The sequence below is a fragment of the Panicum virgatum genome, chromosome 2K, assembly GCF_016808335.1.
Source record: "Panicum virgatum strain AP13 chromosome 2K, P.virgatum_v5, whole genome shotgun sequence".
NCBI lineage: Eukaryota > Viridiplantae > Streptophyta > Magnoliopsida > Poales > Poaceae > Panicum > Panicum virgatum.
In genome coordinates, this window is record NC_053137.1 from 4824215 (window position 1) to 4894170 (window position 69956).

The 69956-nt window shown below is 44.9% G+C and overlaps 7 protein-coding genes and 1 pseudogene across 10 annotated transcripts; 5 read left to right on the top strand and 3 right to left on the bottom strand.

The window, feature by feature from the left end:
* The first annotated feature begins 1294 nt into the window (after nt 1–1294).
* On the top strand, nt 1295–7329 carry LOC120662265 (ubiquitin carboxyl-terminal hydrolase 8-like). The gene is made up of 12 exons (XM_039941447.1): nt 1295–1478; nt 1558–1788; nt 3186–3312; nt 3391–3450; nt 3531–3623; nt 3802–4086; nt 4172–4483; nt 4949–5206; nt 5316–5464; nt 5594–6229; nt 6428–6701; nt 6830–7329. The coding sequence occupies exons 1-12, from the start codon at nt 1369–1371 to the stop codon at nt 6938–6940; spliced, it is 2646 nt and encodes an 881-aa protein (XP_039797381.1). The 5' UTR covers nt 1295–1368; the 3' UTR covers nt 6941–7329.
* A 6180-nt stretch (nt 7330–13509) lies between these two features.
* On the top strand, nt 13510–19267 carry LOC120662283 (protein YABBY 1-like). Its single transcript, XM_039941467.1, has 6 exons — nt 13510–13828; nt 16055–16174; nt 16455–16581; nt 16787–16835; nt 18311–18386; nt 18826–19267. Exons 1-6 carry the CDS (start codon nt 13760–13762, stop codon nt 18889–18891), a joined length of 507 nt encoding a protein of 168 aa, XP_039797401.1. The 5' UTR covers nt 13510–13759; the 3' UTR covers nt 18892–19267.
* A 5983-nt stretch (nt 19268–25250) lies between these two features.
* On the top strand, nt 25251–28279 carry LOC120662293 (CST complex subunit TEN1-like). 3 transcript variants are annotated; one of them, XM_039941476.1, is made up of 5 exons: nt 25251–25400; nt 27052–27112; nt 27453–27569; nt 27645–27798; nt 27880–28279. In XM_039941476.1, exons 3-5 carry the CDS (start codon nt 27466–27468, stop codon nt 27997–27999), a joined length of 378 nt encoding a protein of 125 aa, XP_039797410.1. In that variant the 5' UTR covers nt 25251–25400; nt 27052–27112; nt 27453–27465; the 3' UTR covers nt 28000–28279. The 3 variants fall into 3 exon arrangements, with proteins under 3 accessions (XP_039797410.1, XP_039797419.1, XP_039797416.1); XM_039941482.1 differs by lacking the exon at nt 25251–25400 and adding an exon at nt 25950–26245; XM_039941485.1 differs by lacking the exon at nt 27052–27112 and having other exon boundaries at nt 25261–25400.
* Nucleotides 25418–26617, top strand: LOC120662274. The gene has a single exon (XM_039941459.1). It carries the CDS (start codon nt 25688–25690, stop codon nt 26285–26287), a length of 600 nt encoding a protein of 199 aa, XP_039797393.1. The 5' UTR covers nt 25418–25687; the 3' UTR covers nt 26288–26617.
* A 2279-nt stretch (nt 28280–30558) lies between the features above and the next one.
* Nucleotides 30559–33499, bottom strand: LOC120662318 (fasciclin-like arabinogalactan protein 15). 2 transcript variants are annotated; one of them, XR_005670225.1, is made up of 3 exons: nt 32126–33485; nt 30857–31031; nt 30690–30822 (listed from the first exon to the last, which is right to left on the bottom strand). XR_005670225.1 is itself a non-coding variant. In XM_039941495.1 (2 exons), the coding sequence occupies exons 1-2, from the start codon at nt 33417–33419 to the stop codon at nt 30958–30960; spliced, it is 1368 nt and encodes a 455-aa protein (XP_039797429.1). In that variant the 5' UTR covers nt 33420–33499; the 3' UTR covers nt 30559–30957. The 2 variants fall into 2 exon arrangements, 1 of the variants encoding a protein (XP_039797429.1); XM_039941495.1 differs by having other exon boundaries at nt 30559–31031; nt 32126–33499.
* Nucleotides 33500–39166: 5667 nt separating this feature from the next.
* LOC120662332 (receptor protein kinase CLAVATA1-like) lies at nt 39167–40382 on the bottom strand. The gene is made up of 2 exons (XM_039941504.1): nt 40093–40382; nt 39167–39946 (listed from the first exon to the last, which is right to left on the bottom strand). The coding sequence occupies exons 1-2, from the start codon at nt 40119–40121 to the stop codon at nt 39361–39363; spliced, it is 615 nt and encodes a 204-aa protein (XP_039797438.1). The 5' UTR covers nt 40122–40382; the 3' UTR covers nt 39167–39360.
* A 14123-nt stretch (nt 40383–54505) lies between these two features.
* LOC120662341 (LOB domain-containing protein 6-like) lies at nt 54506–57673 on the bottom strand. Its single transcript, XM_039941512.1, has 2 exons — nt 55684–57673; nt 54506–54822 (listed from the first exon to the last, which is right to left on the bottom strand). Exon 1 carries the CDS (start codon nt 57578–57580, stop codon nt 56903–56905), a length of 678 nt encoding a protein of 225 aa, XP_039797446.1. The 5' UTR covers nt 57581–57673; the 3' UTR covers nt 54506–54822; nt 55684–56902.
* Nucleotides 57674–68142: 10469 nt separating this feature from the next.
* The window catches only part of LOC120662352, a 7366-nt pseudogene continuing 5552 nt past the window's right edge, over nt 68143–69956 (top strand).

The window sequence follows — 69956 nt, forward strand, 5'->3', positions numbered from 1 at the left end:
GTATGGACTCTTTGGTCATATCCAAGTTTTTCCTATTTTAAAATTACGAAATTAGCTCTTTAGTAATAATATCTGATATGAATTGTTGAGTTAGTTTATTTCTAATTTTTTTCTATTTTTTAATTTCGAAATTAGCTATTTAGTAATAGTATTTGATATGGACTCTCTTGACTTAGTTTAGACCGTTAAATCTTCGTAAAATCCAACGGTCTAAATTCTTTTTTTTAGATTAACGTGAGAATTTCTAGACCCTCTCGGTGAACGTGGTGACTCCTTTTAACACTTCTTTAATAATAGAATAGATACGAAGACATGGGTACGGTTTTAATTGAATATATAATCACCAAATTAAGCTTCCATTGTCGAACAAGATGAAACATAGAATTATGATTACTTTATTATCTTCCTAGCTGTCAGGTGGCATGAAGATTCCTGCAGGGTGTCATATGAAGACTTTTGGGATGATACGTCGCATATGGATTCCACTAAAACGACCATTTTAATCACGTCAATTAGAGCAGCGCAAACATTTCTACCAGGCTAGAGATTGATCAAGTTCTATGCATGGAACCTACTTGGGGTGGTGGTACGTGGCCACGAGAATATTGTCATCCCACCGCCTAAAAGCCCGATCCGGAAGAACCTAGCTACTTGGGGTTAATTTTCTTTTGACCTGGTGACAGAAGTAGAAGCCTGTTGTAAATTCCTTTTGAATTAAATAAAAAAAAACTCCCCACGGTGAGCATTTTCAAGAAATTAGCCAAAAAAAACTAACCAAATTTACTAATTTAGCTACCCTCTAAAACAGATTTGACAAGAAAATACTTGAGTACTCCAACAAACTCTGTAAACTAAAGAGGATGGATGGCCGGTGAGGTAGGCTATCTAGAAATAACTAGCAAATAAGATAGGATGGAGAGCTACTAAATTTGGAGAGTTATTTACAAAGTCTGTTGAAGACGTATTTTTTTTAACAATAGTTAAATTTATCTTTGCAAAAGTAATTTAGCTAATCTTTCGGAGATGCTCCAATCTGAAATTTTCTGCGTCCGCAGCACCAGCTCGGGAGCTCCGGTCAGCAGGCAGTCAACGTGCCAAGCAAGGGCAAGCCAAGCAGGCAACGGAACGGAAGGAAGCAGCCAGGAAGCAACCGTTGGGCGAGCGTCTCCTCCGTCCCCTCCACCGCGGCGGCGCGGCGTGTCTCTGTTTACAAATCCCCCGCTCGCCCCGCACCAGAAAACAAAAGACGGCTCGCATCGCGGGAGGACCCGGCGACAGCTCACTCGCGCACGCCTCCCCTCCCCCCCCTCGCCGCCCCCAGATCCCATCTCGCGCGCGCCCTCCCCGCTCCCCGGCGGGGCCCCGCCCATGGCCACCGCCGCCACCGCCTCGCACCGGGCCTCGGCCTCCACCTCCGGTCGCGACGCGCTCGCCGCGGCATCCTCCGCCCCGGCCGCCGTCTGCCTCGTCCCGTTCAGGTGCGGCCCGCTCCTCTCCTCGTCCCCTCCCGCCCTCGCTGGGCCCGGTTCCGCGGCTGATTCGGCATTGCGCGTGCAGGTGGTGGGCGCGGGTGCGGGAGGAGGAGGCGGCGGGCGGGGTGCGGTACGCGGCCACCGCCGCGGCCTCGCCCTCCTACTACGGCCTCAGGCTGCTCCACAGCTTCCTGCACCCGGATCTCGTCCTGCGCCTCGAGCGCGGGGACGGCCGCGCGGGCGGCGCAGGCGGCGGCGCCGGGGGACGCAGCTACGCGCTCGTCCCGGCCGACGAGCTCTCCAGGGCGCTCGCCAGGTGAGTCGCCGCCCGCCCGCCCCCCTCTATGCTTGCTGCTGCGTCGCGTACTCGCGTGGCTTCCTACGGGTTTTCTACGGGCCCTACCTGTGGATGCCGGTCGGATGGGTGCGCATTTCGTACTACCTGCGTGCTGGTGCAGCCGTGCGGCGTGTAAGCTGCCGATGCATTTGGATCAGCGAGACAGTGATTGATCTAGTACAATTCAGCTCTCAGTGTTGGTGTAGTGGTCATAGACTCATATTGGCAAGTGAATCCCGTGCCTGCGCCACATGAATCGTGAGCAGACCTTAAGCTTTAAGTGTGGACAGGTTTCTCTAGCAATGTCTGATGCTCCGGCGCATATCCGCAAGTCCAACCTAGGTTTACAACTCCGAGCAAATATAAGTCACGGCACGCATGCAGCATTGCTCACGGGAACGCTTTACCCTCCAGAGGGGGCGAGATGATGCCAACTCACCAAGGAGAGTGGGTGCTTGTGCCGGAGCACTCCTTTATTAGTTGCTTACTTGGCATGTTGTGCGCGTTTGGACACGTGTCCTGCCGTTACTAGTTTTGTTGGAGTTCCATGCACAACGAGCGGGTTGCATTGACGCCCAGCTAAAATAGGATAATTCCTTCTCTGCAACTGCTCAAGCCCAGCACAACACCAAGAATTCAGGCTTGCAGCTAGGAAATAATTAAGTGTTTAAAAACCTTGTATGTTTGACACATGACATGAACTAAGGTCTATATGAAAGGCCTGCACACAGATTTGCTGTGTTACTGTTTATATTTCATTGTTTGATAGGTTGGAAGCGCCCTCGAGTATCCTGTGTTTTGCATAGCAACCTAGTCATTATCTTTTAGTGGCTTTTTGACATATCTCTCTTCTCGCTTCCTTGAGAAGCAAGAAGTTTGCATCAAACGGTCAACGGATTTAATGCTATGATACAAATTATCTGTCCCACATCAAATTAGCGATACCCCTAATGTTGACGGTGGGAAAGGATTCTTAACCATATGTAACCAGATTGAGTTGCCATTATTTCTTATAACATACTGCATTGGCAAACACACTTCACTTTCAACCAATTGAGAACAAAATAGGTAGATGTTAAATATTTTCCTCTTCACCGTGTTTGAGACTTGAATACTGTTTCCTTTACAGCGACATACTCTACTTCTTAGAGGTCAGCTCTTTTACTCCGTAGCTTATGTATCATAATGCTCTCGAGATATTTGACGCACATAAGATTTTATGGGCCATCTAATGAGGATAATAAGATGTAAATGACCAATGCTTGTACCTATTACCCTTTACATCATAGGTTCACAATTTTGCTGCCCAATTGACTCAGCTTCTAATTTCATCTTTGTTCATCCATTGACCATAGCTTCGTTTCTCTTTTCTCTAGGCAGAACTCTGGTTTTGGTTTGCAAAATAAGCATTCGTTTGCTGGAGATAGTGCTGGTGCTTATCCTTTGGTGCTTAGGATATCTGTCCGAGAAACAAGTATTTTGACACTGAAGATTAGCAAAAAGGTACCATCTTTGTCAGGCAATTTGTGGCTCAATTAATTCCTTCGTTGGATAATACTTACATATTTAATTCTCCTTCAGGACAATCCAGTTGAGAACTACAAACGAGCAAACAAAATTTTCAATGTTGATTCTCAACCAGTATGTTGCTGCTCGCTGCAGTTCCAACTTTGGAAATACGCATCCCACTACTGCTGTTTACTTAATGTTTCTTTATCCAGGTTCATGTTTGGGATTTTTCAGGGCAGACAAATCTAATATTAATGAATGAATGGAATAGGCTGCATCATGACTGTTGCCATGCAGATCAAGAGGTAGGACCATTTGCAACCTGTGATTCCTGTACCAACGTGTTTCCACTGAACTAGAATTTAATTAAATATTTACTTTATTTAGAGGTGATATTACTTTCTGATTTTTATCATCTTATAGTGTGGCCTAATTTTTTCTCCCCAAATTTACTTTCTTATCCTTTTTCATTTGTGCTTGCAGAATCTTCTAGAAGTACAAGTCTACGCAATGTCTGATTCCTTGACGTCCAAAATCGGAGGTACCAACAAAGAAAGTTCTAGAGATGTTAATGATTTGAATGCTGATTCGTACTACAGAAGCTTTGGAAGAGCTGGCTCTATGGGGTTAATAGGATTGGAGAATCTTGGAAATACTTGCTTTATGAACAGTTCGATCCAATGTTTGGCTCACACACCAAAGCTTGTTGATTATTTCCTTGGTGATTATGCCAGAAATATAAACCGTACTAATCCATTGGGATTGAATGTATGTAGATTCTTTTTTCCTTAACACATAATTATTTTCCTCAAATCGTGCCGATAATTGTTTTACTAACTCTTCCATTAACTAGGGTGAACTTGCTTTGGCGTTTGGAGAATTGTTGAGGAGCTTGTGGACCACTGACAGAAAACCAGTTGCGCCACATCATTTCAAGGAAAAGATTGCCTGTTTTGCTCCTCAGTTCAGTGGCTTTAATCAGCATGATTCACAGGAGCTTCTTGCTTTTTTATTGGATGGTCTCCATGAAGATCTTAACCAGGTTAAGTGTAAACTATATGAAGAAGCAAAGGATGCAAGTGGCCGTCCTGACGAAGAAGTAGCAGATGAGTACTGGAGCAACCATTTAGCTCGAAATGATTCTGTGATAGTTGATACCTGCCATGTAAGTTTGAACCCCTATTCTTGAAACAACTCCGCCCTTCCTGAAACAACAGCATATTTGTAGTTCTTTTGTGCTTTTAACATTGTATCTGTCAATTGATTTCACAAACTAAAAAAACGTCTATTCATTAAATACTGATGGAACTGATCCTAATCTATTGCAAATACATTCCTTTCAGATCTAAACACCAATTAAGAGTTGAGATTAAACCATCTCTTCGATTTCAAGTTTTTGCCAATTAAGGGGAGGTGTATAACTGCAGTTGTTTTACAAAAAAATTATTTCAGAAAAGCATAGAAGCATCATTGACTGTTCATTTTCTTCTGTATAATTAATTTCCATTGCAAGGATGCACTGTGCTATATTTTTTTTTATCATCTGGTAAATTTATATATTTTATGCAGTATTAATTCAATGTGCGTCCTGTATTTTATGTTATTAAACTCTTCTGGTTACCATTTGCAGGGGCAATACAAATCAACATTAACTTGTCCTACTTGCAATAAAAAATCTGTCACTTTTGACCCATTTATGTACTTATCTTTGCCCGTACCTTCCACGGCAAAGAGGGCAATGACTGTAACAGTTTTCAGCACTGATGGTAGCAGAGAACCTTGCTCATATGATGTCAGTGTACCGAAGTTTGGGACTCTCAGTGATCTTGTTCAGGCTTTAAGCATTGCTTGCTTGCTTGGAGATGATGAGATCCTACTAGTTGCTGAGGTATCATTTCCCTTCCTCATTGCCCCTTTTGGACTGTTGCGAATTTTCTAAGCTAGTTTAAGTAATACAAGTTCCTTAGCTCTTTCAGTTACTGGAACTGATTTTGTAGGTCTATAATAACTGCATCCTTCGATACCTGGAGGAACCTTCTGATTCTGTTTCATTGCTGAGGGATGGAGATAAACTGGTAGCATACCGCCTACCCAAAAAATATGAGAAATCCCCACTTGTGATTTTTACACACCAGCATTTTGATGAGTAAGCACAACCATTTACATTTATATTACTGGTTTTTTGTTTAAATGTTTTAGTTATGAAGTTAGTACTGTGCATTTTGTGACCTTTATGCGCTTTCATAACATAGTTTTTGCTTGCCATTGCATTCAGGCATTCTGGTGGTGATAATGTAACTCCACAAAAGAAGGAATTTGAGGCCCCACTTTTGGCAGCGCTTCCAGAGAGAGTCAATGGATTATCCCTTCAGAATATCTACCTGAAATTGCTGAATCCATTCCATCTTTCCAAGGGGGATAGCTCACTTAATGGTTCTGCAGGGTCTACTGGTGACTCTGCTGACCTGATGGATGGAATGCCTTCTGATTCAGGCAGTAATTTTCAGGACATTCAATTTGAAGATGACCCTGGAAGCAGTAACTGCAGTACTAATGAATGTGAAATAATAACAAAAGCACCCGGTGAGTATGATGGGGGTAAAGCTGATCCTAACAAGGAAAGGAGAGTGGAAGATTTTGAATTTTATTTAAAAAGTGAAAGGGCTGATGTTCAGCAACAGAAAATAGAAATTAATGAGCTTGATTTACTGAAGACAATACCAAGCCGGTTGCATGTGAATGTCCACTGGCAACAAAATGCGTCAAGACAGTATACTGCCTCAATGCTGAACAATCTACCTGAGATTCACAAGCTTGAGCTTACCCTGAAAGGAACTGAAGATTGGGTTGCACTACATGGCTGTCTGGAAGCCTTTCTGAAAGAGGAACCATTGGGCCCAGAGGACATGTGGTAAGTGTACCTTGAGGAACAACTGTGTTGCTTTTGACTTCACTGTTTGCAGAATGGCTTTCACAATATTCTTTTCTTAGAAAGAAATCATTCCTGACCTAACCTATAAATTCAAAAAAGGAAAATATCTCCTAAAAAAGAAAGTGAACTGTTGGCTTCATAATTTTGACCTTCTCGTTTTCTCTGCTTGTTAATCAGGTACTGCCCGTGTTGCAAGAAGCATCAGCAAGCCATGAAGAAATTGGATCTCTGGAGGCTGCCTGAAGTCCTCGTAATCCACCTCAAAAGGTTCTCGTACACTCAGTTCACAAGAAACAAGCTCGAGACATTCGTTGACTTCCCCACCACTGATTTGGATCTGTCATCATACATTGCTGACAAGAGCGAGCAGCCAAGCAGCCATTATCACTTGTATGCCATTAGCAACCACTACGGAAACATGGGAGGAGGGCATTACACTGCCAGCATCTATGTGAGCTTCTCAACTCTTTTCATGCTGTGTTGTCCATGTCCCATCCTTGCTGTACCATTTTAATCTCTTGATTGAGTTTCACGCTTGGTTGATAAGGTGGGTTACTGACACATTTGATCTATCTGCAGCACGAGGAAGGTAAAGGATGGTATAAGTTCGATGATGACTGTGTAACTCCTATAAGTGATGACGGCATAAAGACGCCAGCGGCTTACGTTCTGTTCTACAGACGACAGTGAGGACACGAGCATTTTGTGCAGGTGTTTTCCAGTTGGCAACTCCAGATTTCCCTACATACCTGCCGCTTCACCATGACTGATATCAACATGTCGGCACTTACCTATACAACAGCATGTACAGATTCAGCTGCCAACAGGAGAGACCAGTTAACCTAGCTGATGCAATATTCTTTTTTCCAGCTCACCATATTCTTATATTCTTTTGGGTGCATCATACATGGCCCGGGCCCCCTCCCACCACCAGCATTGTAGTGTGAAGGAAGGGTCAATGAACACAATTCTTTTGTCTCTGCCCGCCGAATTCGCGCTGGGGATTCGAGGCGGCGATGTAACAGCTCTGTAAATTAACTCCCGTGTGATCTGTTCTTGTCCAGATTTCCCCATGATCCGTTCTTGTCCAGATTGATGCGTGAGTATGTGACCGTGACGCCGCAGCTTCACCCCATGTTGTTGCTCCATCCATGAGCCGGCAATTCGCCGTCTCTCCAGTCAGCCCTGATGGCGACGCGGTGATCATTGAAGGTGTGGAAAGCCCCCGCCCAGCTGGGAGACTTTTCCAGACCGGCCATATCTCGGGGATCGCCATGGACGCTGGCCCCTCGCCGGAGCTCCTCTCCTCAGTGGCAGGTTACACGAGATGGGTGCTGCGAGATCACTGCTGGTAGCTGCTAGTGTGGTTCGACAAATATTCTGCCCTATCTGGGAACTATTCCTTGTGACGACGCTTCGTAGGGCCGGACCAGGTGGGATGAGCATCGGAGCTTTTTGGGCGAGGCGCGCCTGTGGGGGGCGCCGCCCTTCTACTGGTGTCGGAGGACAAGTCCATGGCCAGCTGCAACGAACAGCAGCAGGTCTAAAGTTCTCAACTCTTCATGGGCAAGCCAACACCGGTACCCTCCTTCAATAATCCAACTTTTTTTCTCCCGCTCCTGATCCTTAGTGCTTGATCCATCATTTCTTGACGGGTATCTATCCAAGTACCCTGCTGATTTAATGCTGATCCCCAAACCCTGAGATCTTATGTGCTAGTGACATGATATCCTAAGTTAGGGGTCTGTCTTTCTGTCTAGTTCGCGGTCGAGCGTTTGGTTGGCTTGCATATGCGCTCGATTTTTTTTAGTCGACAGATTCAAATCCGATGGTCTCCGTGTCTAACCAATCCTATGGGGGTGTTTGGGTTCTAGGGGCTAAACTTTAGCTCACTTATTTACATGTCGAATAGTCAGCTAAATATGAGCTAATTGTTAACCTAAGTACATAGATGATGGCTAATTATTTATTAGAATCCATTAGCGCTTAATTAGCTCTCATTAGCTCATGCTTATTAGTCCCATTAGCACATCTAGAGATAAACTATAGCACCCCTATTTTAGCACGTCCAAACACACCCTAAATCCCCTCCATTGCCTACCGATGCTTCTCTCTCACTTAAGAGTCTCTGATGACTCCTGCATGCCGCCATTCAGTTAATTAACCCATCGGCTATGATGCCCACATAGGCCTTTCCTCGCCACTCACCTGTGGTGCCCACGCCAGCTTATATTCCCATTTCCGTATGTACCACCTCCCTGGACCATCTTGTGCTAATGGTCTTCTTGCCTTTAGCCACATGGATTTGGAGTGTCCCCATAACTCGAAGCACGGAATCTCAAACCCTAACCAGAGGCGGAGATGCGAGCATCCCCGCCACCTCTTCTTTGAAAAATGAAAAAAAAAACAAGGTTTTCGTACTTAACACATTCAATTTTTTTCTCTCTCGAATAAGTAGAAGAGTTGCATATCATTGTATATATTAAGAAGAAAAAGAAGTATGGTTTACAAGCAATAACGCAGAGCTGGAAGCTCACACGGACGGCAGTGTTAGTATGTTGTTTTTACCTGCCAGAAGTGAAAAGGAAATGGTGTTGGCATGGAAGGCATGGAATGGAATAGGACACCACCTTTTGCTAGGCGTGCTGCCCCATCAGCCATGCATTCTGGATCCTGGCAGGAGGAGGTATAGCCAGCCGGAGAGCCTGGATGTGGCTGCAGAAAGGGTTAAAGGCAGCCGATGGGACGATGCATGTGTAAGGCTGGTGACCACATGAATGGCTGGCCGGCCGGCCGGTTGATGGGTCAGTCAGGTCATCAGGTGGATGATTGGATCGGATCGATGCCCTGCTGCGAGGGCGCCGGGGCCTGGCCCTGCCGCCCCCCACCTCCGATCGAGCTGGAGCAGGAGCTCTCCATCGGGGGAATGACATCTACAGTTCCCCCCGGCCGGCCGCGACATTGATGGGAGGTGACGACGAGACCATCCATGGCGGATCGATGCAGGATGCTCTACTGTACAGGTGAAATTGCGCTGCAGTAGTTCTGCACGGTTCTTTCCGTGCCCGGGGCCTGGACCGGCAATTGCTGCTGGCCCGTGATTGACGATGACGATCCCGACAGGTCTCCCCTTCCAAAGGATTGCCTTAACTTGGTTAGTTCCACGGAGACGGATCATGCCTTTTAGGGTTTTATTATTTTTATCAAACTATTTTTTTTTCTAGAGAATACGCAGGAAAGCTGCGCAACGCAATATTCTTTACGTTGGTAGCAAGAAGGGAAACACCTTGAGATTTTACCATCACCACTGCTGACTTTAATTACGATCGAGCTCGGAATTCTAACAGTGACGCTACACTGCAGGAGGTACAAGAGGACGACGACGGGGCGAGACCACGCGGCGCCGCAACAGTGTCGTTGCACAGTGCCTGCTTCTGCCCCTGGCTATTAACCATGGAAGTGAATGGCCGGCCGCCGGCGCGGCCGGGCTTCATCAGGCTCACCCAAGGCTGCCGCCAGTCCATTTCCGGGCGCAGCAGCAGGCTCGACCTGTTCACGCCCCAACGCAAGCTCGCCTTGCTGGTTTGGAGGATCATCCGCCGGCCGGCCAGTTCGCCCATTCTTCACCCATCCTGCTCGCCACGCCCTGCAGCCAGTCAAGACACTATTTGTACATAGTACACGCGTGCCATTTGTTTTGTTGCGAGAGAGATGCGTGAGAGACTACTAGGGCAGCTAGCAGGCAAACGACAAAGGAGGAAGCAGGGTTCGATCGATCGTGCGTCCATAGGCTTTTGCTTGCATGCATGAATGGAGAGTAGGATTGATGATTGTAGCTAGGCCTTTGATTGTTTTTAATTTCCAGCTAGCAGATGAGTGTATATAACTGTTTGGGACACACACTGTGCCAGTGCCCAGTGCTTGCTCCTTCAATATATAAAACCTTTATTTTATTTGTAGAGCAGTACGTACATGTATATGATAAATTGCATGCATAGGCCATTTTGTACTTGATAACAATGGAGCTACACATGTAGCTAGCAATAATGCAAGCTTAGACCATTCACTTTGCAGATTATGTATATTTTGGCTTAATCTCTTGTAAAATTTGCAATGGTGTTATTACGTTATTGATAAGTTTGCATGTAGCTATGAGTTTTTTTTTTAAAAAAATTATATTGGCTTATGGTGTAGAGTTCCTTGCATGTACTGGTAGGTGAGATAGCATGTAATTACTAACAGAAAAGATTCAAAACAAGAAAATGAACAGGTTATTAAGTTTTAAGTTGCTCAACTGATTAGGAAGTTCCACAGTGAAACAAAGAAAAACATCTTCAGTTTCTTAAAATTATTTGTATTAATTTGTTATTACAATCAACTTATGTTTCTTAAAATTCACTGTGAGTTTTATATTATTACACACGGGGCAGACATGCCCATGATCTTTATCTCCCTGAACTTTTTTCATGTAATTACACGCTGGCAGATCACAAAGGTTCAAATCATGATCTGTTCCATTCTCACTGCACAGAGAGAAACCCGCTATTAATCCATGCTCGGTAGGGTCTGCATAACAACTCATAGGGAATGCACACACACAGTTCTAGCAAACAGATTGTAGTGCAAGGGAGTGGCACCAGGTTGCGAGAACTAGTGTTGGTTAGGCATCCATCTTGTCAGTCTGAAACCTGATGAGACTGCAGGGGAGGAGAGGATCCAATCTGTCCAATTGAGGTGACGTTTCCTGAGCAGAGGAATCGTCCAATCAGACACCGGCACATCCCTGCCCTTGCATTGCCTGCTGCCGCGCCGGTGCTGGCATCGGTCACTTGCATAAACTGCTTCAGGGACACAGATGGGTGCACCAGTAGTGGTGTTCCAAAACATCTGTTCACTTTTCTGTCCCCCTCTTTGAGTATCTTCACACCTACATGAATCATAAGTTCCTACATATAGTTGCATTATGTGAAAAGACTAGCATATCAGATGATGTGATGTACTTTTGTTTCACCTCATCATATATGATCTCTATAGCAAGATCAAATATTTACACCAAATGAATGGTTGGGAGGTCAAAATAGAACCTAGCGGGAAAGCAGCTCTCAGTTATCAATATGGTTCTTAAATGAAGAACAGGTTAACTAGATTTACAAAAATGTACTATATATATGAGTTTCAACTTGAATGTGGGATAGTAAGGAAAAGTTAGCTGGCAGACTGATCTAGACTCAAAAAGTATACATAAGCTCAACAAATTAAACAGTGCAAACCAATACATGATGTTCCCCCTCGAGAAATCTTACGCAATAAATCATGTGTTAGGGTACATTATATATATATATATATATATATATATATATATATGATCATTTCTCTTTTTGAAATTTCTTGCAGCTAGCGGACCGTACCTCATAATCATTGTTTTCGTGGGAATGGGACCTTTCGAGGAAAGTTAAACTTCTTTCCAACCCATCTTATTCGCTATTGCTAGTGGAGAGAGACAAGAACTGAAATTTTGACCATTAGATATTTGTCGTCCATTTATTCGTGCATATGCGCACCTGCGGTATCTCAATTAACAATGGGAATCTAGATCTATCTCTTTACATGCTTAAGTATATATACCTACCGGCATCAGTTATTTTGTGCGCACAAGTGGTGCTTTATATATGGTCATAGAACTTCAGTATAATATACAAAGTGCAGTCATATGCAGTTCACCTCTAGAGAAAAAGAGCATGGAATGATGAGTCAAGATAGGTACTGAGTGGACTAGATAATAAAATTTTGTTTGGTTCAATGATTTCACAATTGATAGATGTTTGTTGCCTATCAACGCGATCACCGGTGATGATTCCAGTTGTATGCAGCTAGTAAGGATGTGCTAAACCACTGTTACAGATTCTATATATTGACCTCTGCGCGCGAGGACATGAAGGAGTTTAATTATTTGTGAAATAGTCAATGCATAAATGGTCACATATTTTGTCACGAACCAGGAAATAATTGTATTTTTATTCTATATGTATGTAAAATGATGAACATATAGTTTGTATATATTTTTGAAGATAAATCTAGTTCGGATGGTATACCTGGCGCGCATACGAGTCATTCAACACACACTATTGCAGTTTTCACAGAATAGAATATATCTAAAAATGTTTTTGTACATACATGATTTTTACTTTTCCTTCTACAAGCCTGATTATGTCATGCAAGTAATGGCTTAGTCAGTCATTGTTCCTTTCCGATCCCTAGCCTTTTGGATTGACAGTGGCAATACCATATTGTTGTGCATGTCCACCATCAGTAACTTAAAGTGCATGGGTTGCTCTCATCTTGGTGCATATGTACAGTTTACAGTCTCTTTCACATGCATATAAGGTGTCCTCGCATCTTGATAAACAACTATTAATTTCACCGTGTCAATTTGTGATGGCAGACTGGCTGTTGATCCACATAGGGAGTGAACATTGATGGAGAACTAGGAGCTGATCCACACAAGCATTGCCCAGCTAGACGACTTCGTCAGGATTTCCCTAGCCTTTTGGAAACCTATCTAAGTGTGGATTTCATATTAAGATAGGTATATCTCATTAATTGTTATATAATAACTGAAAACTAATAAGAGAAATTTGTCCATCTGATAAAATTCTACATTGGTGAAGGTAGGAAGTACCCAGAAGTACCTAGGGTAAAATACCTGGTACTTCCAAAATGTGGGACCAAGTACCAAAAATAGTGGAACCAAGTACTGATTTAATTTAATTTTCATAGATCAACAACCATAAAAAATTCAAGGGACTAAGTACCTAAATGTACCCTTTGGTACTTTACAATCATTGTAAAAGAGCTCTACTAATAATATAGAACATGTCGACCATACAATTAGCGAGAACTAATGACAGCCAAAGGGAAAATAAACTGAAGACCAAAAGAGAGATCATGCAAGCCACTAACGGTAGTGCGGTGAACAAAAGTCCATTCCCAATGGAATTGTTCATCTTGGCAGTTGACAGACCCTGCTACCAGCAGTACGACCACACACTGATTCTCCAAGTCCTAGCAGCTAGATAATCACACCAACATTATATTGCCCATTGGTTGATGTAGATGTAGCCTATTAATTGTTTGATCTTTCCAAACCTCTTGCCCTCAACTGCGCTGTCCTCCCACAGACAACCCACCAAACACCTTTTTTCTCCTCCCCCCGGCCCTGCCCCCACTCAGGTTGTTATCCTCTCTCTCTCTCTCTCTCTCTCTCTCTCTCTCTCTCTCTCTCTCTCTGCATCCGGCTGCTGCTTCCTCCACAAACCTCTCCAATTCCACCGTAGACGACGACAGAGCCAAAAGGTCAGGGGAAATTGGGCTATGCCCTCACCAATCTTCCATATATATAGGGCACAGGAGGCATCGTCTCGTTCATTCCATCTCCTGCATCTTTGCTTTCCTTCCTCGCCCTAGATCTCACCTTTGCGACGGCAAGGTAGGCGCTTGGAGATCAGAGAAATGTCAACCCAGTTTGCATCCGAGCATGTCTGCTATGTCAACTGCAACTATTGCAACACCATCCTGGTGGTATAGCCTCTCTCTCTCTCTCTCTCTCTCTCTCTCTCTCTCTCTCTCTCTCTCTCTCTCTCTCTCTCTCTGTGTGTGTGTGTGTGTGTGATGTGTAACTCTCCGCCAGCCCCCTCTCTAATTCTCCCACTCTCTTATGGGATCTGCAGAAGTTTTTTTTGAAAGATAGTTTCTTTTTTTTAACGAACTGATGTGCAGAAAGTTTCTTTTTCCTTCGAAGCTAGCCTATGCCCTATTGGTGATCCAGTTCAAGTGTCCTCTGCCGCCATGCATACTGTGGTTCCATCATGGCTTTGTTTAATATTATTCTACCAAAAGCTTTTTTCGCTCCTTGCTACTTCAATCGAAAACAATCTGTTTCTGAAAATGTTCTAAGTGCATATGGTTATATACCCAAATTTTGGCATCATGAAATATGAAGTGGAAATTAGCTAGGAGAAATACTATGTTTGCATCTTTCTTCGAGCAAAACGAAACCATAGAGCATAAATTTCTTTTTCCACCTTTCCAATTTGTAACAATCCCCCCCTCCTCTTCAAGGATACAGTGCCTTTAATATAGCAGGATACACATCTTCTTTTTCGCCTTCTACATGGTTTTGGTTTCCAAATGGAATTTCCTTCAGATCCAACACTAATAATATATGCTAGCTCTTCCTCTCAAACAGATACAAATAAACTGAAGTTCATGGAAAGATTTCCTAATTTCATCAGTTAAAAAGGATATAGGTTTTCGATGACCGGGTAATTTTAAGCTAATTTGTTAGAAACATAAATATAATATATGGGAAGGCAACACCCATGGCAGCATGCATGAGATATTGATTTTTTTCCCCTTCTTGAGGCCTTCTGTTTTCTAGCTACCAGCTAATGCCGTTTCTTCATGGTTTCCTAACAAAACCATTTCTACCGCCCAACTTTCCATGCATGCAGGCGCAGACGATTAAAGCTTCTTTAACACAATTGCTTTAGTCTCCCATGCGATAATACACCAGTGTACTACCTTATTACTAGCATATCTTTATGAATATCTTTTTAGGAATTATGCCTAGAATTTTATGACGCAGTCAATAAAAAAAATGAAGTTGGGGGCGACAGCCTTCCCTCTCGTTCTGCACATGTGCAGGGAGAAGTGGATCTGCTAGTCATGTCATTTTCCCCTTTCTTGATGTTTGCGCAGGTGGGGGATCTAGCTAGGTTTGTGTGTGCGTGTGTGCGATCTATCTATGATGTTGCGCTGAAAGAGAGGAGAGAGCGTGACATCAACTTTCAACTGTAAAAGATACAACTTTTTCTCATTTTATATTTTTATTATATATGCTCATGCGACTCTAAACATCTCTCTCTCTCTCTCTCTCTGGCTTCCCCTTTCTCTCTCTTCTCTGTCTCTGCCTGATGAGAGAGATTCTCGTTTACACGCCTGAGATGTCATGTCTGCCTCCTGGTGGAGGCGATCAGTATAGCTGATGAGGGGATCGATGCAGGGGCTATAGTGAAGCTAGGTCCAGCATCTCCAGGCTGCAGGCAGGCAGGCAGCGAGGTAGCACTTGAAAGATAGACTCCTGAAAAGGTGTCGCATGCAGTCAAAAGACAACGGCATGGATGGATGTACATCAAGGCATGGCGCAGCAACTTCCCTATTCCTACTTGGCGCTTTGCACTGGCCATCATACGTACAATACAAGCATATCTGGCATAGCCCATGGCACCCTTTGCTTCCCACTTCTAGCTCCTACGAGTCTGTGCTCTTCGATCTTTTGCAACGTGCTCATCTCTCTCAAGAGAGTCTTGAGAGAGAGAGAGAGAGAGAGAGAGAGAGAGAGAGAGAGAACTGTATAGAGTCATTTGCAAAGATGGTTCAGAGTTAGGCATAGCCTTAGCTGCAACATAAATTATTTGATCAAATAGATCAAGCATTTACTTCTAGTACGTATACGTATATGAAACACTGTTCGATCGTACTTTTTTATTTATGGACTTCCAAACAAACAATATCAATGCCATTGCCATATATTTGTGGCGCCATGGATTGGAATCCCTTTCTCTAAAATTTCCCCCCATTTTACTTAATACTTTTAATTACACTTCTTTTGTTTGGGCAAAGTAGGAAAGCTCTCAGAGTAGTTAAAAACAAATTATTGTTTTGGAAAAAGAATATAAACAGAACAGTACAATGAAATACATTATAATATATTCTATTATCATAAATTCATGTGTGTACATGCAGGTGAATGTGCCAAACAATTGTTCCTACAACATCGTGACTGTTAAATGTGGGCATTGCACAATGGTGCTCTCAATGGACCTTAGTCCTTTCCACCAGGCACGCATTGTTCCAGACAACCAGGTGAAGGACTCAGTTCCAGCAACTCCCGCTGATAACATGAAAGTGTTTCCACGAAAATATGATATCATTTTAATATTAACTTTATTTTCCTAGCTAGGAAACTTAGAAATGTGGATATATTCTAACTATTACCATAAATATGCTCAATCTTCAATTATTTAGATATTAAACCCAATATTTTATTTGGATATATAATGCGCCCAAAGATAATTTTTATTTAACTGAAAATTAAATTTCTTCATTATGCATCATAATTTGTTACACGCATGTTTTTCTATAGGTTGCCCAGACCAGAGGACTTCATCAATACAATAATTTTGGGAGCTATGAGCCAGCCTCCAGAAATCTACGAAATCAGTCCATGTACCAGATGTCAAACAATCAGCCACAAGTGCCACCAATGCGACGTATGTACTATATTCTCGTGGTTTCTGAAACACAAAGCTCGATATAGCTATACAATGTGTGTGTGTGTATATATATATATATATATATATATATATATATATATATATATATATATATATATATATATTCATGATTGCTGAAGAACAAAGTTCAATGTTGTGCTTAGTTGGTTCATTTCACTTTTAATTTCTTTTATTTTTCCAGCCCCAGAGAAGAGACAGCGTGTTCCGTCAGCATACAACAGATTCATCAAGTGAGATTTCAAGCCACACACTAGTTGCTGACATGACTACTTTAATACTAATTAAATAGAGTAACGTGTTAGATATGCCCGATATTAAATATAGATGCACATGTATTACCCTTCTACAATTCCGATCACTTTGAGGAAACATTGTCTGCACATCCCGCTGCAACTTTTTTTATCTCTCCAGGCATCCAAGGTCTTCTCTTCTTTCATCCAGAATCTCACCGGCACTGTCAATAAAATCTAGTCATTTTTCACTATCATACTAGAAAAATCAAGGAAATTCATGAAAGTCAGGCACAATTTTGAACAAAATTTCGTATGTTTGCAAAGTTTATTCAAACTAGTTTTATTAAAAAAAATTCAAAACTTATAATCATAAATGTTTCAGATTTCTCAATTAGCAATTATTTTGATTTTTTCTTGATTTTCCCCTTATCTTCTCTACTGAATTGAAAAATGATGTTGCTAACTAGAAGGAGATGTCAAAAGAGAGATATGTAGTGAGGAAAGAGTGGCAAGGGAAGATTTTAGTTTTCTTTAGAGTAAAGAGGGAATTGGGAAGTATTCAAGTAGAAAAGTATACTGGTTCGTAAACCATTTGTGGGCTAGACCCTACCTAAAACATTTTCTAAGGTCCCTTATTTTAAACTTGTGCAATAAAACTTCTGCATAGATAACTAATTTTTTTACTTAAGCCTATCTATATTAATTATATGTAGATTAACAATATAGTAAGAATACTATAGTAACTAAGTGGCATATGCTACAACCAAGTAATAACCTATATTGTAGTACAAAATTAGAAAATTAAATATTTTGCAATTCATCTCTTCATTTTCCAAATACACAAACATTTGGTACAACCATCATAAAAGAAATTGGATAAAATACATGAAACAAGAAGCGTAAAATGACACAATACTGTGATCCCCCCCCCAAAGATATAGCAATGTAAACCTGCAATAAGTCTGCATAAATATTTTAGCTTGGTGACTTCATCAACATTAGAAAATCTTGGTGATAAGTATTTATGAAATGGATCAAATCAAACAACTTATATGATTAAAAAAATTACACCAACTAGATTGGTTTGATTAAAAAGAATGAGAAGTGTGCATGGTCTTGGCTAATAAGGTGTTATAATATTATATACACACTTCACTCCCAAATTGTTGAGTAGTGTACTGGTTATCATAATAATCTTAAAGCTCAGCTGCAATGAGATCATGTGATCGATCACATATAATTTTTTTAGAAAAAATGAACTTGCAGTTGATTATTGGCCCTTAAGGTCAATATTTTAACCTAGCCACAAATGTCGTATCTGTTTCAGATATTAATGTGACTTCATCTAAATTAAATTGAATTATCTTTCTAAGCATATGTCTTAATTTGTCAGCCTAAGTAATTTAGAGTAGTATAAGTCTCAGTGCTGTGTTTTCTTCACATTTGACCCAATTACCTCTTCCTGACAACAGGGAAGAAATACAAAGGATAAAGACCAGCAATCCAGAGATTAGCCACAGGGAGGCATTCAGTGCTGCGGCAAAGAATGTAAGTTTTGTCTAATCTGTTTTAAATAACACAATCTACAATTGCGCACAAGCACACACCTTCATGGTATCATATCATCGCGACTACCACGCTAAATACTAATAGGAGACTAATATCTTAGCTAGGGCATCTCCAACAATGCACACACATCAAAGAGAAGTGGATTGTTTAGTTATTAATTAGCTAGATAGCTAGTCTACTCAGCATCGGACATGCCTGGGTTCCAAATTGTAGGTTGTTTTGTCTTTTCTAGACACACGTATAGTTTGATTTTTGCTATATATTTAAATATAATAGTGTACATCTAAATGTGTAGTAAAAACTAAGAATTTAGAAAAGTCAAACAAATTATAATTTGAAACGGATCGGAAGGGGTACACCTCGTCACGTAAAACTTATTCGTGTATATGTGTCTCTGATTTGGCTCAAATGCATGCAGTGGGCTCATCTTCCTCGGCTCCATTTCGGCCTGAGTGTCGCCGACGGTGGCGGCGGCAGCAGCTAGATCATCGCTGATGCTATTGCTTGCTACATGTCAAGAAGATCGATCGACGGCGCTGCGTACGTGTGCTGACGATCGATCGAGAACTCTTCACCAGCTTATATATAAAAGCTGTGCTACATGTATTCGGCTACCGGGTTTGTGTAAGTTTTTAAGTGTGGATTAGCTGGTGATAATCTGTATTTTCGGAGCTAGCTGTGTGCGTGCACATGCCCTGCGTTCAGCAGTGATGGACGCGCACACACTACGCTTCACCAAGGGCTTCATATATGCATGCATGCTGGAGATTATCTATATTGCTAAATAAATGGAGAAAGATTTGTGCACCAAGGCAGGGTATTCTGATATAATGAAGGTGTTGTGTGATCTTCGTCGTTCATTGCTAAGTGTGTTACTGTTCGCAGAATTAAAGGTGCATTACGGATCACGAACATACTTATACGCTCGCATTATTGGATGTGGTCAAATGAACTTCATTGGCATTTCATTATTGTTTTTTCTTGTACTGTCGCCTTGTTATAACTTCCTGGAATAAATGAAGTGCGCATGTAGTCGCGTAGCTGAACACCAACCTGTCAATGCAGTTCGTCAGAGGTGAACTAATAGGACGACGATGCAGCGGCAGAAACCAAGATTATTTAAGCTTTCTAGTTTGGAAATTCATAACTTATGCACATAATTTTTACATTAGAATCTTTTCCAAACAACTTATCGATCAGGAATACTTTTTTCGGCACAACTTTTATGATACACAAAACTTTTATTTACGCATAACTTCTCATACTTTTCAAAATATTTTTTAACATAACTTTTCACGAACAACTAGTATCTATAACTTTTTAAGGCATCAGGCCACCATGCCCTTCATCCTCATGTGCAAGCGAGAAACGCCTTCTAGTCCCGGTTCCTAACCCCCTTCCAACGGGACTAAAGAGCTCTTTCGCCCCCTAGTCATTGGAACCGGAACTAATATTCTCTAATAATGTAGCACACAAGAGGACAAGCGAGGCCGGCCATAGGCTCGCCTCCTCCTTCACCGCACCGGCGGGTCGCTTCTTGTGTGCTTAGATTTTGGAGGGCAGGTGCTGTGGATCCATGCGATGGACAGAGATGGCGAGCTAGAGTTAAGAGTCCCTAATAATTGCGAATATCTCTCTCTTTTGGATCTCGATCATTTGCAAATGGCCCCTACCTATTTACATATACACCCTAATCATTAGGGTTGAAAATGGATAAGAAATGGGAGTGGGACTGGAATATTTAGGGACGGGAGCGGAATTAGGATATACGGGATCACGAAAATGGATAAATGTGGGTGGGAATACTATGGAAATGGGACGGAAACGGAATTTTTCCCGTCCGCCCCTCTCCTCTCCCCATCCGCATGACCGCATCTCCCTCTCCTCTCCCCCGTCTCCCCGTCCGCCGCCGCACGCCGCATCTGCCCGCTTGGCCACTGGCCCCCGGCCTTGGGCTCTCCGCCCATCCCTTCTCGAGCCGTCCTCGCCCGCCCGCATCATCCGGCTCGGGGCTCAGGCGCTCTCCCACCTACCGCCGCCGCCGCCGTCGGCCCACCTCCGCTTGGTCTTCCGGCATCGGCTCGGCCGCCCTCCCGCTGCCCGCCCCTGCATCTTCTTCCTCAAGCTCCTCGTCGTCCCCGTCACTCTGTCAGAGGCCACCTTGGCCTCCACCTCTCCGGCGTCCCACGGGGTTTCCAAGAGCAAAGCCAGGCCCACTTCGGAGCTTTGGGCCCATTCCCTAATGCGAGGCCCAGAAATCTAGCGCCTTTTTTATTTTTGCATTTTTCAAAAAAAAAATTACAGAAATATATTTTTGGATTTAGGTTTTACAGATCTATACCCCTACCGCCCGGCAAGGGGCCTACCGCCCGGCAGGTAGGCGGTAGGGACCTATATGTAAATAAAAATATTTTTTTTTGCGCAGAGGTCCTTGGAGGGAGCCTGCCGCCCCCCTGCCGGGCGGCAGGCCCCCTGCCGCCAACTGGTGGGGCGGCAGGGGGCCTGCCGCCCGGCAGGGGGGCGGCAGGCTCCCTCATCAAATATAAAACTCCAACCCTTCCCTCTGCGCCCTCATTTTCTGCCCACGAGATCCAGAGAGGGGAGAGGGAGAGAGGAGGGGTGAGGGAGGTAAAAAAACCGGCGAAGCCCTGCAGGATTTTTGATCCGAACCGCAGGTAACCAATATTTCTCAACTTTTTCATTCTAGATTTTTTTTATATTTAATTTTATGATTAGTATTTTTTATTGTTGTAAGCACTTAGGGTTCGGATTAGTGGTTATAATTGAAGGCATAGTATATTTGTAGATATTAGATTAATTAAAATGAAGTCTTTGCACTTCCAGATATGTCGAGCAAAGTGGCATTTCAAGTTCATTACGGTGACTTCTATAGAATTATTCATGATTCCTATGGAGTAAATCCATCAGCATTGGAAAGAAGACAGTGCAGTCTAGACAAACCCCTAGAGAGGAGTTTTGAGTCCATACGGAAATGTCTTCACAAGATGTTCAATGTGAATTCAAAGACCCATTTGCTTACGGTTCATACCTTGACTTCCTGGGAAGCTAATGAGGATTTCTGGGAGTTGACGCATATAAATAGTACGGAAGAATGGCAACATTACATGCACGCAGCTCTTGAAAGTGGGTGGCCTCTCGCAATGGTAATTCAGAATCACCAGAAGACCGGTGATTTAGGTGAAGGGTCAACACACACAATATCTGACTGCAATGAAGAGATGGAAGAGGATAAAGAAGAAGAGAACATGCAAGCTCCAGAACCAGAACCAGAACCACAAGGTTTAGCAGATGAAGGCGAGCGGATACCTGGAATTGTGGAGGATATAGAGAAAGAAGACCAGGATGCACAAATAATATAGCAATGTGGGGACTCATCGGACGATGAGGACGATGAGCGCTTCCCAGTGCTAGGTGAATGGCGTAAAGAGGGTTTTGGTAATCTAGTAGTACAAGATATTAGATGTCCGGAGTTTGAATACAGAGTGAATGAGGTCATACAAGGGGCAAAGTATCGTACCATTGAGGATGTGAAGGATGCTGTGAAGCTCTGGGCTGTATCTCTGAGGAAGGAATTCAGAGTACTGAAGTCTAGCAGCAAAGAATATGAGGTGAGGTGTGCAGATAGAGACTGTACATGGCGAGTGCATGCATACAAGGGAAAGTTCAAGACACACTGGGAATGTTCAATTGTTACACCACATACTTGTAGAATGACAGGTGTAGTGGGACATCATCGTAATATCACATCAACTTTCATGGCTAAGAAGATGTATGGGGTGATTCTTGACAAAATGGATTATGAGCCTGCATTGATAATTAGGGACATTGAACAGAATTTCCAGTATGTGATCAGCTATGCAAAGGCTTGGCGGGCTAAACAAAAAGTATTTGAGATGAGGTTTGGCACTTATGAAGCATCATATGACAACCTACCTCGTATGCTTGAAGCAATTGTGCAAAGAAATCCTACAAGTGCTTTTGATACATACAGTGTACCGTGCTTGTCAGGGGGGCCAAGCATTCTGCTACGAGCTTTCTTCTGCATTGGAGCATGTGTGAGGGCATTCATTTACTGCCTTCCTGTTCTGTGTATTGACGGCACTTTCCTGACAGGGAAATATAAGGGAACAATATTGACGGCAATCGGAATTGATTGCAACAAGTAGATAGTTCCAATCGCCTTTGCCTTTGTTGAGAATGAGAACACAGAAAGCTGGTACTGGTTTCTTGAACGTCTGAAGATTCACGTTGTTGCTGGAAGGCCTAATGTTTGCCTTATCAGTGATAGGCATGCAGGTCTACTTGCAGCTATAAGGCAGCTCCAAGAAGGTAGTCAATTTTCACCTCCTATATGGCCAGATGTTGTCAATAGGTGGTGTGTGAGGCATATGGCTGCTAACTTTTATGAGCGGTTCAAGAATAAGGATCTAATGAATTTGTTCAAGCGATTGTGCACTCAGAATCAGCAGAGGAAGTTTGATGCTTTGTGGGTTATAATTGATGACATGAGTGCTGAATTGATTAAGAGCCAGGCCTCATCATCCAGCAGGAGACGTTCTACAGATTCATTAGTTGGACATGCTAAGCCATTTTCATAGTGGATTGATGGTGCACCTAAAGAGAAGTGGTCACTTCTGTATGACACAGATGGGAGACGTTATGGGATCGAGACGACCAACCATGCTGAATGTTACAATATGGTAATGCGTCGTGTTCGTGGATTTCCTCTTGTTGGCATTGTTGAGTTCATCATGTATGGATGCATAAGGTATTTTCGGGAGCGATACACATCAGCCGCTCCCTTACTTAATGATCCAGGAGTGCATTTTTGCAGAAGGGTCAATGAGTACATGGAGAAAAAAGTTGAAAAGGCTCAATTTCACTCAGTCATATCGATGGGCACAAAGGAGCAAAGATTTGAGGTATCATGCAGGGACAGGACCGGACAGGGTGTCCGCAGACAAAGGGTAATTCAAGAAGTTTTGATAACCATTGACGGGAATCCGACGGATGGATCGGCTCCACCTACAAGAATTCGCCGCATCTAGTTGTGCATTTATTTGTGTGTACGAAATTAAGTATATTGTGTATGTACTATGTCCAAATGTCTTGTTTAACTAGTTGGCAGTGCGTATTTCTATAGAATTTGGTTGTAATGAACGTAACCTTTAATGTAATATCTTATGTGGTATCTTATTTAATGTTATATTTATATATCGTTCATTGTATCAAATTGGCTAGCCCTAAATACTTGGACACATAATGTGACACATAGAAGATAGCTAAATGAGTACACATCCATGATAATGAAGAATCCAAATTATTTCAGTACAATTTGCTTCACAATCTAGACCGATGAACAATATATGTTACACATTATTTCATGAAATCATCTAGGTAGTCACGCATAGGGGGAGGAACATCATCTCTTGGAGGCCATGGTTTGGGGGGGCATGAAATCATCTAAGTCGTGATCCCAGTTAACAGAACTTGGTGCTGGAGGTGGTGCAGTTTGACTTGACGAACCTCTTGACTTTCCCTTTCTCTCTTTTATGGTTCTACTTTCATGTACAGGGGGAGGAACATCAGGTGTTCGAGGCCACGATTTGGGGGGCATGAAGTCATCCATATCGTCATCCCAGTTAACACAACTAGGTGCTCGAGGTGGTGCAGCACGACTTGACGAACCTCCGGTCACGTGTTCTTGCGGAGGCCGAGAACTATGACCCGAAGATCTTTTCCACCTCCTTCGTCTAGTTTGCGGCATAACTCCACCGAAGATACATACCAATTTTTTGAAATTTGGTATCGATTTGTTAATCAACTCCGTGTCCTCGGGGTAATCCTAGCATATAATTACACAATAATTTTACTATTTCGTAAATATGGATTACAAATAACGGACGTGATTAGAACTGAATAAGAGTTACCTTAATGTGCATCTCATACACCTCTGGTCGCATACATATCTTACAAGTAGTTTATAAGAATCCAATAACATGTTGATGATTCGCTAGTTCACATACCCTCATGTATATCTTCCTACGTTCTAGCAGGTATTCCTTTAAATCTTGCATTGTAATACCTCGAAACAATGTCAAATATTTAAACTCAACTAATTTGGACAACACCATCTCTATCGTACCATCCACTAATGGATCCAACTTCTTACTGATTACAAGACGTGTCATGATCTCAAGAAATATACTGGATTTTTCTTCGGTCCATGAAAATCCAACAGAATTGGAGGCAGACATTGCCTTATGCTGCAATAACAGTAAGGTACTGTCATACTAAGTTTACTATTATATATTTCACTATCCAAAATCTAAATCTATTCTAATTCATGATTATTTTAGAAACAAGTCTATAATAGTTGAGAAATATTGGTTACCTGCGGTTCGGATCAAAAATCCTGCAGGGCTTCGCCGGTTTTTTTACCTCCCTCACCCCTCCTCTCTCCCTCTCCCCTCTCTGGATCTCGTGGGCAGAAAATGAGGGCGCAGAGAAAAGGGTTGGAGTTTTATATTTGATGAGGGAGCCTGCCGCCCCCCTGCAGGGCCTGCCGCCCCACCAGTTGGCGGCAGGGGGGCGGCAGGCTCCCTCCAAGGATCTCTGCGCAAAAAAAATTTATTTTTATTTACATATAGGTCCCTACCGCCCACCTGCCGGGCGGTAGGCCCCCTGCCGCCCCCCTGTCGGGCGGTAGGGTATAGATCTGTAAAACCTAAATCCAAAAATATATTTCTGTAAATTTTTTTTTTGAAAAATACAAAAATAAAAAAGGCGCCAGAAATCTATTGGTCTTGGGCCTGGCCGCCCAATAGCCCACGGGACCACTTCCGCCGCCACCAGCCCATCTAGCGGTCCACTTTCCCCTTCTTCCGCCTCCACCGCCAGCCACCCCCCTACCCACCCGCCCTCGGATTCCCTCGCCGTCGCCGTCGCCCCGCCGGCTACCCGCCGTGACAGGTACTGCCACCACACCACCCCCTCACCTGATCTCGTCTTTTCCTATCTTTTATTTTGCCCACTTTTTTTGTCCGATTCCTGGATGCTTCTGGACCATGGGTTGATGCCACTATAGATTCTCGTCCTCTTCCTGCTAAATCAGGGATAGGAATCGAACTGCTGCTCTCGTGCCTTGCTAGATTGCTCGGTGGAGGCACATAGTACTATTTATAAGGTGTCGCCATTAGCTGCGCCGGGGAGGCAAGAAATGCGCTAGGGTTGCTTAGGGAGGAGGGGGGAGCGCGCCGATGGCCGACGAGCAATCGGCGCCGCCGGTGGTGGTGGCGATGAAAGGCCACCCGGGGTCCGGCAAGTCCACGGCGGCGCGGGCCATCGCCGCCGCGCTCCGCTGCCCACTCCTGGACAAGGACGACGTCAGGGACTGCACGCTGCCCCTCGAGGCCGCGGCTGCCCCCGGCGTGCTCAACGAGCTCTCCTACGCCGTGCTGTGGCGCGTGGCGGAGAAGCAGGTCCACCTCGGCCTATCTGTTGTCATCGACTCCCCACTGTCGCGGCGTGATCACCTTGACGCCCTGACACGCATACCCGGTGCGCTTGTGGTTATCGTGGAATGCCACCCTAGTGATAAGGAAGAGTGGCGCCGGAGGCTGGAGAAGCGTGGGGCGGCAGTTGCCAACTGTGGTGGCGCTGGCGGTGATGGATGGCATAAGCCCAAGACATGGGCGGAGCTGGAAAGGCTTGTGGAAGGGTACCAAGGTTGCACGGATTATGAAATTGGGGATGTGCCGAGGATTGTCGTCGATACAACTGATCCGACAGTTGACGCGGAGGCGATTGCTGCAAAGGTTGTGGGTTTCATTAAGTCTCATCTTGCTTGTAGGCAATAGTTCTACTGGCTGTTTGATGTCGCCAACCATTTTGTGAGAGACTGGATTTACCTGTTAGCAGAATGTACATTAACGAGTAAATTAAGCGCGAGGTAGATTTTCATAGCAAGATGCTGATATGTTGTACTGTAAGAGTGTCCAAAGTTTTTATGGTTTCATTTTTATTGTGCCTGCCCCAGCTTCCGTTGTGCATATCACAGTTATTACCATCTTCATTTAAGGTTGTGACCTAGAGGCTTTGTAAAATGATGCACCATTGGCTGGGGTTGTTCCTCAAGCTCTTCTCTTCACTACACCGCTCATCTTCTAATGAATGAATGTGACATTTCAGCATCCTTGTTTGTGAAGGAAGGGGATTTAAGCAAAACCACTGTCATAAATGTGCACAATTCTTTTTTTATAGTGATTACTATGGATTTTGACATGATTTTTTAGACAACATTTGTTGATTTTGTGGCGCTTGTTATCTTCCTTCCGTTTCATAAATTGCTTCCTCTGTCTCTTGATCTTTGGTTTTTAGAATTACCAAATCAGATCTCAGTTGGTTTAATCTTATTCAGATGCTTCACAGGCTAATTTGTGGCTTCTATTATGCATTCCTAACTTTCTAGTGGCTGCTTGTCTACTTTTTCTTTGTTCTGCCTGATTTCATCACAGCTCAGTTGTTCTGGTTCCAATTGTAGAACTGAGGTCGCTATGGACCTAATGTATTGTTGACTCATGGGTCTGGTACTCTGCTGAAATCTGTTTTTTTTTTGCAACAGTAGTCTGTTTTGGTGTCAAGATCTATAGGAGAGGCATTTCTCCTGGAAATAGAGGCCTGAGGTGTGTTGTTTACTTTTTTTATCTAACTAAGTTTATTATAATAGTCTTGGAATGTTGCAAGGGTCCAAGTCATATACTAATCTAAAACAATTATTTTCTTCGTAAAAGTTACCTCAATTGATGGGATTTTAGCAATTCCAGTCTGCCTTAGCTTACTAAGATGCCATGCTATTCTATTACTTAAAAGTCTGTATGTCCCGTTTTCCTGTTCAGTTCCATAGTACTGTGACATCATGATGTGAAATTAAAATCCTTGGTAGAACAGTAAAATATAATTCCTTCTTTAGTCTTAAACAACTTCATATGCCTGATAAAATCACTCTGCTTTGTGTTTTCTCAGTTCTTGGGGCTAGATGGCATCTACTGGTCTAAAACCAGGGGTGCCTGTTACTCTGCGGGAACTAGAACCATCCTCAGAGATGTTCAAGCCAGGAGCATCTCTTCGAGTCACAGGAATGTATGTGTGGAAGTATCCTTTTACTTATGGACAAACCTATGTTTCAGTTGTATTGAACCTCTTGCTATTCTTCAGTCTTCAGTCGTATGATGTGGACTCTGCAACTGCTGTCATTCAAGATGGCAGTGTGAGCTTGAAGGTTGACACCCAAAATCTGAGGGACATCAGTTTCCGCACGAATTCGGCATACCAGTTCATTGGCGAACTGCTGATCCAAGCAGATAATGAGGTACATAGCCCTGCTTCCCTGTCAAGACTCGATCAGCCTGTTTGATAGCACAAATAACAAGGCCACACCAATTCTCTGCAGGCGATTCTACAAGCGCGCATAGGAAGGATCGTTGATGGCCTCGACCTGAACCTTTACCAGCAGTCTCTGCTCATCCGACGGCAGCACGAAGCCAAGCTACGCAACTCCAGAAGAGCATGATCTATTGCTGTGGAACCAGGCACATGTTCATCGCAGTTAAATGCCTTCGTTTGGCCAATATGGACCTGCATTTGTACATGAGAACAGAACCTAACCATCTAGAGAATTTGATGATAACAGTCGATTAACTCAGAGGCTCTGCATATTATTTCAGGAACCTCACATATCTGTTTCTGGCTGTTTGTGGTTTGGCTTTTCCCTTGTTGCCTAAATGGGCTGCCATGGCATGTGTGCAGATCTGATTGCCATGATTTTTATTGGAGCGTGGACAATTTCAATATCAGATACTCCCTCCGTTCGGTTATAAGCTACGTATTAGTATTCGGAAGTAATCTTTGTATTTGCTTTGCCAGCTGTTTTTTCGTACCGAGGGAGGCCGCGTTTGTTGGGGTTCCGTGCGCGTTAATGCTTTGGACTGGCCACGTGCGTTATCGAATCGCACGCGCGAGACGGCCGTTTGCATGCTGTATGCAAGGATATGCCCGTTAGCTTGTTTCCCTTCTTATACGGCCGACTGTTAGCTTCATTCCGTACTTCTTTCTTTCCATCCTCCTCTATACGCAGCACTACTCTGCTCCTTTCTTGCTTCATTTCTTTGCATCCTCCTCTTCTCTCAGTTGCGCCTGTGGCATCCACAAGTATGGAAGGTGACCGCCTCATCTGTGGGGTGAACTGGGCATCGAACATGGCCGAAATCAGCGAATTTCACGAAATTTCGGACGAAATTTATTTTTAGACTATTTTTAAAAATACTTTTAAATTTATTTAAATTATTATTTCCGAAATTTTCAAATTTCGGAGGGGGCCGAAATCAGCGAATTCCGTGAAATTTCGCCGAAATTTTGAACACTGCATCGGATAGCAGCGACGAGCCGACGACGACGAAGAGTCTGATGAGGTCCGGTTCGTGATGGATTCAATGGCCGGCAATACAGAGGTCCCGGACTCTCAAGAATGCACTGGACAACTCATCCGTGGGGTGAACTGGGCACCGGATAGCGACGACGGTGAAGAGTCTGATGATGTCCTGGTGGAAGGCATGGTTGAAGTCAAGGACGTCGCGCTTACACTTCAACAGCTCACGTCGATAGAGGTTAGCAAATTTGATGCCGAGAAGCAGCTAAAAATGTAAAAGATTTGATGCTACCTGTCTTACTTCCTCAATTGTATGGAGAGCACAATGAGCAAGTGATTCGTGCTGCTACTGACCTGCTAGTAGGAAAAAGAAAACTTCTACTAGCAGGAAAAAAACTGCCAGATCAATCTTCGTTCATGTATGTGTATATTCTACTTCTATTGGATCAATATTAGATCTAGTATGTGCATGATACTCCCATACGGTGCATGCTACTGTAGTTCATCTAGTACATGCATGATATGCTACTACTTCTATTGGACCAAAAATGTAGCATAAGCCTTACCCTCCTGTCCAGCAGATCATACTCCTGAGGCAGCAGATCCTCCTGATCTTGCAGGCGCGCCTCCATCTCTGGCTCCCTCTGATCTTGCCGGCTTGAGGGAGCGGGCGCGCGCGATTTTCGCGAGGCCGTGATGCGGCGCGAGGGAGCGAGGAGACGGAGGGAGACGGACGTTTTGCTTCCGTTGGTGAGGAGTCGAGAATTTATTTTACAGCGGCGTGTGGGGAGAAGTCGAAGCAATCCGTTTTAATGCAGCAGCATCGTCCGCATCTCCTTGCTTGGTTTCCGTGCACTGGATAAATACGTAGCTTATAACCGAACGGAGGGAGTATTCTGCTGGAAGCACGTGGAACTTTCAGCAGAATGCGAGACTTTAATTTAGGAATCTGAGAAGTTCTGCATGCCTGTTGGATACTCCATGTTTAACATGATGGTTTAGTGATGCTCTGTGGATGGATGCACTTTCTGTTAAGCTGGATGACGTATTTTACAGGAGAGACCTCAAAGATAAAGAAAACGCCAAAAAGAAAAAGAAGGAAAGGGTATGCAGAAACAGAGAAGAAAACAGTAATCCATGGGCTAATGCACGTTTTGGAAAGGACTGATAGAATATGATCTCGTTTTCGACATCAGCATAAACAGAGAGCTAACTACACGTCTACACGTACAACTTAGTTTCTAAGACAGGTATTACCCATGTAGTGTTTCCTCCTAATTTCTGATGCCCTGCGCACTGGGCCCATCGGGCCAGGAATCAGCGGGCTTGGTTACACGTTTACTTGGAAAAATTAGTTCTACTACAACTCAGCGTGTTCCCATTTGTCGAGATGCAAGGACTGAAGAATGAGTTACGTATTACTGTTCTTCCTTGTCCTGTGTGTGTAGATGATAGCGATGGCCTTATCTAGAGCTTGAGCATTTGCTCACTCTCGTTGATTCATGTTTCACGTACACTCTGTTCGCTTCAACAGTATTTCTCTCACACTAAACCAACCACCAGCTACCAGCTAGTCAGCAGTACTTTTCTCTCATAACAAATCAACACCAGCCACCAGTCACAGCCAGCCGAACAGAGTCATGATAGCAGAATCAACGCCGAAGTGTGCACAACAGAAAAGAAAAACAGTGACCCATGGACTAATTTTCATGGCTGCGTGCAGTTGCAGAAGCAGGAGATATTTCCTTTTTCTAATTAAAAATAGACTATCCATCCTAGAATTCCTGTTTTATATAAGAAAACAAAGGTAATTAACATAATTAAAAAATAAAAGAAATCAAAAGGAAAGGAAAAAAAGAGCTCTCTAATGCTATACATCATGTCGCTCTCCAGTATAAACAGTTTCGCATTCCCACCCATTTCTCCTCTTCCCGAGCAGACGCACCCCGTTGTCCTCCTGCATCTGCTTGTTCCTCCTCAGTCCTCACGGCTCGTGACTGCTGCCTCCTAGAAACTGAGAGGCCAAAATTTCTCCCTCCATCCGTGGCGAGGCAGACAGATGCGCGCGCATGCCCATCCGACCATCCGTGATCCGTCCGTGGCCTATTGGCAGCTCGCGAACCGCGACCGCCGGACGAAGACGCCCATGAACCGGCAAGCCCCTTCGAGCAACTTGCCTGAAAATTGCAGAGAAAAAGACGGTTAGAAACAAGAATATGCTGATACCAAGGAGACGCCAGCAGGTAAAGATGCAAGATGATATGCACGGGAGATGGTGACTAGAGCAAGTGGAAGGAAGTTTGATTCCTCTTTTCTGTGGAAGAAACCTTTTGTTTTGAAACAAAATGTTTGATTCCCGTGGCAAATGCCCAAACGGGGGGAACTCGTTTTATGCCCCAAATCTGCAGTTGGAGACAAGCCCAGCCCGGTCCGGCCCAGCCTGACAGTGACCGACCGCACCACACGGGCCCGTCCTCGTCGTCGTCCTCCGGAAGAGTCACGAGGGCGATCTCTATGGCCTCGGTAGCCGTGCCCAGCTCGTCCGGCCGATCACACTGGCGTCGTGGGGGCCAGCTCACTGCCCGCTGCGCCGCCATCAACGTCGCTAACAGGCAACAGCTCACACGGTCACACACACCCCTAGCTGTCTCCCATGTCGCCGGCTCGCCGCCGCTCCACTCCACGCCACGCGGTTTCCGCCGCCGCTCCACGCCACGCGGTTTCCGCCCCGCCCCGCCCCGCCCCGCCCCGGTAACAAAAAAATTAATTGCTCCACGGCCCCACGCGCCGGCATTTATTCACACGTCGTACCACTCGCCCCGTCCTCTCACCCAACGGAATGGCGTGCCTCCGGCGTCCCCTACATGTGGCCCCGCCGCTCCTCGTCCGGCCCCGCCCGTGAATGCCCAGCCAACTTGGCAGGCACAGCGGAGCCAGATTAACGGCGGGGTTAATCTTAAATTAAATTAACTGCGCCGCTGGTGCTGGCTAGTGGTTGGGGTATTTGCTAATGATTTTCATTTTAGTTTAATTAATAACAGCCGCCCAGATGCTGGTGGGGATCTGATGCGTGTCTTGGTGGTGCTCCCGCTTCGATTCCCGGCCATGGCGTGATGCGACGGCGGCCCGCCACAGACGCACACGCTGGGAACCATTTTTTTACCGCGCCGTTCTACCATAACCTATGTCGATTGCAGCGCGAAGCCCGCTAGAATTACGGCGCCAAATTCGATAGCTGTGGATGGAAATGCGGGTCGATTTGGGCACTGACCTCGCCGGAGCTTGGGCTGGGCGGTGGCGCCGGTGACGGCGGGCGCCCTCCTGGCGGGCGAGGCGGCGGGTGACTTCCCGCCGTCCTCCGCCGGCGGGAGCAGCACGGCGTCGATGCCCTGCACGGAGATCCTGCCGTCGGTGTAGATGTCCGGGTCGAAGAGGTAGGCGCTGCCCTCGCCAGCGCCGAACTTGACGGAGCCGTCGGCCTCGCGCGCGGTGACCTTGTGCGGCAGCCGCAGCGTGTCGTAGCGCACCTTGCCGAACCGGCGCACCGCGTTGTACATGCTCTCCTCCGTCTGGTACTCGGGGATCATGTGGTAGTAGAGGATGTCCTCCGGCGACCCGGGCTCGGAGAGCTGGTCCGTGGTGAGCCGCGCCATGGCCTCGTCGTTGGGGGCGAGCACCGTGAGCACGTACCCCTCGGAGACGAGCCGCCCCATTTCGGTGGCGAGGGAGGTGAGGTTGACGAGGATGTCGGCGAGCTCGTTGTAGCCGCCGTACAGGAGGAGGGTCTGGATGAAGTCCTTGACCTGGCCGTGCCCGTCGAAGTGGTGCTTCCCGGACCCGGGCCCCGGGGCCGGCGCCGGCGCGATGGATGGGCCGGGGGCCATGGCGTCCCAGACGGGGAGGGCGGGGGCCGCGCCGAGCGGGGCGGGCGGGGCGGGCTTTTTCAGGCGGTGCGTGCGGGGGTCCACCTCGGGCGCGCCGGTGGGGAGGACGGCGGAGATGGCCGCCAGGCTGCGGCGGCGGTTGAAGGCCTCCTGCACGGAGCGCGGGACGAGGAGGCACTCGATGCCGTGGATGACGCCGTCGGGGCGGACCACGGCGTCGGGGCGCGTGACGGCCGCGGCGGCGAGCTCGAGCGGCTCGCCGGCGAGCGTCGGGTGGGTGAGGAGGGAGGAGGAGGAGGAGACGGGGAGGCGGACGCGGGCGGGGAGGACGTGGAAGAGGAGCAGGGACTGGAGCGCCCGCAGGTTGCGGGGCTCGAGCAGGAAGCGGCGGAAGTCGGGGTCGAGGTCCCGGTCGAGCGCCTCGTTGCGCGGGGCGAGGATGGTGACGCTGCCCCGGCCGACGGCGTCCTCGAGCGCCTGCAGCAGGAGCGCCTTCTCCACCAGCTCCGCCAGCTCCGTGTAGCGCGAGTCCAGCAGCGCCACCAGCACCGAGTTGGAGCTCACCCCCGGCGCGCCCGCGGGCGGCAATGCGGGCGGCCGCTGCGGCTGCGGCTGCTGCTGCTGCTCCGCCGCCAGTGCCGCCGCGGCGAGCGAGAGGAGGAACAGGGCGCGGAGGCCCATGGCGCCCACACCGGCGGCGGTTGCTGGGGATTGGGTGCGGCGGGGTGGTGGATGCGTGGATTGTTGCGGGAGAGAGAGGGCGAAGTGGAGGTGGGGCCTGGGGCGCTGGGCTATATGCTAGGGGGGACGCGTGGTCAGGGAGCCAGGTGGGTGGGGGTGAGGGAGGCGCGTACAGGCTGGCAGGTGGGGCCGCGGGCCAGTGGTGTCGCGGTGTGCGGCGCTTGCTGTGGACAACAAGCACAGCTGCGCCGCACCGCACTGCACGCCTCGTGGTCGTGGGAGCGCGGGGTACACGTTTTCCTCCTCTCTGTTTCATTTTCTACTAATCATTTGGTTTGAGAAAACTAATCATTTATTATTATCATCTCCGCTCGGCAGACGGCAGGTTGGTTGCTGATGGGCTTCGCTTTGCGTGTGCAGTAGCGCAGCTGCGCAGGGCTTTGCTTTGCGTTCTAGCACATCCAACCGCCATTGTATTGCTTCGTGATCAAGACTCAGGCTGGGCGTTCGGTTCTAACGGAACCGATCTGTTCGGTTCCTCGGTTTTTTGGAAAATTCGGTTCCAACAAAATAGGAACCGATCGGTTCTTTTTAGATATAGGAACCGACAAATTTCGGTTTCGGTTGTTTCGGTTCGGTTCCGGTTCTAACCGAAATAACCGAATGCTCACAGAATCAAAAACAAATTTTGGGCGGAGGGAGCTGCTGACCGCTGCGGGCTCGCGGCGCCGGCGAGCCACGGCCCCTGCTGGGGCCTGGGGTAGCCGCCGCAGCCACACACGCGCGGATCCGCGCCCTTGCCGGGGTGGCTGACGGCGGGGGCCGTCGCCGTCGCCACGTAGCCGGCGGAATGGCCGCCGCCGCCGCGCACACGCTGCCACCGCTGCCCCTCACCATGTCTGGATCTCGAGCGCCGGGGAGGAGGGAGCGCTGTGCCGTCGGGGAGAGATGGGAGCTAGGACTGGGGCCGCGCGTCGCCGCCATCATGCTGCCTCCACGGCCATGCTCTGCCGCCGCCGCCGCCTTGCTAGTGCCTCTGCGGCCTCGCGCACGCCGGGAGCTGGACAGCGGCGAGCGATCGTGCGCTGGCCGGCGGTGAGAGCTGGCGAGCTGCCGAGAGCCCGAGGGGTGGAGGGGCCAGGGGGCCAGGGGCAGCGGGGTGGATAGGGGCAGGGCGCAGGCGGCGCGATGGGGGAAGGGGGAGCGGGCGCTTGGACTCTGCGACCGCGTGGGGGTGACGGGGTGACTGCTAGGGTTGGTTTACATGGGCCGGTCTTCTATTGGTCATACACTTAATGAGCTGCAATGTATTAGTTCGGTTCTTTTTCGTTTAACCGGCTTGGGAACCGAACCGAACCGAGAACTTCGGTTCTTGAGAATCAGGAACCGAAATGGAACCGAAATTCTCGGTTTCGGTTCGGTTCAGCTTCGGTTCTCGGTTTTTTCGGGTCGGCCCTCGGTTCACGGTTTTTCTTGCCCAGGACTAATCAAGACAGCTTTATTTCGTGCTTGCTGCCAAAGGAAAACGCCACGCACACATGTGTTATTTATTTATTTATTTTCGTCAAATCGAGTCGTGCTGAAGATGTCGTTAGTTGGGCCGGTCGAGGGGAATGCGGGCTGGACCTGGATCAAGGGAAGGCAAAGTTTTTGAGCCGGTCACCAGGCCTCTCAGTTGATCAATTCTCATTGTCATTACCAACAGCTCTTCTAGATGGTCCAGTTCTGTCGTGTACAGATGCAGCTCCATCGCGGCCAAACAAAGGAATCGGGCTGCGAAGAATTCGTGCCGGCTGGTTCCATGGACCATGGCAGCAGATCACGCTCTCCTGGAGCTCCGCAGCTTGGCTTCCATGACTGCCGTACGTGCGACCATTCGATCCCTATCTCCGTTTGCAGATTGGATCAATTTTTAGTTCGGTAATGCTGCGTCTCGAGCGTCCGACGTAACTAAAAAAATCGGACGCTCCCCCATCTGCTGGTTTGCTCCCCCAACTCAAGGTACCAATGTTGCGGTGGAAATTTTTTGCACATAATTTTGTCGCGAAAGTTGTGAAGTGATGTTGCAACGGTAAAGGCAATTCAATCTCAATGAGTGATGTTGTGGTGGACTTTGTTTACATAAATTTTTGTTATGATAGGGATACGATGACGTTGCAATAGGAGTTTAAGTTGATTACTAATGTTACAGTGGAAATTTTCACTGATTATTGATGTTGCAGCAGTTGTTTTAAGATTGTTCGATGGGCCGATTTGTGATGTTGCGCTGATCATTTTCAGTATGTTTGATATGCGATGTGATGCTGCAACACCTATTTTATTTTGTTGCATACAATTATTCTAAATATTTCAATAATTTAATTTTTCACGTTGCTCCTATATAATCCAATCGACTAATTCTATTTATTTTATTATTTTGTCAACAAAAATATTTTTTGGAATGTTGCAATTGTAGCTTAAAAATATCACAACTGTAATTTTTAAATATTGCAAAAGGTAAGCGTCGGTGTTACATAACTCTAATTCTAAATATTGTCGTTCTCGAAACATAGTGTCACGTTGCGGTGGGAATTTTCTATCTAGAATAGGATGATAGAGTTATTCTTATACAAGTTTTTGTAATGTTGCGAGTAGTAATTTTGAATGTTGCAGTAGTTCATTCTTAATGTTGCGATGGAACGTTCAATGAAAATTTCGTATCACACGTCCGAGCGCTTGCAACTCCGTAGTTTGATTGATACAGATGGCAGACCTATATTACTCGGACGGAGCACCGACTTTCCAACGAACACAGAGGTTCAGCGATCGGATCAGCAACTTAAATGGACAGCCTCCAATTATATTCCAATACCCTTTCTGCAGTCAGCAGGCACCAACAGTTCAACACCATTTCGTATATATGCAGTGCAAACGTTGGAATGCAGAAGAATTCGTCGGATCTTAAGCACCGATCGCACCTTCATCGGCGATTGACACGGCCATCCCAAAGAAATGAAGTACGAGAATGACTGTAAACGTAAGAGTCCTAACTCATCTATCTATTATATTATTAAAGGAGTGTTAAAAGAAGCCACCACGTTCGCCGAGAGGGTCTAGAAATTCCCACGTTAATCTAAAAATGTGAAGAATTTAGACCGTTGGATTTTATGAAGATCTAACAGTCTAAACTAAGTCAAGAGAGTCCATATCAAATACTATTACTAAATAGCTAATTTCGAAAATAAAAAATAGAAAAAATTAGAAATAAACTAACTCAACAATTCATATCAGATATTATTACTAAAGAGCTAATTTCGGAATTTTAAAATAGGTATATTATTAAAGGAGTGTTAAAAGAAGCCACCACGTTCACCGAGAGGGTCTAGAAATTCTCACGTTAATATAAAAATGTGAAGAATTTAGACCGTTGGATTTAATGAAGATCTAACGGTCTAAACTAAGTCAAGAGAGTCCATATCAAATACTATTACTAAATAGCTAATTTCGAAATTAAAAAATAGAAAAAATTAGAAATAAACTAACTCAACAATTCATATCAGATATTATTACTAAAGAGCTAATTTCGGAATTTTAAAATAGGAAAAACTTGGATATGACCAAAGAGTCCATACCACATACCAGTAGTAAAAAAATAAATTCAAAATAAAAAATTCTTCATAATAGCTATTTTCGAAATTAAAAAAGAGGAAAAATTAGGACTAAACTAACACAAAAGTCCATATCAAATACTATTATTAAAGAGCTAATTTCTGTTTAAAATATGAAAAACTAGAATATGACCAAAGAGTCCATACCAAATATGATTAGTAAAAAATAAATTCGAAATTAAAAATATCTAGATGCCTAATATGAGGAATGATATTATAAAGATAAAACATATGATATTAAGATTGTAGCTTACTGTTGTTATTAGATATTATAGAGATAAATATTATTACTAAAGAGCTATCTCAGAATTTTAAAATAGAAAAAATAGGATATGACCAAAGAGTCCATAACAAATATGATTAGTAAAAAAATAAATTAAAAATTCTAGATGTCCAAAATGAGGAATGATATTATAAAGACAAAATGCATGATAATAAAATCGTAGTTCATTGTTGTCGTTAGATAGAAGGAATAACATCTGTCCTAGCTACCTCTAAAAGACCTAGATGACAATGCCAAAAAATAGAACAGAGGAGGTGGCGCCAACATCTGGATGTTCCAACAGAAGCTAAAGATGTCGAAGACTTGGGACGTGGTCATCCGGTGAGTTTAGCAAAAGGCCATTGAGAGATACAAGATGCGTGCAAAGAAATCAGATCAGAAACACATGTATGTTCTTTATTTATGTTAAGTATACTCTCACACTTAGTGTGCAATCATATTTGAAATGTGATGCACGGAGCAGATACATGGTGTTCTACGTAACAAGCAGCCTCATGGGAAGTCAAAAGAATATATGGCGCTGCAATATGGTAAAAAACAGCTTAGGTAAATAAATAGTAAATAACTAAATTATAAAAAAATGAAAAATAGCATTTCATTTCCAATTGATATTTAGAAGCAAATTATACTTAAATAAAGAGCACAGATATTAAAATTTTCATGCTATTGCCACTACAGGTACAACTTCATTTTCTTCTTTTAAAATGAATTAACCATTGTCTCAATTACGTATGTCTACAACTTGCTTGATTAGTTGTCTAGCACTGTAGATTATAACAACTATGTAACTGCAATTTTCATTGGCTAACATTAAATTTTCCTATGGTACCAATAATTTGAAAAAGTTAGAAAGATGCGTGTTTCTACTTTCTATCAAATTATAAATAACCAAATAAATATTAATTATTACATATCAATCACCATATATCGAAAGCTAAATAGTGATTTGACTATGACATTCATTGAGTCTTGCATGCCCTTCATTATATGTCAACATCTCAAACACCAGTACGTTCGATGGTAACACAAGTAACCCTAACAATTATTAGGGTTTTATTTGCTGGGCTTCTCCAATAGTTTGTGATAAAGTTCTAACAAATGCATAAAAATAAAATAGCTTCGTCCAAGAAGCCCAAATGAAATCCTAGAATAGCTCGCAATATAGAAGAGGAGGGAAAAAAATAGCTTCACCGGCTTCTTCTCACTCACTAAATTGTAAAGTGTTCTCAAAATTACCACATTGCCATCAACAAGATAGTTCGCTAAATATTTAAAAAAAGCAGTTTCAACTCCATAAAAATTTTTGTTTCACCTTTAAAATCAAAACTAAAGAAGTTTTAGGAGAAAATGATTGGGAGCTGGTTTGGGGAGCTGTTGGAGTCCGAAATTTGCTGGTTACTTCTAAAAATGAGTTTTGGGAATAGATTTAGGGTATTTTTGGAGATGGTCTTAGTGTGCAATTTAGAAAACATGTTAACAACTAAAAAACTATTGGCATGGCCATGGAGAAGTACAATTTAATAGCATTTTACTAAAAAACTATGAGTAGAAAAAAGTTAATACGACTAAGATTTTGAGAGAGTGATGATGACCATAGAGGAGGGTGAACATAAAGAAGTAGATTGTACCTTGCCGGCTATAAAAATAAATTTATAGAGCATGTACACAACACGTGATGGAGAAAAGATACCGCAGCCATTAAATCAAAATAAATGCATGTATGAATAAACTTTAAAAACTAGAGATGGAAGAATAAAAATAAAAACTAGCTACCCGCACTATTTGTGCGGGCCACCTTGCTAGTTAATCATTATACAACGGGTGAACAATGCGGAAATCGGAATAACTGATCCAGATGCTTAAGATGACAACCAGCTGAATCTTTGATCGATCCCTCTGAATTCTGAATGAACATCACACCGCGGTTCGACATGTATATACTGTATGCCCCATCTATCGATCTCATGGAAACAGAACAGCCATAGTCTTGTTGTATGGCACGCGGCGGTCATCACGGAGAAGCTCCGCCAAGCTCGGCAGCATCTTGCCGTTGCCGTACTGGCGCGCCGGCCGCTGAGGAGGTGCAGAGGAAGACAGCTGCGCCGCCGCCGCCGCGGCGCTGCCGCCGGCGTTGAGCATCAGCACGACGTCCCACATCGAGGGCCGGTCCGCCGGCTCGTTCTGGACGCAGAGCAGAGCTACGTGCGCGCACCTCCAGATGTCCTCCGTCCGAGAAGCCAGCTCGCCGCGCAGCGACGGGTGGATCAGCTTCGCCAGCGCCTCCTCCTTCTTTCGGCGAACCCAGGACGTCCTCCTCCATGAACATCAGGTGCCATATCTGCAACAAAATCCTCAAATAAATAGTTAGTTGAGGAGTAATTAAGTAACCAGTAATCGATCTGCTGTGTGGTGTGCTTCCAAGAGTTGTACTACCACTTACATACTCATGCAGGCTCAGCGCCTTGCCGTATCTGGTTCTGTACCCTGTGACGTTCCTTTTTCCACTGATGATCTCGAGCAGCAGGCTGCCGAAGCTGAACACGTCTGACTTGGCTGAGAAAATACCTTTGCTTGAATATTCTGAAGCCATGTAACCACTGAAATAAAGACCCAACGGTGCGTGTCAGAAGATAAGAAGGCCATCTTCCTGCTACGACTGTTTACAACCATGAGGTTTCAAGGCAGTAGAAAATTAAACATGTATCGAGCACAGATCATCAGTGTCTGTATATGACATTCTTACTAAGTTCCCGCTACGACGTCTGCCTTCATGCTCTTGTCCAAATGACCAAATCTAGCTGTGCCGAAATCGGAAATCTTAGGATTCAATTCAGCGTCCAGCAAGATATTGCTTGGCTTGAGATCCCTGTGGATGATACATAGTCCGGAGTGCAAGTGAAGGTACACCACCCCCTGGGCAATACCGCAAATTATCTGAAACAATGTGTCCCATTGCAGAGAATCTCCGATTATTTCATCTGGCAAAATGTTGAGCAGAATGGGTTCAAGATTGTTGGCAAAAATGAAGAAATCAGGGTAAAATTATATTCATTCAAAATAGTATCAAGTAGATATATAATAATAAAAGAGTCTGTGATATCGAAAACATGCTAAATATGAATTTGTCGAGGCTTTTCTTTGGCATGTATTCATAGACCAGGACCCTTTCTTTTTCATGCTTGCAATATCCCAGAAGCTTCACGATGTTTTTGTGCTGAAGTCTGGGGATAAATCTAATCTCGTTTTCAAAGTCAGAAGAACGCTCTGGACACGACTTTTCGAAGCATCTCTTGATAGCATGCTGTCGTCCTTCTAAGAGTCCCTCGTAATAAATTAAGGCGGGAAACACCAATATCAAAGTAGTGAAAGTAGTAAGGAGCTAGTATATGCTTCACTCAGTTGCTGTTTCGAAGTAAAATTGTTCTTTATTATTAATAAAAGTGCACAGAATCTCAAAAAATAAAATAAAAGTGCAGACTTAAATCCTAGTGGTATAAACTGCATTTCACCACAGGTCTTATTCAATATTTCGTTAGAGGTATATATGAAAATAAATGTAACTTTGCAGCAACTTTAACTTAAACCTGGGATGTGTCAAAAGTATTTTTGAAATCTGACTTTTTTAAAACTTGTATCTTTGTATCTAATATAAAACAAAAATAGTGTATACTTTTCATTTTTCTAAACATAACAGCTAGTATATGTTCATACCTTAGAAATTAAGAAGTATAAAAAAATATTGTCAAAATTTGTGGAATTTATTCAAAGATAACATTTACCTCTTTACTTGTTTTCGGTAAATCCTCATATGAACATGTGTTTTGCATCATCTTTTTTTTGCACGTAGACATATTAATTAGCATGGTGTAAATGTACAAAATCTTTTAAATGAACAAGTAAAAAAATAAAAAAATGTTTATATACGCGACTTTCCCTTTCCCCCTTATGATTTATGTTGATAAAATAATTAACATTCTCCGTTATTATTATCTTTTTGTACAATCAGAAGTGTAAATTTTATAGTCATAATAATTATATAGTCTGTTTCTATCCATTAGCATGTTCAATTTGATAAGATGATGTTTGCTTCAACAATGACATTTGTATTACCAGATAGACCTGACCAGAGCCACCCTCGCCGACCTTATTGTTCCGTGAGAAATTTTTTGTAGCATCCGCCAACTTGGAGAAATCGAATGACGATACTTCTGTATACCAGTTCAAAACGGGAAAGTGGGGGAAAAAGGTGAGGATATAATGTCATGATAAATTTACTTCTCCTTGAAGTAAATTAAACACGCTATTACATTACATTATACCTGATGTCCTCTCACACCACCAGCATATGGTAAACATATATTATAGTACTAGCGAAGCACATGAGCAGAACGCAAGTTTAATTAAATAACATCAGAAACCGTCTATTACAGCATAAGTTTTTCCCACAAAAACAATCCATTCCCTGTTAACATATGTATCATCCTGAACATAGAGGTGGCACCTATTCATACATTAACTGCTTCTTGCAGCAAGAAAAGTTAAGCTAGAGAATTCTTGCATCTACTGTCTGCATTTTACAACGCTCTGTCCCCAGGCTCAGTGGTAGTAAAATCAGGATACACAAGTACAAAACTATGGTCCCAATCATATCACATATGCAGCAAGTTTTTTTTAATGCTACATAGAGAATTTTCTCTAATAATAGCCTTCAGCCTTACATATGGACAGGCACCGTTCGTGTGCATTAGGAGGGAGCAGCAAAGACACCATCCTCCCCTAAGGATCTACAGTGTTCGCGCACCCTACCAGATTCTCACTCCTAAGTCCTACATCCTTATCTAATAATCCAACCCACCATATGGCCATGAGGCTGTAACACCAACAAACAAGTCTAGGGGGCATGGCGAAATGACTAGCTAGTTGGTGCACCATGTAATTAGTTCGACAAATTAATTCTCAGGCTACGATCTCAAAACAAAGGATGGGCAGTTATAGACGGTACAAACTGCTTTACTGATGGAGGGTTAGGTATAAAGTTATACCCCACCGATACTTGCAGTCGGTGTCAGTCTTGTCGCTAAATTTTTTTACCGACGGACAGTCTAACATGTCATGTAGTTAAACTTCAAAAATGAAAATGGACATCCATGTCACAAATACTTTGATTGGATCTGATTTAGAGTAATAAACAAAAAATTTTAGTATACTCCCTCCATTTTTATTTACATGTTGAATTAGCTTTGTCCTAAGTCAAATTTGTCCAACTTTGACTAAAATTATAGAAAATATGATAACATTTACAATACCAATTTTTTTCATTGAATCCATTATGATATATATTTTGATAATGCATATATTTGATAATATAGATATTGTTATATTTTTCTACAAACTTGGTCAAAGTTGAACAAATCTGACTTAGGACTAACCTAATGTAATACCTAAAAAACAGAGGGAGGATATATTAGAAATTACAAAAGTTAATGAAAGACCTAAATTAATGGATGTAATACCGATTAGCTTGGTGGTGCTGGATTCAGATAGATGGTCATCATGTCCTGTTGAGGCCACATTAGTGACCCTCCAACTCCGAAGGCCTGCATGGATTATTTATGTATTAATGATGTATATGTACTATCCATAGTATTAATTAAGAAATATCGCACTCTCCTAAGGAAATGATTGTATAGATGTTTGTTTTAGAATTCGTGCACTATATTTTTATGCTTATATGGTATTCAACTTGATTGGACACATGGATTTTTCTTGTGGATTTGTTATCCAAAGTGCTCACATATCATTTTCCCATTTTGGAATAGAATTAATAGTAAAAAAAAGAGAACAAGAGAAATAAAGTATCATGGATTCCTAACACAAAATCCCTCCATTTACGTCTACTTATCACTTTTGTCCGCAACATAGTTATCAAGAGCAGTCTACTTTTTAAATAAGAAGCGTATTAGGCCTCCTCCAAAGGATGGCTCTTAGCCAGCTTATAGAATATTTTAGTCGATGAATAGTGTCACAGTGAAGAGATATATCTCTTGTTCAAGAGATAGTCTTATACACAAACTTTGAGATTACAAGAGGATGACATATGGGATCATTCATGTTATGAACTATGTGCTAACTGCTAAGAGCCAGATTGTTTGAAGAGTTGTCTCTTAGACTGCTCAGAGCTAGGTACTAGCTCGTACCTTTGGAGGAGACCTTAGAATGCTACTGAGTAAATAAATGAACATGAACAATGATTCATCTTGGACCTACAACTTTGATGGAAGTGGAATATTATACTTCATAGAGGTAATACAATAAATATTCATTGTGAATAGTACCGACACATTTATGAAAAAAAACATGGAAAAAAGTTTATAACTGTTTTAAGTAGATATTACTTCCATATCTGTCTATTTAATGTATATATATACCTTGTGCTCAAAAAGGGAATCCATACCTTCAGTGTTCTCCCTAAGAACTGGAAAAGGCTCAGTGAAGGCTGGAGGCCTCCTGGATGAATATTCTTCAGTCCAGTTCATTTAATTTGGTGTAAGGGGACAAATGTACCCGACTTTTCTATATTATTACAATTGTTGGGTACTCATAATCTATAGTTAGCCATTATATGGATTCCGCTCTCACTACTGGAGATATCTCGGCTCTTGTATTCGTAGTTCTCCTACAAACCACGTTTCGATGTCAAAGAAGGCTATGTTCATGCAGCACTACTATATAACATGCCAAAGGTCCAGCTGGTACCTTTGGCCTGCATCGATCCTGTGGAGGGCAATGGGTACCGGGTGGTGGGACGAGCTAGTTTCAATACTGCAGCATAGGTACCGGGTAGAGCCACGAACCGCCAAATACACACGGCGGCATAGGAACCGGTTGGTGGCACCAACCGGTGCCTATTGTGCAGGCAACAGCACAGGGTCATGCCACGACCCGGTGTCGGCAGGAGCACGAGCCTAATGCACCGGTTGGAGCCTAAGCCTAATTCAATAGCATCGGGTCATAGGCATCAACCGTTGTCCTTGGCACGCGCCTATAAATACTCCAGACCCTCCTCCCCTCCAAGCTGTCGTGAACTCACTGTTCATGGTAGCTGAGTGCGGGGGGAGGCGAATTTTTGCATAACATGTATAACAGTTAATATAACAACTATAAATTAAATCAGCTGCTAACTACATCTAAAATTAATTATCACATGTATAAACTAAATTAAGTGCTAACTACATCTATAAAATTAATTTGCTAAAGCATGTAGAAAAAATACTAACCTTTTAAGCAAAAAATTGGAAAAATTCACCTCCCCTCCCCTCACTCGGTTGCCATGAACAGTGAGTTCACGGCAGCTTGGAGGGGGAAGGGCTCGGGTATTTATAGGGCGGGCCAAAAACACCGGTTGGAGCACTAACCTAGTGCTATCAGCACTGAGTCATGGCACCAACCAGTGCCTATTCCATAGGAACACGCCGGCACTGGTTGCCGGCATAACCCGGTGCCTTTGCATGCAAAATCGGCACTGGTGAATGGCCCAAATGGGTGCCTTTGACTCGTGTTAGTTTGGTACTGGTTTGTGGCACGACCCGTGCCTATTTTGCAGCATTGCCACGACCCGATACCGAATGCCCATGCTGGGCTTGGCACAGGCCACGAGTACCGGCTGGTGTTGCAGTCGGTGCTGATGCCTCGCATCAGTACCGGTTGCAACAGCAAGTGGTACTTTTGGATTAGATATTTGGCCTGTTTTTTAATAATAGTAGCAGGATGGTGCAGTAGTACACGTTAGGCGGACCCTTCTCCTCGAGGGGGACCCCCCCCCCCCCCACCTGGGGTGCGCGCCCTCCTTTGGTATTGGGCTCTCGTGGAGGGACCCCACTCTTGTCTTGGCTTCGACCCATTGTCTATCAATGGGCTGGGATGGACTTTGGGCCCTCTTAACCCTGATTCGTCTAGGGCTAAGGGGATCCCGTTCTCGTGGCACTGACAGATGCGATTCCACGGAATATCGTTTTACGGAGCACTCGAAGCAAACACAAAACATTGTTATCCATCTGCACCGTAATCAGTTCCCATAACAAATTAGACGAACCAAACACTACCTTGGATCCAAGCGAACCCCCCCTGTCTGTGAATGATCATCTGCTCAATCCTATTAAATAGCATCAACGCAACCTTTTATTTTCATTGAAAAGAGTTAATTAGAAGGAGAGTGTGAGATAATTACTCTTGATAGTGGATAAATACCACACACAACAATGCTATTCTATGCCCTAGGTGTAGAATGTTATTCTACACCCACCCTCCATTACTAGCAAAAATTATCGTCAAAATACTGAACTAAATTTACCAAATTACTGAACAATGTTCAGCAATAGCTCACCGATTATTGAACTACTAGAAATTTATTTAGTAATTCTGCTTAGTTTAGCTGTTGGTGTAGAATGCTTAGTTTAGCTGTTGGTGCAGAATAAACTGCTACATCTAAAGTGTAGAATAGCATATGGGTATATGAAAGTTATTAACTTTGCAAATTAACCCCTGCTTTTTAAAATGAAGGAACCCCTGCTTTTTAAAATGAAGGAAGCGCTTGCCCCTATTCCGTGCAAGCCAGTTAACAGTGTTAAAATTGTTTGAACAGACCAATTTGCTCCTACTATTATCTAAATTTGGTGATTTTACCCATATTTTTTTTCAAGCAAATTCAAACCAAATGTCTATAACTTTCAAACATCACCAAATTTTAACAATTTATTTTTAAAAAATTTGGCAGCAACATGACAGAATGTGGATTCTTCTCAAACCTTTGTACTTACTATGAATATAAAAAACTCGATCAGAAGGAGCTAGGATCGAGTCTGGTGTTCTAACGAAATTAAAATCGTCCGCAGCTAGCAGGCTAATCATTAATTGAACAAGAAGACGCCTTCAACTCCAGCGAGGGAGGGATCGGAGAGCATCAGGCATGGGAAAGAGGGCCGTGGACGGAGCTGATCGATACAGTTATCAAGACTGAAAACTTGAGAATTGTGCCAGTGGAGTATCATGATGATGACACTTTTCTCACATTTCATGATACTCATCTTTCATCTCTCCTCATACTATTAGTATATGTTAGCAAATTTAATGTCTATGACACTCCTATAATACTCTCACTGATATTGGTCTTAGTGGTGCTGGACCGGAAAGAGGGCCAGATTTTCTACAGGATCTTCGTCGACAGCGTCCCTGACTCGGACACCAAGGAGACCTTGGAGGCGTGGCCATTCTCGTGCCCCGCTGCTCACTTTCCCTTGCAGCTCAGCTGCAGGGTCTTCGCCGTCTGCGGGGGCCATATCCTGGGCCTGAGCTCCAACAGCGGCTGCTCCTGGATCCGCGCAGGGCTCTTGGGTCGCGCCGGCCTCGCGCCTGCCTGTCCGCCTGCTGGGTCACGCCGCTGCCTCTGCGTGAGCCCCGGCCTTGGTTGGTCTAGCCGCCGCCACTCTTTGCCTGACCTAGGTTTTGAGAGAGAAGCGGACTGGAGCCAGGAAGGAGGAGAAAGGGAGGGGTAGTTATGTCTTTTTTTCATAGTCTTAAGGTAGTTTCTTATTTCTTTTAATTTTTTAATGCCTCTCCAACAAACAGAGTTTAAAGTAGGGGCAAACGGAGATTTCATTTTCGAAAAAAGGTAAAATCGTAAAGTCTAAAAGAAGGTAAAATCACCATTAGCATCTACAATGAGGGTAAGAACGCCAAATTCTCAAGTTCTTTTTCCGAGATCATGAACAAATATTGCAAAATGGGAGGAGTTAAACCGTGGATGCATAGAAGACACAAATTAAGTAGGGTTGGTAGACTGACCGAGGTGCTGTGACGGTACCACTGGAAGAATTATATGGCATATATAATATTCTGCATTGCGATAGAAATGAACAAATGCAAATAAATTAAACCAATTAAGGCACTGATAAATGAATCAAATAATGTTGGAATGGTTGGAGATCGACGCGAGTCGCGAGCTGTGGGACCGACCTGTGCTTGGGGCTCCTCTACCCTTTGGACGATCCTGATGAGGCGTTGGGTGGTGTCGACGTGGCTGATGATCGGGAAGAGGTCGACGTAGAACTGGATGCGCTGCCTGATGCGCTGGAACTGCTCGGCCAATCTGCCGGCGCGGAAGAACCTGCGGAGGTAGCTTCTGGCCCAATGATTTAAATAGCCGGCTATAGCCTTCGCTATAGCCGGCTATAGCCTCTGGCGAAGAAGAAGGCTAAGAAATGCCCCTTTTAGCGCTAAACGAATTTAACCGCTATTAGCTGCTAATAGCCTGCTAAATCAGCTAAATGGGGCTTTGTTTAGCGCCTATAAACATGTTGGGCTGAAACCTGAAATGAACTGACCGTGAGCCCATGAAGCCGTTAGCCCATGACAACTCTCCCAGCATAAAAAGACCAAAACCCTAGTCTCTCGCCAGTCTCCTTGCAGCCGCCTCTTTCTCTCTGCCTCTCTCCAGAAAAATAGCGACGACCTGCGACGAGCAAGGGGGCGACCTATGACGAGCACGGTGCGGTGAGCAAGGGGGCGGAGCCTGCGACGACGACCTACAGTGACGACCTGCCCGAGCCGCCGACTTAGCCTGCAACGATCTGCAAGATCCTCACCATGTCACAGCCAGAGATCTGTAACGATCTACAGTTGGAGCTAAAGCACAGCCACATGAAGAATTCATACCACAGCCACCAGCTAAAAGAAAGAGACCCATGGGCCCCAAGAAAAAGAAGCTCAGGAGCATAAGGTCTCTGATGCGTGATGAGCAACCTGAAGCTTCTGCTTCATCTACCGAATCAGAAGGTAATCAAGATGATGACGTTTCAATGCACTTTGGTGATTCTACTGATTCTGGAGATGACTAGATATTAGAAATGCATCATTGAGAAATGGAAATGCTCAAGTGCTTGTTATCATTTATGGACTTGTGGTTCTGTAATCTGTTTTATGTCTCTTGTTTGTCACTATGAGTGGTCATTGTGTACTGATCAGTGATCATTGAACTATGTTTAGCAATTTGTATTATTTACTGGACAAGGGTGTGTTTGAAACTTTGAACTTTGAACTTTGAAGATTCTATAGTTTTCAGCTTAGATTGCTTATTTGAAGAAGAGACTTTTGTAAATCCGCTAAATGGTCTTAGCCTCCGTTATATCCCGCTATATCCATTTTAGCCTTTGAAAGAGGTAGCCGCTAAGAGGAAAAATCCGCTATTTAAAACATTGTTCTGGCCTCGCAGGCGGCGACGAGCACACAGGCTTCCCGGAGCACCGCCTCGAGCTTCTGGACCAGGTCGTCGACCGCCGGGTGCTGCCTCAGCTGCACCAGCCGCAGGACGCCCTGGATCGCGCCGGCATCGGTGGCCAGCTCGCCGCACTCGCGCTTGTTCCGCCGGACCACCTTCGCCCGCTCGGCGATCATGGCGATGAGGCCGAGCGCGTCCACGCCGGCGAGCTGGGCCACCACCGGCGAGCTGGGCCACGGTGGTGACGGGATCTACCTTGCTCCATGGCATTGCGCGCTGCTGCTCTAGTCGCTAGATTTTTTTTCTTTTTTTTTTGTTGCTTGTTACGGCTACTGCAGTTCCTGGGCAACAATGATCGACACCACCCACCTATATATATATATATATATATATATATATATATATATATATATATATATATATATATATATATATATATATATCGACACCACCCGCGGCAGCTAGCGAGCCTGGCCGCAATGGAGAGGAAATTTCTTGGGTCCTTATCCAAAAAAAAAAAAGGTGGGCGTGGTCCCATCAGGCATGTGCATAATGCCACAAATCTCTTTTGGTTTTGGAAAGACACATGGGTTAAGAGATCCACTTGTCATCATGCATGGAACAATACCTATAAATATATATCTATTTAGTACTCCCTTTTTTTAAAACTGCATGCAGTTCGTTTTAATTTCGCTTCAAGTCGAATTTCTCTAATGATGACCAAATTTATATGGAAAAAATGTACTCGAGCTCAACATAACTTTTCTCTTTCTCTCGATATCTTCTATAGCTAAATTATTTGTTTGGAGACATCACTATTAGAAAAGAGGCCAAAGGTCCACCCCAAAAGTACCGGCATAAAGAAGACCCGGTACCAATACTAGCATACGTACCGGTTCTTCTTCATACCGGTACTTTTGGGTTGGATGGAAGCCTATGAAAAACCTTAGGCACCGGTTGGTAACACCAACCGGTGCTTAAGGCTATCCATAGGCACCGGGTGGTGCTGCCACCTGGTACGTTTACATTAGTACCGGTTGGTGACTAAGGATAGCCTTAGGCACCGGTTGGTGTTATCAATCGGTACCTTAAACTCATCCATGGGTTACTACAAAAGAAAAATATCTCCATCGCAATCACAAGTGATGTGTAGGTGAGATGGTAAAGGAGCTACACACGAGACAAGAGGTTGCGGGTTCGAATCCTAGCCATCGCACGCGCATGTGCGGGCCTCTTCTAGGTTTAATATATTCTTTTGGCCAAAACTATCTTAGGCACCGGTTCCTTTACCCGGTGTTAAAGAACGATGCCAAATATCCCGGTTTCGGGGTACCGGTACCTAAGGCGCTTGCTGCCTGGTGCCTAAGGCGTCGTTTCTAGTAGTGCATGTTCATACTGCTTTTGGTTTTCAACCACCCACAAGTGTAACTCGTTCGTTTGGACCTCAGTTTTTTTTGGGGGGGGGGGGGGGGGGGGGTGCACGCATTATGTTGGGCAATGTGCTGATGATTGAGTCGAAATGATATTGTAGTTGGTAAAGCCAGAACATCTTCATATTATCATAATCTTTTGAGGTATATGCAGTGCACCCAGTTTTGATTCTTTCTAGTACGTACATGTATATATAAGAAGAAAGCACAAGCAGAGATTAACTGAGCATGCATGCTACACTAAGTAATAGAGATGGCGATGGAAGCAAGCAGGGTCAGCGCACGCATGAAGAGCCATTGCCATCTCGATTTGAAAATGCATCGAATGATATATTAATTAAATTAATATTCAAATTATATCTAAAAAACATGCAACATCATAGACGTCACTGCTAAGGTTGATACGAATCTATTGAAACACGAATGGAACTAAAATGATTAAACGTTTGAGGTTTAAAGATATAGAAATAGGGATTTAAATGCTATTACTCTATACTTGGGAGGTTAGCAGGAGGTTTTGCAAGACACATTGCATAGTGCTCCTAAATTGGGAAAAATCTTGGGTTAGTTATGCAAAAAAAAAAGTCTAAGTTGGACCGGATCTCAAGATTCTATATTTTTAGGCGGTTTTGTAAACCTATCAAGACTCATACTATAGGATTCTGTTTTAGTTTTTTCTTAGGATTTTATTTGCAAACTGATTTTATACTTTATCCATGGACTATGGCGTACAACCTTGGGGAGGCCCACGGGAGGGAGAAGACTGCAGAGAACCCATTTGTGTGGCTTTGAGCCCCTCACGCTCCCTGACGGTTTCGGTGGACAAGTCTATCATAGAGCTCCACTGAGCCCGACGAAGATGGAGGGAGAAACGCGACTATGCGCGCCGATGTTCGGCTCGCCACACCACCTCCACCGATGTAAGACGCACGCCGCCTGGACGAGCATGAGCGCCGGAGCAGCCGCGGGACGTGCGTCGCTGGCCCCTGTGAAGGCCGCGGCCTCCTCCCACGCCGCGAGGCTGAGTGCCTACACGTCATTGGCCATGCGTAGTGTTGCGGGCCTCGTCCTGCAGGTTTTTTCAGGTCTATCCTTCCTCCTACATCTTTCGACCCTAACACATGAGTAAAAAAAAATCACTTTTGCTGCTTTTTTTTAAATCCAAATTTGCAGCGTCTCCATATTTTTTTGTGGGTATTTTATTTATTTTTTCCGGGTAGCAGCGTCTCCATATTGATCCTGTTTAGACTTGTTTTGACTAAAAATTAAACTTGCTTCATCGATGTTGTGATAGGGCACGGAGTCACGGACGACACGAACTAAGAGCGTGTCAGAATCTCCTTCCCAAATGCTACATGAGGGGACTCGCAGCTTGTGTGGACCTGACAGGAAGCCTTTACCAAGTTGAAGGAACACCTAACTCCGAACAAAAGACATGCAACAGGTAACACTACGTAACATGTGTTAGGGTGTCCTGGGCTGGCCTTGGCGGGGTCGTCTGTGACAACTGACAAGTATGTATGCGCCATGTCTTTGACAGAGGAACCAGGGACCTGCTGCTTGTAACCACTGCTTCCACGGGATGCGACTCCTCTATCATTGCCATAAATAAGTTCCTTCTCCTTATTATTAACTAGATAATTATGTCTGTGCGTTGCTACGGATAAAGTTGATATATGTATTAGATACATATTGATGTCCGTGTGTTAATTTGTAAGAATCTACGTGATCGAGTCGTGGACGGAGGGGTTGGTCCGACTCGCATACGGGATGGACTAAGACTCGCTCACTTGTCAATAACACAGGTGGACCAAACCAACGTACCAAACTAAAAATTTGGATGAAAATCTTACTCGTTTTAGTAATAGGTATAGATATATAGATTGTTCGTTGGCCGTTCATCTTTCTCTCTTGGCAAATAATACCAAACTTTGGCACACTACGAGTTGGGAACGACAAGTACTCGTCCCCCATAGGCCATAGGACACAAGATACGACGGAACCAGCAGCTAGCAGAGAGGAGTTTACATGAAAAACATGCATATTACCACCAAGGAAAAGTTTTCCAAGCGAAAACCCAGACACTGTCAGGAAAGTGCTAGTTACGGTTACGGCTCCGATATGCAAACGTGAGACATTTGTCCCGGCTCCCATATTCTTGACGAGTTGTGTCGCACTGTCGGTGGAGGCTGAAAGAATCCGGAAAAGGTCCAAGGGCGTAATATTCCCCCACCCACACACACAAACACACACCACACCCCCACCACCACCCTGTTTAGTTTTAAAAAAAAAATTCTACAGTACCCGTCATATCGAATGTTCGGAACGAAACATTAAATGCAGTTGAAAAAATAACTAATTACACAGTCCAATTAATTAGCACGAGATGAATTTTTTACGCCTAATTAATTCACAATTAAACATTATTTGTCAAATAATAACGAAATATACTACAGTACCAAACCCAACAACTTTTCACCAACTAAACCGCGCCTACCAGTCCACACTAAAACCAGATTACAAGTGCCTGGTACTAGAGTGCTGCCAAATATTCCCCGCTTCAATCAATCAATCATGCATGCATGATTCAGAATTAAATAATTAAGCGCGATGGTGAACAGTGTCCCCGTCCCCTGATTCCCCCAGTTTGGCCGGGAAGGTAGATAGGGGACAACACCCTGTAGCACTACTTGCACAAAGACAGCTTGTTTCATTGCCACTTGGGTACAGCCACACCGAGCAGCGAAAGATCTCGCTAAAACATAAATATTAGTAGAAATTTATTAGAATGCTGAGACGTACGATCGGCGCACGCCTCCTCTACACACCCTTTTGCTACCTGCTCGAGCCTGCCTGCCATGCCCAAAACAACTGTCTTTCTCACATGCGGTTAATAGAGAAATTCCTAATAATCAGATATACGCATATGACTCGGGTTGAGAAGTTAACTGCAAGAGCTTGTTCTTAAGGACTTTTGCATTATCTGCTTTGGAAGAAAATTAATCAGTTGTATGAATAGGGGAGGTCAGACTGATGACTCCTGTTGACACCAAAATTGACACGGCTGGGTTGGTGTACACAAACCGGCCCGACCGATTTGGGTGACTTTGACAAAATGCAAATTTGACTTAACCAATGCGTATCTCTTGTCGAGACGATCAAAATACATGTATAGAACGTCCAATTTAGACTTCGGATGAGAGAGTTATGACTTCGGGAAGAGAAGACAACACATAGACTGGACCGGTCAGACCAATTGGCAAGGGCGGTCAGACCGGTTTTGACGGCCCAATCCAAGTTAGGAGCTGTATTTTAATACGAAATTTATTAGAATTTTGACTCCTAATGGGGACAAGACCCCCTCTCCCTATAAATATGAAGTGTCAAAGGCCAATTGAGGGTATCCAATCGATCAAAATACAATCAAACTATCTTTCTACCATTTTTACCTTTTGCATCTCCAAACTCTAACTTTTTCAACCCTGATATGTTATTCTTCCTTCGTCTATATGGTGCTTGAGGACGCTCTGGGTGGCCTACCGATCCTAGAGCAACACAAGGTGTGCTTGTCCCGACGGAGTCCCTCCTGGACGGGCGTTTGTTGGATCCTCGTCGGAATGCCCCGCCGAGACTAGTCTGATCGGTCCATCGTACCGATCCGATCGGTTGGTGCAGCGGCGCTGCAAGGTGTGCCGCTGCATGTTCAGTACTCGGTGCTCGACACATTTTCGCGTCAACAACTCTCATGCAAATGCATGCAGCAAAGCTAGCATGCCAATTATACCCATTTCATACATCCATGACATGGTCCTACTGTGACTCTGTGAGTGAGAAATTCACACTACAACTCAAAAGGACATTCTGTGATGATATAATTGCCCTGAACCTCAGTTCAGTCTTTCAATCTGCATGTAAAGTTAGTGTTTCAGTCTGCAGTATTTCTTGAATTTTGATGCCAAAGAAGGAGATCTCCCAAATATGACACAGGCAGAGACTCACAACAGATTTAATTCTTCTCGTGATTGACTCACCACCATCAATTTTCTGAATAATAGTATGCTCACACTTTCATTCAACTTGTGCCGCTCAGCAAATACTACATAATATGCATGAACATAGTCAGGTAAAGTAACTGAAAACGTGCCAATACATATAGGAGTTTTTTTTAGACAACAATCAAAGGACTAGAATTGGTACTCTCAAACAAGTTGCACTTTTAACTGCCAAAGTCGCTAGCATCTCATGGTTGCCAACTTGCCATATCCGTCACGCCGGTTTGGAATGCACAAATGTGACTTCGAATTCGGCATCTGATATGAGGCCACCATGCTTTAAACTGTCATCCCGAGTTCCGGCACCCTTTTAAAACCTCCATATTCCTGATCAGCCAACACATCATACATAACAAGATAACTGAGACCATATTCCTGATCCAGAAAAAACATACAAAGCTGCAACCAGCAAACTGTAGGATTCCATATAACCATCTCACTTTCATCAGCAAACACGTGTCTTTGTAAGCACCTGGATGAACTGGACCACAGTATGTAATAACTGTCCACAAAATTCAGGCAACATAAAAGAGCTGGACATCAAGGCCTAGAGCCATGAGAAGTTCAGACCAAGTGCTGTGTGTAGTTAAACCTAAAGTAGGAAATCACAACTCTGTTTTAACTATTATCTGCAAATCCTGCATCTTCTGCTTCGGACAAGGCCTCATCTCGCTGAAGCCTGTCTGCCGTGTCCATAACAACTGCCTTTCTCACCTCACCTGCAGGAAATGGAAAAGTCCCCAATCAAATTTAAGCAGTACTCCACAGCGCCGACAATATAATTCGGGTCCAGAAGTTAATTGCAAGAACTAATTCTTAAAACTTGCATTATCTGCTAGGAAGGAAATGAGTCGGAAATGTGCTGCTAGCTAGTCACTCTTAAATTTATACAAAGCCAGGAGGTCAGGCTGATTCCCATGAAACTGCAGTAGAGCTAGCATGCCGACTGTCTTTTAACACTTCTATCATCACCGGGTAGTCATGTCATGAAGCCCAACTTCATACTACCATGAGCGAGAAATTCACAATATAACTGAACCGCCACTCTGTGATGATAAAATCGCACTGAATCTAATATTCTCAGTTCATTCTGCACATAAATTGGTGTTTCAATCTGCAGTATTTCTTGGATTTTGATGCAAAAGAAGGATATCTCGCAAATATGACACAAGCGGAGACTTGCAGCCAGATTAAACTTCTTGCAACTTACTCACCCCCATACGTTTTCTGAATAATATTTTTCTCTCACATTTGTATCCAACTTGTGCCGTTCAGTAAATATGTACCATGCATGAACAAATTCAGTTAAGTAGCTGAAAACATCTCAATACTATGAGTTTTCCCCCCTAGTGACTATACTGTAGGAGTTAATAACAAACAAGCGAAGGACCAAAATTCGAGCCAAAGAGCACAGAGTGGCAGAGCTAAACATCTAAAACTGGTGAACATTTCTTTTAAGCACCAGATTGGTAGTAACTACTAAGCATCATTTTGATAGTGAGAGCAAGAATGTTGCAAGACAATCAAACACAGGGCCGAAATCAAGAAGTGTAAAATGTGGGTGAAAAAACAAATAATACCTGGACAAGGACAAGGATCAATAGAACAAGTACACTGACAAATCAGAAGACTGGTCCTCGTCGCCACCATCACTCTGCTGCTGCGACACCAGGCCATGCGGCCCGCCCAACGACGGCGGCAGCGGCGGCTGAGATGAATCCATTTCGAGCCCAAGCGCGCTCGCCGTCTGCCCCTGTGGCGGCGGTTGCTGTTCGACGCGGAATGACGCGGCCTCAACCGAGTCCAGCAGCTGCAACGCCACCGTCACGCCGGAGTCGTCGCTCCCATGCTCACCGTCCATGTACCCCGCGACCTGCCGCATCGACGTCGTGTTCGGCTCCGGCTGCTGCACCGTCATCGTGTTCGTCTCCAGCCTGTACGGGTGGCCTAGCCCCAGCGAGATGTGGAGCTCCGTCTCGGAGTACTGCGCCATGGGGTCCTGCTGCGCCGCGGCGGCCTGCAGCAAGATCGCCATCTCCGGCTGGCTGGCCTGCGCAACCTTCGCCGCGGCAGCCATCTGCTGCACCGCCTGCTGGTGCATCTCCCGGTGGCCGTACCCCAGCGTGACATCGAACTCCGTGTCGTCGTCGTAGTGCGCGGCGAGGTTATCGCGCTGAGGCGCGGCCGCGGCCATCAGCTGCATCATCGCGTCCTGCTCTGCCGCCGCCTCCGCCTCGGCGATCTACTGCGCCAGCATCATCATCAAGTCCTGATGGCTCGTCACCTCCGCCGCGGCGGCCTCCTCCTGCTCCTCGGCCATCTGCGGCGCCATGTCCTGGGGCTGAGGCTGCTGCTGGAGCCGCGGCGAGGCGTCGGGGCCCATCCACGCGTAGCCGCGCGCCGCCGCAGGGTCGTCGTACTGCTGCGCCGCGGCGAGTCGCCGTATCATGGTGTCCAGCTTCTTAGAAAGCTCCCCCGCGGCAGCCACCTGGTGCCTGTCCAGGAAGCTGGTGCTGGTCCCCGTCCCGGCGAGCTGCGTTGTTGCGGAATCGTGGTGCTGCAGCGCGGCGGCCGGGGCCTGCGCCGACTCCGACGCCAATGCCACCGCCCCGGCAGTCGGCTGCTGCGTTTCCGCCATCAGGTCGTGCAGCTGCCCGTGGCGGTACCCCTCCGGGATGCCCGGCTCCACCCCGGTGTGCTGCGCGGCGAGGTGGCGGTGCTGGTTTGTGGCCGCGGCGGCCGCCGACTGCCCGTTCCCTTCCGGGGAGTCCAGCTCCGTCACGGCTGCGGCCTGCGGCGTCAGCATTGTCTGCTCGCTCGAGGACTCCCCAGCGGCGGCGGCGGCCGTGTTCTCTGTCCCCGCCATCTGGTTGTTCGTGTCCTGCCAGCGCTCGCCGGGGAGGTGGAACCTCTCCCGGCGGCGGCGCGCCTCGCCGCTTGGCGCAGCTGCCGCCACTTGAGGTCGACGGCGCGCCGCGCGGCGAGCATCTTGGCGTCCTGCTCCGCGTGAGCCAGCGCGCGCTCCGCCTGCGCCCTGGCCTCCATCTCCACCTCCGGCCCGGCGGCCGCGAGGTCGACCGGCTCGGACGCGGCCGCGGGGCCGAACTCCGCGGCGATCTCCGCGCGCGCGGCGTCGACCTGCTCCCGGGTCTTCTCGTTGAGCATCTGGAGGACGGCGACGTAGGAGAGGCAGTCGAGGGCGGGGTCCCGCACGCGCGCCAGGGCCTCCTCGACGAGCGTCTCCGCGGCGCGGCGCCGCTCCTCGGGGCGCTCCACGTCCTCGAGCATCCTGGCGGCGTTGCTGGCGCCGAAGACTCGGTGCACGGCCGCGAACCGGGACGGCTCGTCGCCCTCCGCCGGGAAGAAGGGCGCGAAGACGCAGCCCGGCACGCACCGGCGCCGGAGCGTCCTGCACGCCGCGCACGGCACCTGGACCGCCGGCTGCGCCGCCGCCGTCCACGCCTCGTCCTCCGGCATCTCTCCTCCGACGCGGAGCGCGACGCGCTCCTGCTTCCTTGCTTACCGGAGGCGGCAAGGCGAGCTCGAGGGAGGAGGAGGAGGAGGAGGAGGGAGCACAAGCGTAGGCGGCGTGGTGATCTCGGTGCAAGCTGGCATCCATTGGGCAGAGGATTTTGGATTGACAGAGGTCGGGTGGGCCCTAGGTTAGTTACGATTACGGTTAGTTTAAAGATTTGATGTTTGATTCAGTCACAAAATTAAAGATAAATTCTCTTGATAAAGAAAACAAAGGTTAGCTGAAATACGGTTCCAAGGAGTATGAGATATAATCGTAGGCATAATCTAAAAAAAATGAGATATAATCGTAGGAGTGTCACAATACTTAAAATTAATCTCTCTTTTTTAGACCAAATTAATCTCTCTTAATGTAGCTTTATTTTGCGGTGGATAAATCACGTCAAACTGTCAATATCTTTGTGCTCCTATACTATAGTTCCCTTGTTTATTAGAATTTTTAAAATTGTGTTCTTGTTGCATTACATTTTTGATGTAAATGTAAGACTATTTTAATAGATTATCTATGAATATAAAATTCTTCTTACTATATTTTGTTTAGAATACGTATAGGACTTGTATCTTCACTAGTTTAAATTGCAAACGACGGAAAGCACATGCAGAAATGTAAGTGATAAAATGTGCATTGAAGCAAATAGATACTCCATCCGTTCCAAAATATAGGTCGTTTTGACTTTTCTAGATTCATATATTTTGCTATGTACATAGACATATGTTATATTTAGATACATAGCAAATACTATGAATCTAAAAAAGCTAAAACAACTTACATTTTGGAATGGAGGGAGTATGCGGCATGTACTGATGCGCTTAGGTCACTCCAGTGGTCAATTTCATTTGTTTGTTTTCAAAACTGCTACTGTGGATAAATGAAACAACCTTTACCGTGCTAGTTTCATTTTTGTAATGATGATTCCTTTCTCAGGTAAGGTTGGTAGGGTTGCATGCATTTATTCGTAGAAATAAGTGCGTGTGTATGTGAGCATCACTGTATTTTGAAAAAAAAAGTTGCTCTCTGGGGAGAACATGTCTTCTCTCTTGTGCATGAAGATAATCCCTGGTGATAAATTTATATCCGGTCCCAAAAGAGTAGTGGAAATGTTTACAGCTTTTCGATGTCACCATGTGGGTCGGCTTTTTTTTTTTTTGGAGATAACCTCCAAACTGGGCCGAGACAGTAATTGGGCCGTAGTCGACAACAGACGCATTTGTAGCGCGGCACTGACCGGAATTTTTTTATTTTTTATTTTTTATTCGATTTATCAAAAATATATGTGGCTATTTTTTTTTTCAAAAATGTCACCCTGCCGCCGGTTGGTTTGGCGGTAAGGAGTTACCGCCGGATGAACCGGCGGTAACATCCTTGGCCCACGGCCCATGGAAGCTACCGCCGTTTGATCCGGCGGTAGCTCCTTATCGCCAAACCAACCGGCGGTAAGTGCTACCGCCGCGCTGTAGCCCGGCTATAGCCGGCTGCTACAGCCGGCTGTAGCTGATCTGTAGATGGCAGCCCCCTACCGCCGTTTGAAACGGCGGTAGGTGTCCCACAATTTATTTTTAATTATTTTATATGCTTTCACTGCTGTAATTAATTGTATAATTATTTTAAAGACGGTCTGAAGTGTAATTATTTTCTTTACGTTTAGAGAAATTTCAGAAAATAATAGAGATAGCAGCGGAGGTTAGGGAAATATTTTTTATAAATTTATACAAATTAGATTTAACTCTAATAGTCTGTGACAATATATTTTCATGAGATATTCATGAGTTTCAATTACGATTTCGATGTCCTGTCACCTTGCATCAGATTCTTCTGCACCCCTGCTATAATTAAAAATGTGGGAGTACCTGCCGCCGTTTGAAACGGCGATAGACATGCGTGAACCATGCCTATAGACCAAATAGCTCCATCTATAAATTAAACATCGCCCCATCTCATATGAAGGCAGTAGCCATCTCATACGAAGTCTTTAGTCATCCACACATGGCCACCATGTCTTCCTCTGGTTCTACCTACATTCCGTGGAACAAGATTAGAAAACCTGTGCCTCAAGGAGTGCAGGTTCCAATGTACTTCTGCGGTTCGTTGTGCAAGCTGATGGAGTCCAAAGTTTTGGGCGATGACTTCGGCAGGAGGTTCTTCATGTGTGAGAACTACGAGTTCGATCCGCCAAAGCGCTACGGCAAGGACAAAGCGAAGGTATCACCTCGCACTATCTAGTTTGCGCCTTCGGAGTTCAGTATGTTAATTCTAACTCGGCTTGGAAATAGAGTCCACCACCTCTTTGTGATTTCATACAGTGGCTGGACACGGAGCAATCGACCGAAGCTAAGGAACACGTTGAGCGCCAAGCAAGGTGGGCTGCGGAAAGGTGGCAGCGAATGCTGCAAGAGGAAAAAATGGAGGAGAAGCGCAAGAAAGATAAAGAAGAGATCAAAAAGAGGTTCGCAGAAGTTGAACGTCGGCAGGCGGAGGAGCGTGAAGCTGATTGGGAGAGGAAGCGAGAGAGGGCCCGCCGTGCGAAGGAGGCGGGACCCGAGGCTATTAGGAAGGGGAAGTATCCTCGGTGCACTCAGTAGATGACTATCATGTAATGTTCGAATTTCATATTCCCTAAGGCATGTTAGGTCTAGATGGAACACGACGTTAGCGTGTTCCATGTACATGCCAGTGCAATTGTTATTGTAATTTCAATCTCAAATTAATCGGCATTGTGTAATTTGTACTAGCTGCAACTAAATTATTCAGAAGCATTGCCCTACAAATAAACTTTTCAGACCGACGCGATAACAACTCCATTGGCATATATCGGCCAGTACACACAATAAAAACAATGAAAACAATCACCGTTTAAACATTGAACACAAATTAAATAGTGGTCCACACAATTCAACGCACAGAACACATGACATGGCATGTCAGGACCTGTTGCAAACTATGGTAACGAGGTCCAATACTAAACCTAACATGCCTTAGGTAATTCGAACAAACGTTACATTATTTATTCAGACGTAGCAGTACAACATCAATCATTCACGGGCAGTACCCTTATCACGTCCCGCGATGTCTGGTTTTGCACGCTCGCCTTTGCGTAAATCTTCATTCACCTTCTTTAACCACTCCATATATTATTGATCACGATGGGTGATCCACGTGTCAATCCACTCATGGAAATGACACCAATGAGTATGCGTGTCATCACCAGCGTACTTTTGCAAACAAGAAATGATTCAAAATTAATAAAAATAATAAAAGCATATTTACAAATTAATCTATACCTGTGATGTTGCACCTCTTTTTTGGACTTCCTCGATATTCTTGCAACACCAATATCTCTGGCCAAAAGTCTCGTAATCACGAGATATGTTCGAAACACAACGCATTTGGCAATAGCAATCTGGTGGCTCTACACCTTTCGGCCATACCTTACAATCTGTAATACATCTATTGGGATCGTTAGGAGAGGGTCCTAAATTAGCCTCCATTTCCCGACGGAAAGCTGCCCGGGCTAATTAAAAAAAGTGGAAACTGAATTGCAAGTCTGTGCTCTCAGGAACCACAAGGTGCTCTTTTATAGACGCAGGGCTGCTTGCATGTCCAAGCACTTTGAACACAGATATTATCTCTCACTGCTCTATAGTCGTCCACGGTTCTGCACTCGCACGCTCCACAGTGCGCACTCATTCCACTAAAAACAACAACAGGACCTCTCACTGCTCGTACCATCAGTACTCGCACGCTCCACAGCGTTCACTGCTACCACTTTAAACACGGATTATTGCATCGATCTACTCATCGCATCACCCACTTTAAACTCGTCGTACTGTCACTGCATCGACCTACTCGTGATTATTGCACTGCCCTGATACATCCCATCGCCCGGAACACTACACGGTACCGGCGTAATCGTCACAATGTTAACCATAGGAATTACATCATAATACAACATTAATGAAACACACAGCAGAAATGCAGTGGCATGGCAGAACCCGTTGCAACTACGGTAAACAGATTCTGATCTAAGCTAACATGCCTTAGGTAATTTAAAAAAACCCAACAAATACAACGATGCAGCATATCACTTGGACTAGGTAGTCCTAATAGCCGTACCCCCACGTAGCAAATTGCGTTGAGCCTTTTCCGCAGTATCCACCCATTGCAGGTTGCGCAGGCGGTGGTGCCGGAGGGGCAGGGCCCTTGTTCTTATGACAAGGGCAGTTGCAGTAAGGAATAGTGCAAGGTTCATCTTGTGAAGCGGCAGCATTGCTGGTATCATCATCTTCAACGTCTTTGTTACCCTCGCTCACTTCCTCGTAATGGTTCACCTTGCACTCCAGATCAAAGATCTTTATCTGTAGGTACTCGATGAACTCCTAAACTGAATCAATTGGTGCAGGATCGACCCACCTGGTAAACCCACAGTTTTCTGGAGCATCTGAAGACTGCAAAACAAATTTCATGTAAGGTGTCTCAATGAAGATAAAGAAATAAAACAACCGAGCATTACCCATGCGTGTGGGCATTTGAAGAAACGCCGACCGCCATCCATCCCGTCGGTGCACATCTGCACTAAGCAGTTCTCACCATGTCTGCATTTTGGCCATGTTTCTCTACGGTTATCGTATTTTCGAAGAGGAGTTTCATTGGTAAATTCAGTCTTGTGCTGTGGCGGAAACTCAAACACTGGTTCCGGAAAGGAATCAGGTCCAAGAGGCCCCTCCCATATTATGGGGTCTCCCTTTCTTCCCCCTTTTCCTTTCCCAAAACCGTAGTAATTCTTCCCGCTAGACCCACCTCCAGACATTGGGTATACAATGAGCTTTGGTGTTTGAGTGGTGCTGGGAGTTCACAAGCTTGTGAGTATTTATAGGTGCACAAAGGTCTGATACCCGGAGTGTGGAGTGTAAATGCACATGAAAAGCCTACTGTATTCGCACGCTCCACAGCGCTCACTCCCACCACTTTAAACACGGACACGACCTCTCGTTGCTCTTGATTTGTACCCTCGCACGCTCAACACCGCTCACTCCTCCCACTTTAAACAACAACACGACGTCTCACTACTCATGACTTCTGCACTTGCACGCTCCACAGCACTCACTCGTGATTATTGTACTGCCCCGACATATCCCATCGCCCGGAACACTGCACGGACATATACCATCGCCTGAAACAAATGATGTAACGTACCCTCCTGAGGCACCACAACGAACCCATCGTAGGTCTGTCGACGTCGTCGTGGTCTGCGGACAGCTGGACGTACGGCTCGAAGTCCATCTCTGGCCTACCGACGGGAAAGCACTCGTAAGACCAGAGCTGTAACAGTAGAGGACACCCAACAAAAATGGGCTCCTCTGCTGAGACCTTCGTCATGCCCGTGCAAAGACCCCTGTAACTCGCAGCCAAAACAGCAGAACCCCAGCTGAACTGTGGCATCTCGTGTAGTGGAGCGTCAGTTATCGACCTCGCCAAAGGAATGAGCTGTTTGGGGCACGAGTCACCCTGCGAGCTGCAGAACATGACCCAGCCGAACAGCCACAGTAAGTAGGCCTCGAAGTGCCTGGCAACCGTAAAATCGTCTGCGTCTGCCCTCATGTAGTCCGCCTTCAAAATGGTACGAGTCGTCAATGCAAATACATATCAATATAAGTACGGAAAGAATCAACATTTCTGTACTCACACTAAACTGTAGAAGCCACCTCTTTGTAGGTCCGTGTGCGTGGTTCGCAGGCAAGGGCCGGTACGGCAACGCTTGCTCGTTGCGCTGAACCCCGGCGAAACGAGCCAAAAGGTCGTCGCGCCACGAGAGTCCCACGTCCTCTGCACCCACAGCTCGTCCAGCACACGGCAAGCCTAGAAGCATCGCCACGTCCTGAAGAGTAGGGGTCATCTCACCGACCGGGAGGTGAAACGTGTGCGTCTCCGGACGCCATCGGTCAAGAAGTGCCGCGAGGAGGGACATATCGAACTGGAACCGTGGAACCCTGTCCCTAGGTCGACGTGCAGGGTCCGCCATATCTCCCTCCACAAGTCGCGCAATCGGGAGAAGACCTGAAGCGCGTAACCTGCATCGCGAAAATGAAAATCAAGTTAGAACAAAAGATTAAGGAAACAATTAAAATATGTGACAAATGTAACCCGTACCTAGGAACCCAGCGACGGTCTATCGGCATCGTCGACATGGGCACACGAGCCCGAAACGTCCCTAAGCTGATGCCACGGACCGCAGACATGTACGACCTGTATAATGAGATTTATTACAAATAATTTCATAACATAAATAACAATATTAAGCATAATAACATTAACGTAAAATAATACTAAATAAAATTTCAGAAAATAAATTAAGTAATACAACAAATTTTTAATAAAATACTAAATAATACATAACGTAATAAAACATAAATTAAGTTGACCATACATTTGCGCCACATATTACAACAAATATTCGTACGCCAAGACGAAATCAGTTTACGACATATTAGTTCTTAATATTACATAATTTAACATCGAACATGATTCAATAACGAATGACAAATGACAATCGTCATCGATCACATAAGACCATCGTTGTTAGGACGGCGGCCACGACGACCCGTTGCCTGCGGTGCCGGATTTGGAGCAGCTTCTGATGGGCCCGCTCCATCTGTGCGGCCACCATAACTCAATGCCGTACAATACTTGTACGTATGACCCGTCTCATGGCACTTCGAGCAGAGGCGGACATCTCGACCAGCCTCAGATCGATCCATGTTATTTCTAATGCGTTTCTTTTTGCGTCGGCCCACCCCTTGAAACATTTCTGGATCTGGATCCGGAATGTAAGTTGCATTGTGTCCATGATCAGTTATCAAGTCTCCAAGGATGCGAAACCCATATATCTCGTGCCTCCAAGTCATCCAAATAGTTTCCTTCATGACATGTGTGCACGGCAGGTGCAGCAGCTTTGGCTTATGACATGAGCAAATACAAGCATCAGGACGGAGAACACACTCCTGCACATGCTTCTCACGCCGGCCCCCCATTCGGCCTTTGTCACTACACATCACCTCGTACCGACGTTCCATAGAGCCAACTGGAGTCACCCGATTTAAACGGGCCTTTTTGAAAGCTTCCTTCATATGCTCCGTAACCTTGTATCCGTAAACTTTGCGATTATCGACCATATCTTTCTGTGCCACAGCGTAACAGTCCCTGAAGTACTCGCAAGTGCGATACAAGAAGAACTCCACGATCCCAACAAGTGGCAATGATCTTACACCACGCAGCACCCAATTGTATACCTCCGCTAGGTTCGTAGTCATTAAACCGTACCTAGCACCTCCTTCATCAAACAGTAAAGCTCATTTCTCTTTTGGTTCGTGCTCAATCCACTCAGAGAATGTCTTAATTGCCCTTCTCCTTTTGCGCCTGACATTCGGACCGTCCAAGCCCACATCTTCAAGCGAGACCTGGTCGTCCTCCTCTATATTGACAGATCTCTTCGCTAACTCCGTCGTTTGCTTTTTTGTTAGCTCATCCAATTTTTTCCATAGGAAGTTGAATTTCCTTTCCTGATTCTGGCTGCATAACCGCTTGAATAGCTTCATAAGGATTTTGTTCTTGAACTGGGTATGAAAGTTTGCCCCCATATGCCTCATGCACCACCTACTCTTTAGGTCCGGCCAAAGTGCAGTCCTACTACGCTCAGTAGAACCATTCTGTATGTCATCGATTGCTTGTAATATACCCTTGTGCCGATCATGAATCAAACACACGTTCTCTACATCTTTGACAATCATCTGCTTCACCCTCTGCAAAAACCAATACCAAGTATCCCCTGATTCTTTCTCCACAAAGGCAATTGCCAAAGGCAACAATTGTCTGTTACCATCAGCTGCAACAGCTGTGAGGATTGTGCCTTTATACCTTCCTGTCAAAAATGTCCCATCTATACAAATGACTGGCCGGCAGTGCGGAAACGCCTCAATGCAAGCGCCCAAGGCCAAGAACGACCGTTGAAGTACCTGCTTTCCAGGCTTCTGGGCACATGGATACGTTTTCAAGTCGTAGTAGCTACCAGGATTTCTAAGACATATAGTGTGCAGCAATGCCGGCATATTGTGATACGAAGCTTCATACGTCCCCCACCTCATCTGCAGCGCTTTCTGTTTCGCTCTGTAAGCTTTGTTGTAGCTAATTTTATATTTAAACTCCTCAACAGCACAAATGATTGACTTAGGTTCATAACTAGGATTGTCCACGATCAAAAGGGTACATGTAGTTAGCTATGAAACCTGCACTGAGGTTGCGGTGCTGTGGTTCTAATTGCTCAAGCAGGCATGTGTGCTCCACAATTTTTTTAGCCTCCCAGAAATCCTGCCACTTGCCCATAGAAGCATACACCCTGAAAGGACATTCGCTTCTCACACAACGCACGTCATATGTTCTCGGACTACTCTTGACAACTTTGAACTGTCTTTGCAAAGAGAGTCGACCAATGTTTTATAGATTCCTTCATGTTGTCACTGTTGGCGTACACCGAACCGATGCATACCTCATTTTGCCTGTACTCCCAAGGCACCGCTTCACCTTCATTTACACTTAATTTTGAAAAATCATAACCGGACCAGTTGTGTGGGACATGATAATCTTCGTCATCATCATCATCATCATCCGAGGAGTCATCATTCATTGCATTTGTACTGTTCTTCACCCTCCCTCTGAAACTCTTCAACTATCTCTGGAATGTTTTCCCCTTCATCAGCCTGACCAGTTGCTTGACGAGGTTCGTGTGCAGCATGTCTATCATCTTCTAAAATCTCGAGTTCACCTTCTTCATGAGATTCATGCATCGTCTCAGTTTCTTCCGATACTATATCTCCCTGCCCTTCATGATCCCCGCCCGCTTCAGTTCTTAAACTAATCTTCTCGAATGCTTGAATAAACAACACAAGCGGTAAGCCTCGGCTACTACTTATATTGACATAGTTCCTCCAGTTTTGCTTCCCTTCAAACGGCAATAGCTCCCAAAATACTGGTTCCCTTCGACTGACCACTGCCATGACAGAGATCTCATGTTCATCTCGACTAAGGCCGAAAGCTTTAAATAGCCAATTGGATATTGAAATCCAAGTCCTCTCTCTAGCTCGGGGTATTTTTTTTGTGATCGAGCTAAACTCTGACAAATCTACCCCTTCAGGACCATATCTAACTTCTCCTGACCCATAGAACACTTGAAAATACAAATCATCTGACATTCCTGCCAATATTTACGACAATAATTACTCTTCCTTAGAATTTAATCAACGCTAAAAAATAATTCTACTATTTTTACATATATCTTAATTATTTATCTACAATTTTTATTACCGACAACAATATCTATTTTTCTGTAATATAATATTAATTAATAATATTTTTATGCGACAAATATATCTGTTTGAACTCATTAATATTTTCAATTATATTCGTATGTAAACTAATATTTTCAATTACCTGTTCTACGATTTTGTATCGTAATCATTTATTTTCGAATCACTAATATTTCTACACATATAAAAACAAATTTCTACACATGAAACTATATTCAAATAATTACACGCTAAAAACTATTTCTACACATAAAACTATATTCAAAAACACTAATATTTCTAATTCTAATGTACCAACTATTATTACTAAAATTAAATTTAAAAAAATACCTGCGATCCGAGTGGCGAGCGCCGCCTCGGTGCGGCGGCCGGCCGGGAGCGCTGCGAGCCGCGCCGCCCGGCGCGCGTGCGGGAGCCGCGCGTGGGGCGGGCGTGCGCGCGGCCGGCGGGGCGGGCGGGCGGCGGCGCGGGCGGAGCGGGCGGGCGGCGGCGTGGGCGGAGGGCGCGGGCGGCGGCGCTGGGGGAGCGCGCGCGGTGTTTAATACCCGGACCTTACCGCCGGTGGAAACGGCGGTAGGTTCTTACCGCCGGTAGGTTCCACCTACCGCCGTTTCAACCGGCGGTAAGGCTCGGCCCACCACGGCCCACGGCGGAAGGATCCTACCGCCGGTTCATCCGGCGGTAACAACCTTCCGCCGGATGAACCGGCGGCTGGGTGACATTTTTGAAAAAAAAATTCACGAAATATATTTTTGATAAATCGAATAAAAAAATATAAAAATGAAAACACTCCACTGACCGCATGATTTATCTTGGCTAATTATAACCCCTCAAAGAAAATCTTGGCTAATTATTTTTTCTTGTAATGATATCATCCAACCGTCATTAATTCTTTACCTGACCTACTACCTCCTTCCCAAAATATTAGTCATCCTAAGATTTAAAATTTGTTATAAATAATAAATCACCTTACCCTATTTAAAAAATGCATGTGCATGCAAAACTCAATTAGTGCTAAATATGAATAATATATAGGGACAAATATGATCATTTTATTTTTTTAATTTATTTTAAAATTCATAAGATGACTTGTTTTATGACGGAGGGAGTACGATTCTACGTACCCTGCCTTGTAGCACAATCTTGATGCAAAGTAGTAGTAGGAGTAAACGGACGGACACGATAAACTTCCCCTCTCTCGGCCTTTCTTTCCTGGCGATGATTGGCGAGCGCCGCCGCCGTACACCGGGTCTTTTCAAGTTCTTCGTCTAGCCCTTCGCCGGCGGCGAGCACCAATCAGGTATGGCCGGCCCTTCTGCTCCCTTCCTGCTGTGCCAAATCGAGCATCGAGTGTGAGCTATCTGTGTTCTGATCTGACCCGGTGATAAGTATATGCATCTATATGTGCCTGCTAACTTCGATTTTCTTCTGCAAAAAAAAAGAAGAAAAAATCGGGTTGGTGTTTGATCTGCTCCTGGTCGTAGTGATAAGTGAATGCAAGTCCTGGGTTTCCTGCTGCAACGCATACCCTTTGTCCCTTTAGCTTAAAAAAGGGCAAGTCGTTGGCAAATTCAGTTCAGGAGGGGCGCTGCTAGGTTCAGACATGCAGCTGCAGGCTGTCGTTCTGCATCCCGTAGTTTCCTTTCTGCTGTAATATTACTGTAGGTCGTCATCTGTGTTCGTTACAGTACAATGTATGAGCTGTTTAGCAATCAGCTCATCATGCTCAGCAAAAGGCTAGCATTGTACTGCTTATTGCCTAATGCTAGATAGGCTCACTCCGTAAGTTAGTGTAACTCAAGGTTGTTGCTCCATAGCCATGGTTTTGGTGACGATATTGCCTTTCAAATGGCCTTTGAGTTTAGGTACATTTTATCCTTCTACTTCTCTTTTGATTACGTCTCTTATTTTGTCTTCTTAGAGCTCCATTATGCATGATTGTGCATGCCAAAGTTAAATAAATTGTCTGTGCTATAGCAGCAGATTGTACAATTTGAGGAAACCTTAGCTTTCGGGACTAATAATGCCATTCAGTTGAGCTAACACCTTTTTTTATTATGGGTTACAGCGATAAAAATTAAGTTCTACCTTTTTTTGTTTATCGTTTCAATTCAGAAGCTATTACAATAAGATGGAGGAACCACTTTTGGGCCATAGTTCTTCACCCTTACCTGAGGCAGCAGGCAGTAGATCACTTTTCACAGATGCTGGATTGTTTAGTAAAATCACTTTTTCTTGGATGGGTCCTTTACTTGATCTTGGGAAGAGGAAAACACTAGACCTTGATGATGTGCCATTCTTGGATGACAGGGACAGCGTTCACGGGATCGTACCTAAGTTTAAATCAAATATTGACTCGATTTCTGCTACTGAGCAGTACAGTGATGTTACAACAAGTTAAGCTAGTCAAAGCTCTTGTGCTCACAACATGGAAGCTAATCATTGTCACTGCAGCTTATGCCCTGCTCCGTACTATTACTTCATATGTTGGTCCCTATCTGATTGAGGGCTTTGTTAGCTACCTAAATGAAAGTCCACGGTCTACTAAAAGAAGATACCTTTTGGTGTTGGCATTTGTTGTTGCGCAGCTCATGGAAGGTCTCTCGTCAAGACATTTGCTTTTCAGATCGCAACAACTTGGCGTGCGTGTGCGTCTGCTCTTATTGCTATTATTTACCAAAAGGGTCTTGCCCTCTCCAGTCAGTCCAGGCAAGGTAGCTCAAGTGGAGAGCTGATCAATGTTGTGAATCTTGATGCTGAGTGCGTTGGAAATTTCAATTGGTCTATGGCTCTATGCACGAGCTTTGGCTGCTTCCTGTGCAAATTACTCTTGCAATGGTTATCTTATACTCTACTCTTGGTCTGGCAGCATTTTCTGCCCTTGCTGCTACTATTTTGACAATGTTGGCTAACATACCTTTGGGGAGGATCGAGCAAAATTTCCAAGAGAAAACTATGAATGCCA

Excerpts from the sequence above, each read along its gene's own strand:
- LOC120662265 (XM_039941447.1), top strand. The coding sequence starts at position 1,369 with ATGGCCACCGCCGCCACCGCCTCGCACCGGGCCTCGGCCTCCACCTCC. Across the intron at positions 4,087-4,171 it reads CTAATCCATTGGGATTGAAT|GGTGAACTTGCTTTGGCGTT; the intron begins GTATGTAGATTC and ends TCCATTAACTAG. Across the intron at positions 6,702-6,829 it reads ATTACACTGCCAGCATCTAT|CACGAGGAAGGTAAAGGATG; the intron begins GTGAGCTTCTCA and ends ATCTATCTGCAG.
- LOC120662283 (XM_039941467.1), top strand. The coding sequence starts at position 13,760 with ATGTCAACCCAGTTTGCATCCGAGCATGTCTGCTATGTCAACTGCAAC. Across the intron at positions 16,836-18,310 it reads GCATACAACAGATTCATCAA|GGAAGAAATACAAAGGATAA; the intron begins GTGAGATTTCAA and ends TCCTGACAACAG. Across the intron at positions 18,387-18,825 it reads TCAGTGCTGCGGCAAAGAAT|TGGGCTCATCTTCCTCGGCT; the intron begins GTAAGTTTTGTC and ends AAATGCATGCAG.
- LOC120662274 (XM_039941459.1), top strand. The coding sequence starts at position 25,688 with ATGGCCGACGAGCAATCGGCGCCGCCGGTGGTGGTGGCGATGAAAGGC.
- LOC120662293 (XM_039941476.1), top strand. The coding sequence starts at position 27,466 with ATGGCATCTACTGGTCTAAAACCAGGGGTGCCTGTTACTCTGCGGGAA. Across the intron at positions 27,570-27,644 it reads TCTCTTCGAGTCACAGGAAT|TCTTCAGTCGTATGATGTGG; the intron begins GTATGTGTGGAA and ends GCTATTCTTCAG. Across the intron at positions 27,799-27,879 it reads TGATCCAAGCAGATAATGAG|GCGATTCTACAAGCGCGCAT; the intron begins GTACATAGCCCT and ends AATTCTCTGCAG.
- LOC120662318 (XM_039941495.1), bottom strand. The coding sequence starts at position 33,419 with ATGGGCCTCCGCGCCCTGTTCCTCCTCTCGCTCGCCGCGGCGGCACTG. Across the intron at positions 31,032-32,125 it reads CCAGCCCAAGCTCCGGCGAG|GCAAGTTGCTCGAAGGGGCT; the intron begins GTCAGTGCCCAA and ends TGCAATTTTCAG.
- LOC120662332 (XM_039941504.1), bottom strand. The coding sequence starts at position 40,121 with ATGAAGGCAGACGTCGTAGCGGGAACTTA. Across the intron at positions 39,947-40,092 it reads GACGTCGTAGCGGGAACTTA|TGGTTACATGGCTTCAGAAT; the intron begins GTAAGAATGTCA and ends TCTTTATTTCAG.
- LOC120662341 (XM_039941512.1), bottom strand. The coding sequence starts at position 57,580 with ATGCCGGAGGACGAGGCGTGGACGGCGGCGGCGCAGCCGGCGGTCCAG.